Source organism: Odontesthes bonariensis, chromosome 16, assembly GCF_027942865.1.
Source record: "Odontesthes bonariensis isolate fOdoBon6 chromosome 16, fOdoBon6.hap1, whole genome shotgun sequence".
Taxonomy (NCBI): domain Eukaryota; kingdom Metazoa; phylum Chordata; class Actinopteri; order Atheriniformes; family Atherinopsidae; genus Odontesthes; species Odontesthes bonariensis.
The window spans coordinates 28,803,089-28,857,748 of record NC_134521.1 but is presented as its reverse complement, the minus strand read 5'-3'; the positions used below and the strand labels follow the sequence as shown (position 1 = coordinate 28,857,748).

General features: G+C 40.7%; 2 protein-coding genes across 2 annotated transcripts; one reads left to right on the top strand and one right to left on the bottom strand.

Annotated features, from left to right (window-relative positions):
- Positions 1-1,998: 1,998 nt before the first annotated feature.
- On the top strand, positions 1,999-30,958 carry kcnj6 (potassium inwardly rectifying channel subfamily J member 6). Its single transcript, XM_075486859.1, has 3 exons — positions 1,999-2,222; positions 14,786-15,706; positions 27,422-30,958. The coding sequence occupies exons 2-3, from the start codon at positions 14,809-14,811 to the stop codon at positions 27,772-27,774; spliced, it is 1,251 nt and encodes a 416-aa protein (XP_075342974.1). The 5' UTR covers positions 1,999-2,222; positions 14,786-14,808; the 3' UTR covers positions 27,775-30,958.
- A 1,252-nt stretch (positions 30,959-32,210) lies between these two features.
- rabgef1 (RAB guanine nucleotide exchange factor (GEF) 1) lies at positions 32,211-51,933 on the bottom strand. The gene is made up of 9 exons (XM_075486856.1): positions 51,846-51,933; positions 44,509-44,700; positions 43,078-43,277; positions 41,166-41,332; positions 40,948-41,029; positions 40,662-40,794; positions 40,179-40,270; positions 39,143-39,399; positions 32,211-36,319 (listed from the first exon to the last, which is right to left on the bottom strand). Exons 2-9 carry the CDS (start codon positions 44,685-44,687, stop codon positions 35,900-35,902), a joined length of 1,530 nt encoding a protein of 509 aa, XP_075342971.1. The 5' UTR covers positions 44,688-44,700; positions 51,846-51,933; the 3' UTR covers positions 32,211-35,899.
- Between the last annotated feature and the right edge of the window lie 2,727 nt (positions 51,934-54,660).

Sequence of the window (54,660 nt, the reverse complement as noted above, 5' to 3'; positions counted from 1 at the left end):
ACTTCTCTTCCGTTCTCTGGGCCTTCCTGGCTGTCGTGGCTGACTTTTTAGCTTCTCCGTTGCTCCTTTCCACCGGGAAACGGGGACGATGGTGTTGAGGGTTTTGCTGTTAGATGATCGAATCTTCTGATGTCAGTGGGTCCGTTGCTTCTCTGATGAAGTGAACTTAAGTTCACAGAAGATTAATAAAAGGTTGCTTGGAGTTGGCTTTCTTGGTAGGGAAAGGTGATGATGGCGTGAAACAGCGGAGGTTAGGACGTGCGACGTAGAAGGACAGGGATGGCGAGGGACGAACAAAAACACGTAAAACGTGCATCTTCAGAGTATTTCAATCTGTTTCTTTCTTCGGGTCTTCCTCGTCTTTCTTTGGGTCCTGCTCCGTCCTTCTCCTTCCTCCCCTCCGTCGTCTTCTCCACGGCTCATACTCTCATCTTTCCGCGCTCTTCAAATCTCTCTGAGCAACTCATCTGATCAATTCTCCATTGTTCTCCCTCTGAAAACAAGAGCGTGCTTCTGGAAAACAACTAAGAAGAGACAAGACGCCTGAAGCGAGCCAGCAAACGAGAGAACTAGAGAGAGACAGAGCACAAGAGAGTGTGTTTTCCGCGGGTTCCGGGTTTTGACTCTCGGAGGCGGGGCTTACACTACTTTTTCAGCCAATGACATGCTTGAACTGTGTGCATGTCTGTGTAAGGTGATCTGTGCTATATGGGGATTTCTGGATTTAGACAAAGAAAACTCTTATTTCTCCATTACCCCATCTCATAGAACATTTGTCTCAGTGATTCTGAAAACACCACATCTTGTTAAGATATGCAGATTAAAGATATAACATAGACTTGTAATATAAAGACATCAAAATAACACACATGATAAAGACAATTATGACTTTCAAAATTCAGATGAATATCTATGAAATCGTGACATATGAATAGTGAGCCACACAATGTTCAATTTCTGTGTTAACAATGGGGATACCAAACAAATAACAAATAGATACCGAAGGGACATCGTTAAAAGTTACTAGTTGCATATATTGTCCATTTTACTGAGTCCTCTGGGATTTAAATGTTCAACTAATCAACACTGCAGACCACTAGGGGGCAATGTGGTTCCATCAGGCAGGTTGGGCGTTTTCCACCAAAATCAGTTCTTTGTCAATATTTAAGCCAGAATCGTACAAATTGTCTCTATATGCGTCTTGTGATCAAGCTGGAAACCTGAAAGAAATTGTACACGGTTATCAAACACATTTAATATAGTTTTAAGATTCGACTAAAAGTGAGTCTTCTCAGTTCGTATGTAGCCATCTGGTCGGTTTGCTGGTGAAAAGGGGTGTTAAAGTGTCAACTTTCGAGTTATGGTCTAGATAAGATAGTAAGTGTCCCACTTTTCCAAGAGTGAGTTCTTTGTTCATTCGAGTTTTCCAATTTTTATGGCAAGATTAGTGTCTGTTGCTTAATTTTCACTCCCAAAAAGCTTTTAAGAAGGTAGAAGGTGAACGTAAATTAGGCAGTTTCTGTCTCTTTTTCCTTTGTGGAAAGAAAATGAAGATCTGGTTTATGTCCACATACGTAAACATCCCCCACAGGAATGTTGGTTTTGTCAAAGTTTGAAAAACTCTTAATCCACACGGCACTGTGACTGCTACACAAGACCTAAAAATCAAGGGAAGTGTCACCTTTTTTCCCCCCACAACTGTAAGACTGTAAATATTTGGACGGTGACTAAACTCTCACTCCAATTTGGATGTCAATATCCTCAAATTAACGTTGAGAATCTGCACTTAAAGGCCATATTTGTTCTATCCCTGTAACTTTAAAAGGTTTTGTTAAACAGCCACTACAGCAACCGTTTGACGCCCAAACATACTCTGACGTTGCTGTGTGTACAGCCTGTATGTTCAACATGCAGTAAGGTGTAAGTAGCATGATACACCCACACGTTTCTCCGCCTCTCCCTCTCTCTCCTCAGTCTCTCTCTTCCTCTCTCTGTGCCCACCTATCTCTCTCTCCCAGCAGATGGGTGGAGGCTGACGGTCGTCTTTTCTGGATGGATGAAGGAAAAAAAGGGGGGAATTAGTGGCTCTCCTCTCCAGTTGGCTCCCAGAAAGCGTTTTTTGGTGAACAGAAACTACAGCAACAGCGGTGACTTTTCATGGGAGTAAAAAAAACAAACGGCTTGAAATGACTGCCGGAGTGATAACTGACCTGCTGCGAGAGGTAAGCAACCTTCCGCGCGCTGCTCCCGGCAGCGATGCTTATGATCGCCTTTTAAATGTAATCATCTGTTACATGGGGACGGTGGGAGTGGGGAGTTACATAACAGTGCACGGCAAAAATCGGAGATTAATTAAGACAGCCATCAGCAGGCAGAAGGACAAGAAAAAAAAAACGCGTCTAGATGGGAGCGTGAGTCCAACTGTTGAGGATCCGGGTGGCCGATTTACTCCGGTGACATGAGGGAAAAGCAGCCAGTGGGATGGAAGAAACTGGAAGGTGTTGAAGAAAATGTTCCAGGCGGTGAAATCCCGCAGGCCCACGGCCTCACACCACCACGGGACACGGATGAGGCCAATAAACGAGCCACGCTGCTGCACATACAAGCAGCAAATAAACAAAAAAAGAGGCTTTTATTATTTTTTATCAATATTATCCGGATCACCTACACCGTCTCCATGACAACGGTAAATCTCCAGTCTGGCAGTTTGCTCTCGTTTCCTGCGGATGTACCTGACCCAAGCAAAAAAGAATTCAGCTCATCCTGCTCTGTAATAAAAAAAAAACCTAGGTTTATGCTGAGGGACACTTTGCTTTAACGGATTACAGGCGCCAGTCTGCGCATTCAGTCCTAAAAACAAAGTTCTTTTCAAACACAGGCTGAACCTGCTGTTAAAGTGAACCAGATTATGTTCATTCACAGAAGTAAATCAGTGTTTAGGTGTCGAATATTACATCTCATCGGGCCTTAGTCATTACAGGTCGTGACAAACCCGTTTAATGAATTATTTAAACTTGATCTCTGTCAGACATTCATAACGCTGCACAAGCAGGCTATAAAGAGCCACAACTGAAAAGACTTGATATCAAAAGTCAAAGAAGTATTTTTTCTTTTCTTCTGATCATATAGTCTATGTGTCCGGTACTTAGAGAAATGGTCTGAAAACTGGGCTCACATCACCTGATGAAGGTGTCAGTTTGTGGGACTGATTATTGAGTCCCGCACAGGTAAAGAAGTGCAAAATGTGTTTGGAAAAAAAATCTTTTCAGCTTCACTTAGCGATGATTCAAGCATCATTTATTCATGCAGTCCTACAAACATTCACAATTGTCTTCACAACTGCGCAACCAGCTAACACAAACACAGCCGTCACAAAACACGAGATAACGGCTTTGGAAAGCTGGAGGTTAGTTTCCAGTTCAAAGGCTGTAGCTAACTGCTTCTTTTTCTTCTGTAACTATCAACAGGAGAGTGATCCAATCTCTAGTGTGTCACTATATGAATAACAAATTCTGAAATATGTGGGATGTAATGTCATGGAAATATGGTAAATTCCTAAAGAAACCCCGAATACTAATAAAATCTTAATATTAAACAATCTGTCTTTATTTTAGAGTTTAAAAATATGAAATCCGTTGCAGTGCTGTAAGAACTTACTGTTCTCCTTTTTGATAAAACATAACTGTTGGATTCTGGTGTTCCCCTAACTGACCACCACTGTCTCTAATCTGCTTTGTTGACCACTCAAGTCGGTCGCCTGAAGCTGTTGTGTTTTCTCAGAAGCTTGATTTGTGGTGGTAAAACAGTATTTAGGCTGGTAACATGATTCCACATTAGTTCCACCTGTTTCGGTTTTCCTATTGAGTTTGATTGTGTTTGTCCCAATCACAAACTAACGGCAGTGGTTTGGGTTTAACTGAAGCCTCTGTTAATGACAGCAGAGAGAATTTGTTTGGGGGAAAATTGAGTATGATGGCTGCAAGGGTGTATTTTCCGCTGGGACTGAAGGAACATGCCTCCCTCCCTTTTGAAAGAGCTATTTTAGTCCGTCTCACTTTCACAGCTTCAGGCCAATTTTTCACCAATGCAGAGCTCTTTAAATAACTGCGGAGACCCCAATTCAACCCTCTACATACAGGATACATATTAAAGTCTATCAGTAATTAAAGAAGAAAAATAAAAATGCTTGTGCTCTAAACAAATGACTTTCTCACGGTCACTGTAGACTCAATAAATTACTTTGAGGTAATGAACCTGATTTATTTTCTTATCCTGTTAAAGGGTCAGTTCAGACAAAATACAGAGTCAGCCCAGAAACACTAAGAATCGTTTTCATATGACGTCTAAAGCGCCTGTGCTCAGCTGTTTAGTGCCTTAAAATAGAATGCCTTCCCATGCGGCCTCTGCTTGGTTTCAGCCACATCTGGATCAAGCTCCCTATAGTCTAAACCCACCCTCCCACCACCCCCCCAAACACAGCAGAGATAATGCACAACATTAAAATGAACGATATATAAAATGTTTATCCACTGACACGTTCACACATGTCATCAGTCTGAGCCGAGGATCATTACACACATTAAGTCTGAATGCACCGCACTCTGCTCCAGGTCAAATGTGTTTTCCAGCTTAGTTACACCTGTACAGCCAGATGGTGTCTCCTCTGGTGATTCTGATAGTAACCTAATGAGGAGCTGTTTAAATGCTTTCGAGGAGAAAGTGGTGTAGTTAGTGTTGGTGAACCTCTACAGCTTTGACAGATTCAAAACTGTCCTGGTGTAATGATTAGTATAAAAGATTAAGATAGCTAGATGTTACTGTTACAGAGATTTAAGCGTAAGATAAAATTGTAATAAACTAGAATCACATGATGTGAATTTATTTATTTTTTCTTTGGGTGAAATATGCAACTATAATAAAGAGGTGCTTTGAATTTGCAGCCGCTTCGGTTCTTAGCTGGATTATGAGTGTACGAAAATGGCATTTTAGGGGAAGCCTGCATGTTGACCTGCTAAGTTTTTAGTATGTGATGAGTTTGGAGGGAGAGTTGGTTGAAGGTCCATTTTGTTGTTAGCAATGGAAAAGGGATTTAGAAGAGAAAAGGTATCCAGGGTCCTGCTAACGTTGGTTAATTATTTCTCATTCCCAGTTTGAAAGAGTTGAGGGTTAGGGTTAAGTTGGAGATAGGACATGCTAAGTTAGGGTTGGTCTAAGGTTACTGTTATAGTAAAATGTGTGTCATGTAGTTTGTTACACTGCCGATACTGTGGAACATTCTCCGTCAAAATGATGGATATGATTGATCAGAATTTCAATTCATTTGAATTTTATTTATGTATTGCCAAATTACTACAAATGTCATCTCAAGGCACTTCAAAGATACAATCCAATTCAAGGCAATTAAAATCCAATCAAAACCAATTAATTCAATTCCAAATTAGTCCAATTCGCACGTACAAAGCCAATTTAAAAAAGAGTGGCCGAGCTAAGGAAAGCAACAGATTACACTGAAACTTCTTTTCGATCCAATCCCCCGTCCTGAGGAACCAGACTCAGGAAGGGCGGCCATACGCCTCAACCAGCTGGGGTTTAAGAGGAAAGAGGGAACAACAAACACTGTAACACCAGACCAGGGATACCTGCTCAGAAAGAGAAACACAAGTTAATGACAACAATAATGTTATAGAGAAAAGAGAGAACAGAGTGAGGAAAGGTATATTATGGGAGGTCCCCTAGCAGTCTAGGCCTATAGCAGCATAACTATGGGAGGTTTCAGGGTCACCTGAGCCATCCCTAACTATAAGCTTTGTCAAAAAGGAAAGTTTTAAGCCTTAACTTAAAGGTAGAGAGGGCTTCCTGAATGTATACTGGAAGCTGGTTTCCCTGATAACTGAAGGCTCTGCCTCCCATTCTACTTTTAGAAACTCTGGGAACCTCAAGTAAGCCTGCAGTTTGGGAACGAAGTGCTCTGTTAGGAAAATATCTTACAATGAGATCTTTAAGATATGATGGAGCTCGGTCATTAAGGGATTTTAAATGTGAGGAGAAGAATTTTAAATTCTATTCTGAATTTAACAGGGAGCCAATGAAGAGAAGCTAAAACTGGAGAAAAATGATATCTCCTGCTAGTTCTCATCAGAACTCTGGCTGCAGCATTTTGGATCAACTGAAGGCTTTTCAGAGAATATGTGGGACAGCCCAATAATAAAGAATTACAGTAGTCCAATCTTGAAGTAACAAATGCATGGAACAGTTTTTCTGCATCACTCTGAGACAAGATGTTCCCGATTTGGGCAATATTACGAAGGTGAAAGAAGGCAGTCCTAGAAACCTGTTTTATATGTGTGTCAAATGATAGATTCTGGTCAAAAATAACTCCAAGGTTCCTCACTGTAGAACTAGAAGCCAACATCTAGAGTAAGTATATATCTAGACAGTTTTTCCCTGAAGCGCTCAGGTCCAGCGGCAACAACTTCAGCTTTGACTGAATTCAGGAGCAGAAAACTCTGAGTCATCCAAGTCTTTATGTCTTTAAGACATGTTTGTAGTCTGACCAACTGATTGGTTTAATTTGATTCATAGATAAGTACAGCTGAGTATCATCAACATAGTAATGTCTTGCCACTGTTGCTACCTCGCGGAACAACACAACAAACTAGTTTCAACATTTAAAAAAACACCATAAAGCCTTAAATGATAGCGGCGACTAGAAGCATATCACATCATCAACACAGCACCCGACAGGGCTTGTTAACTGAAATGTTCGGAAAGCGTGACTTCGTATGAAACTTGGATAAATTACTCGAGCAATAATGGAGTTTCTGACAAGGGACATGATTCCCATCACCACGGTGACCAAGCTTGGGTTTACAGCCTGAATTAATACACTGGATAAGCGGTACAGCATGCCATCCCAGACATATTTTAGCCAGGTTGCTATACCAGAGCTGTATAAAAAATGCAAGAAATGAGTGACTGCAGAGCTGAAAACAGCTGAGTTTTTCACCACCACGTTCGACATGTGGTCAAGCCGTACAGCAGAGCCCTATCAGAGTCTAGCCGTGTATGTTATTGATGAAGACTTACACATACAAAGGTGCTGCCTACAAACTATTTCCCAGATGACCACACAGGGGAAAACATTGCAGCTGCCCTCAGAGAGGGACTCGCCAGCTGGGATCTCCACAAAGAAAATCACGTCTCCATAACAACAGACAACGCGTCAAATATGGTCACTGCAGCAAAGATTAATGAATCAGAATCAGAATCAAGTTTATTGCCAAGTAGGTTTGCACTTACAAGGAATTTGACTTGGTGTAGTTGGTGCACACAATATAGATATATATATACAGAATCTAGATATATTTACAAATAGAGACTATGTGTGAATGTAACGCTGAAGGTCTGAAGATGCTATGTCAATGTAGCTTGTAGGTCTGGAAGGGGAGAGGGAGAGAGTCAGTGTCAAGGGGGGCTCCGGGCCTTGTTGATAAGGCTAGTAGCGGATGGGAAGAAACTGTTCTTCTGGCATGAGGTTTTGGTCCTGATGGACCGCAGCCTCCTGCCAGAGGGGAGTGTCTGAAAGAGTTTGTGACTGGGGTGCGAGGGATAAGCCACAACCTTCCCTGTCCTTCCCCTGGAGAGATGTAAGATTGCTGCCAATCACCTTCTCTGCAGACCGAATGACACGCTGCAGTCTGCCCTTGCCCTTGCCCTTGCCCTTGCCCTTGCCCTTGCCCTTGGCAGTGGCAGCAGCGTACCAGATGGTGATGCAATAGGTGAGGATGGACTAGAAGTGCACCATCATTGTCCTTGGCAGGTTGAATTTTTGAACCTCAAGTGGTCCTGGGAGATGATAGTTCCCAGGAAACGGAGAGACTCCACAGTGTCAATTTATGGAGTCACAGAGGGTGATGGGGGTAGGTGAGGCTGAGTTCTTCATGAAGTCCACAACCATCTCCGCTGTCTTTTGAGCATTGAGTTGAATGGACTAGACTTCATTACATTACATTACAGTCATTTTGCAGACGCTTTTATCCAAAGCGACTTACAATAAGTGTGTTCCACATCGGTAGGCAAAAGAACTTCAGGTCACAAGAAATCATAAGTGCATTTCCTTCCAAAACCAAACAGCTAAGAGCATAACTAGTGCTAGAGTAAGTGCGGTAAGTTAGGTACCTAGACAAATGGGAAGACAATTTAGAAAACAAAGACAATTTAGGAAACAAATAAGTGCGTAAGGAGCTAGGACGAAACAGGTGATGTCCTAAGAGGGCGGATCTGGGTAGTGTTTCCTGAAGAAATGCGTTTTCAGCCTGCGGCAAAAGATGGGCAGCGACTCAGCTGTCCTGACATCAGTCGGGAGATTGTTCCACCATCAGGGTGCCAGAACAGAGAAAAGCCGTGACCGTGTCGATCGTGCGCAGGGACCGCTGTGTGACGGGGCAGCCAACCGCCTGGAGGCCGCAGAGCGAAGTGGTCGGGCGGGGGTGTAGGGATTGACCACAGCCTGGAGGTATGAAGGAGCTTCAGTGTTTCAGGACTTCAGTGTTTGTTGTCTATATACTAAAAAAATCCCATTCATTAAAATCGATGCTTCATTTTATTTGATCAAAAGATGTAGAGCGCGGCTGTTTGTTTATTCTAAATAAGATTGTTTACTATAACAGAAAGATATAATCCCTCTATTTGTCGAAAAATACAAAAGACGAGGAACTTTAAAAAAAATCCCTAATGAAATCGCAATATTTGTTAAAAAAATTGCAATTAAATTATTTTTCCTTATCGTTCAGCCCTAGTGCAGACGTTCTCTTTTCTGTGATATGCCAAAGGATTAGACCGTTGTTTACTAGCACTACCATCCCTCTCACTTTACTGTTACCACTGTCTGGAGTCTCTGTCTGCCTGTATATTCATGAGGGCTTCAAGCTTGTCCATTTAACTGCCAGTTATTTACCATTTCCCATGATGATCAAGGAAAGAAATGGTTTAAACTTCGTCCTCCTTTCTCTCAATTTAGTTCCTGCTCTGCATTCTCAACATCTCTTCAACTCATCTGAATTTGGAGTCCAAGCATTCATTTGGCTTTGAAAAGCTAATTAAAAAAAATTTGAAAATCTCAAAAAGATCAAAAGAAATACAAAATATGTCCAGAGCATCTGCAGGAGGTTGCCACTAGGGTGGTACTCATTTATAGATGTAAATGATTTATTTCCAAAAAAAAAACCTCTCTAAAGTGCTTTGAAGCTTTGAAGTTTGAGCAAATTGAGCGAAACAATGGAGTTAATGACACTTGGTAAATGGTTAGTATCCAAATCACTGCATTCGTCCGTTTTTTTTTCAAAGTGACGAATATATTTCCCTGACTGACGTCAGGGAAACTGGCAGCGACAAAAGGTCCCCTCTTGTATGTCCTTTCTACCTGCCTCTCCACAAATACACTAAGACATTCAATCTACATATGTGCAAGAGAACACAACTCTGTGGAGACTGTGGGGAAAAAAATGTGGAGAAAGCAGAATTTGTATAACGTCATTTCATACTCAGTACAGTAAACACTGTTCTAACTCAGGCCCATTTTAGTGTGTTTATACTTCTCCAGAACCTGCTTTTCAATTCAAACTAACACATCGTATCAATAGTTTTTGCCAATTTATGCATTTTTAAGCATTTAAGTTTCCTTCATCAAAAAGTAACACAAACAGCAATAGGCTTTGTTAGGATCACGGTAAATGTTAAAGTTCATTCATTATGCGTAGCAGGCAGTCTGCAACATTGTCTATGATGGAGGACATACCAAACAGAGAAAGCCGTTAGATGCTCACTGACATTCACAGATGTTCCCGCCAGCCAACAGTCAGCTTTGTGTGTCACAGCCTTTAGGGAAGTAATTCTGAACAAAAACAATAACATTTTCCTTTCTTCTGTTTGTGAGCTGCATTTTGAATATTTGAGTGTGTTACCATTTTGCATTTTTCTGGAGCACAAGGTAACCATATCTGGGAAAAAGGATGGAGCTGGAACTGAAAGCTCATAGTGAAAAGCTGATCTGAAAAAAATGTGTGTATTTTAGGCCAGTGCGGTGGCACCCAGAGAAGTGGTCATACTCTTACCTTGCCCATATTTTGTTTTGTGAAGCAACCTGTCCAATTCAGCAAATCATTAAAAAAAAAGTCTTATAAACAATGACATACACTGGCAAATTTATTTCACTCAAAAGTGGACCAGTAGTTTTTGCACACTGTCAAAAATCTTCAGGCACATGACATCAGGCAGTAGTGTATGCTAGCCTGAAGCTAACATAACCATCCAATGAAGAAAATTAGAGAGAGATGGGCGGGTCATGTTTTTACCTTGTTAAGAGGTTTCATAGTGCTTTGTTATTACAGGAGGATACACTAAGCTAACTTCGTCCCTACATCCTCTTAGAGTTTGCAGCAACAGAGCAGTTTATACAGTGCTTCTAATTTTCTGTACCATTACAACAAACATCCTCTGAACACGCCTGTGTTATTATGTTTTTATTCAGATATTCAGTATGACAAAAAAAAGCACAGATGTTAGATGAATGGCAGCTCTATGCACAAAGCAGATCCCGTACATTGTTCTTCTTTAGGCCCGCTGAAACAAGATGAAACAGACAAATGTTATCCAACGTCAGGGCCTCATCCAGTACATTCCTGCTATATTGTGAGCACTTGGTAGACAGAGCTGTGCGTTGCCATGGAAACCAGTGCTGCTCAAGCTCATAATATTCCCCCGTGAATGGAGAGCAAGAACGGCTTCAACACAGCCATTTGTTCCAGTGGTAGAAACACTTAGCTTATGTTGTGGAGAAATTAGAGTCGAATCCCGCGTTGGTCAGCCGTCCATTGGGGAGTTTATTGAACAAACCGTCACAGCAAATGTGCATACAGAATGTACAAAATGTCCACCGTCTTCATTTTGTGACACCCCTTTTATACCGTTTTATCATAACAAGTGTACGTGGCCCTCTCTGGAGGCGCCTAGCTTTCGCAGTTTATCATAAACACGCTCATTCTAACTATCAACAATATTCTGAACCAGTCAACAAGGCACAGGATGTAACTAGGCCAGAAGTCATGAACATGTCATGACATCCTTCTCCCACACTTACACGCTAAGATGTGCGGAGTAGACGAAATCTGCCCTGATCTCAGGTCAGTACTCAGCACAGCGGGTGGGAAACTCTGGATGTGACAGCCACTAAGGATGATTCACACTACAATTCTGCTCTTTATTTTTTACCTCTGCGACCTCCAGATCAGCTCCACACACACAATAAACATGATTAGAGTAGCGTAGCATAATGCTGTAAATCAGCTCTTACAAATATAGTTATTTGAGTTACATAAATGTAATATTGGAGAAGTTTGAAGATGATGCTTTCAAACATCTGACATTTCTGTCATTTGTCTTGAGAGTAGACTTACAGCATGTGTTTATTTTCTACCCGTTTGCCTTCTCTGATTTTACTTGATTTTAGATTGATTCAGTTTTATGAAACTTACTTGTTTTATTTCCTTCTAGCTTGCTACTGATTGCTGCTCTTTTACAACCCCAATTCCAAACAAGTTAGGACACTGTGTAAATTGTAAATAAAAACTCTCTCATAAAACCAACATCTATCACAATAAAGCATAGAAAACATCAACTGTTGAAAGTGAGACATTTTACTGTTAAATGATGAAATATTAGCTCGTCTTGAAATTGATGGCAGCAACACATTTATAGAAAGTTGGGACATCCCAACCTTTAAAGAATTATGATTGTATTTTCATCAGTTGTGTTTTCTTAACTCGTTTACTGTTGTTGTATAATGATGTTAGAATAGCAAGCAAAGAACTCAAACACATTCATCTAAATAAATTAATAAATACCTGCCTGCTTTTGGACTTTGAGATTAGCACCCATAAACATGCGCAATCACAGACTGAGGGGAAAATCTGAAAATCTGCCTGTTCTGATTGACTTATTGGATTTTGACCCTCGGACCGATTAAATAACCCTGAGAACTGAATACCGTCTGTCTGCCTGCATTTGTGTCCGCCAGTTTCCGAATTCTTGATAAGACTAAGTATAAAAAAGTGTAGTCTCTTACCTTCCCTTACCCTTTATAATGGCACATACTTGGGGAATCTCCATGTGCGGCACACTATTTTCAACTAACAAAATGCTTCCAAGCTTTTAGTTTCGTTAGTAGGAAAGAAAGGGAGGGGGTGTGTGGGGTATAGTGCCATACTTCAAAAGTGTTGCTTGAAAATTGCATTTGAACCTGAGTGTTTTGAGCCCCGTGAAGAGGTTTCTTTTCAAACATCGTTGCTACAACAGACCACTCCGACAATGTACTGCGGTGTATTATACAAAATGTCTTTGGAAACTGTATGAAAAGCTTGCACTAATTTGAAAGAGATGTTGTAGGTGCAGAGAGGAATGGGATGAAAGGCTGCAAAGCTGGAGGTCATGGATGTATTGTTACTATCAATGATCTTTATCTTTGAATAGATTGAGACTAAAAGTATATATATATTTTTTTTTTTTACAGAAGGGCTTAGGAAACTGTATGACACCAAAATTAGCTGCCATGAAACTGACAGAGTTTAGGTCATGGTTCAACGTCAGCTTTGACACCCTAACTATTCATTTTCAGAGGATCATCTTAGATTACAGCCTCCCTGTTGGTGCAGAGGAGCTCCTGAGCTCCCAGGAAAAATTACAGCCTTGATACTGTGACAAAGTGTAGTTGACTTTCAGAAGTCTGGGTGATGGCATGTTTTCCTCAGGCATTTTCCTGCACATTCAGGTTGAAAATGTTTCTTACTACTGGTAGTGAATCTGCATTATGGGCTTTTAAGTTAATAGCAGACTAGGAGGGACCTTGTTCATGATATTATCTGCACGCATGCCTTGTTTGTGTAGCTGCCACTCAATCTTGGAACACATCCACAGTTAAGTCAAATTATCAATTCATCCGTCAACACTCCCCTCACACTAAAGCAGCTTTCACCCCAATTTATAGCTTTGAGAGTGTGCAAATCTGAAAGCAACTGCTTAGTGTGTCAGTGCATATGGAGTCAGCAACCCTTTTGTTGACTTTAAGACCCTTTAAGCCTTTACTGGAAACACGTTGCATCTGTTATGGAAAGCTCTGCCCGTTTGAAAAGGTTGAAGTAGATACATTAGTGGAGAGGTCACCTGCTTCTGCTGTGAATAAGATAACTTTGTTAGGTTTGTATCTGCTGGATCCTATTTGGTCGAGTTGCAGCAGAGAATTTTTAGAGCAGATTCAATGATATCAATGTCACTGCGTTACTACTCAGAGAATGTTATGTACGCTCAAGCTGTGAAAAACTGTTTGCTAAAAAGATGGAGACAGGCTCTCACAAGGTTGTTTGTTTTGTCCTTGCAGTATATTGATTTTATTTACAATAGCCTGAGCCCTAAAGTAAGTGATCCACTATCCTTATCTCAAAATAAGCGCTCCTGGGAAGATGATAAAAAAATGATAGCAGAGCATGGATGAACAGAGGAGAAATGTGGTGTGAAGCTAAATGAAAAATCGTTTTTGGATTTTTTCCAATTACTTGCTTTTTATCAGTCATTGTTAAACAAAACTAGCCAAACGTGCCGAGAAGGTGGACTTTACATTTTAATGAATATAATCTGCTAACCCCTCCCTCTCTGCTGTGCTTCAGCTCTACTTCCAAAGCCCCTCCCTGCAGAGAAGGCTGTCATGTCTGTTAGTAACCATGACAACTGCAGAAGCGGCAGCAAATGACAACGAACAGAAACCCTTCCTAGCTCAATGGCATAATTACAAGCTCATGTTTCATACTGCAACGGTTTGCCTCCTCATTCATTTTGATTGGGTGACGTCATGAGAGTTTAAATTGTGGGTTCATTGCTTTGCTTTTCTAGCCTTAAAAAGCTCAGGCATCAGCCAATTAAATTTGTTTGCACACAAACAGTGACTATTCTTTTAACTGATTGTGACTACAAGTCTAAACAGTAGACACATCCACCATCCAGCATTCACACATTGCATTTGTGTGAATTTGGTGTCAGTGGAAAATAATTACTTTTAGAGAAAAAAATCAAAATCCAGAAAAATGATTTCCAGCTCTTTTCAGCCAGATATAGAAGATTATTGCAGAGCATATGAGGCAAGTAGCAACTTTCACTTTGGTTATGGTGTTCGTGGGGGTCTCTGAATGACGGCAGGTCAGAAAAAGCTCATTTTAGAAAAACAGCTGAGCTTGTGACATTTGTCGCTCTGGTGTTAATATTAGAAAATAATAGTTTTAGCAGAACAGCAACATGGGAATGAGTGCTGGTGAATATGTAATATGTGAATATGTAGTTTTTTTCTGGAGGGAGGGTTTTGTTAATCAGTTGTCTGATGACATACAGAGAAATTTATGACTTACACTGCATTCTAACCTTTGTGATGACACATTTGGAAGGTTATTGATAAAGCACAGCTGTAATCTTTGATCTGGATTTCTACTGATTTTTTCAGATGACTTAGCAACTATAAAAGAATGACTTTGCCGGTTTGGCAGTTTTGAGAAGAGGCTGAAAAAATGGATGCTTTCATGCTGCTTTGACAAATGACTTTACAAAACCAACCGTAAAATCCTAAATGAAACAGAGCATGTCTTACGGAATGCACATTATGATATGAACCTGTGATATGAAATGTTTCGGTGTAAAAAAATCAGTCATACAACTCTGGTTCCATTCTGTCATGTCTCCCCTCTTATAGGCTTGAATCCACCGAGAAACCCCATGGAGCATGATGTGGAGAGCCCGACCATCATTAGGAAGCCCAAGTTGCCAAAGCAGGCCCGAGAGGACCTGCCTAAAGAGCTGGCAAAAATGGACCGAGCAAAGAAGATCCAGCGGTACGTCCGGAAAGATGGCAAGTGTAACGTCCATCACGGGAACGTGCAAGAGCGATACCGCTATCTGACAGACATTTTCACCACGCTGGTGGATCTCAAATGGGGGTTTAATCTCTTCATCTTCGTGTTAGTGTACACAGTAACATGGCTCTTCTTTGGCTTCATGTGGTGGCTTATTGCTTACATCCGGGGTGACCTGGACCATTTAGCAGATGACCAGTGGACTCCATGTGTCAACAACCTCAATGGGTTTGTAGCAGCTTTTCTGTTCTCCATTGAGACAGAGACCACCATTGGTTATGGATATAGAGTCATCACGGACAAATGCCCCGAGGGGATACTTCTGCTTTTAATTCAGTCAGTGCTGGGATCTATCGTGAATGCCTTTATGGTGGGTTGCATGTTTGTTAAGATCTCGCAGCCCAAGAAGCGAGCTGAGACACTAGTGTTTTCCACACATGCAGTCATCTCAATGAGAGACGGACGTCTGTGCCTGATGTTCAGAGTCGGAGACCTCCGAAACTCGCACATCGTTGAGGCTTCAATCAGAGCCAAACTTATCAAGTCTAAGCAGACCAAGGAGGGGGAGTTCATCCCTTTGAACCAGACGGACATGAACGTGGGTTACAGCACCGGAGATGACAGACTCTTCCTAGTGTCACCACTCATCATCTGCCATGAGATAAACCAGCAAAGCCCTTTCTGGGAGGTCTCACAGGCCCACCTGGCCAAGGAGGATCTGGAAATTGTTGTCATCCTGGAGGGGATGGTGGAGGCCACAGGTGAGCACTCACAATTGGGTTAATTTGTGTTGTCATTAGGAACTAATTACAAAATTCTGTACAGTAATTGTTCATTGGATTAAATCCCCAGCACATGTATTTTACCATATATTTTTAGAAAATACGTGATTATTGTGTTGAATTCTTACAGAAGCTGCTTCTTTTTCAGAGCGCTTTATTATTACAGTACATGAGCAATCTCTTTAAACTGTGTTTTTAATATCTTGTTAATTCATTTCTGTCAATTCGACACACAATGCCATCACACGCAGAAGTAAAAATATTTTTATCTATGTTAACTGCCTGGCTCAAGGGATACAAGGCCCGTTGGTCAGTCATTTCATAATTTTTCTCTCCAACATTGCTGCCAGATTTACAATTATTACAATGATAAAGTTTAGAATGCTGAACTGGAACCAGCATGATTTTCCAATGTACAGTAATGTCATACATCAAACTGACTCTGGGTTTGCCATCTTGTGAGACAGTCCCTGCTTCCACTCACCTTCATAAGTTGGATTTATTGTACAAAAAACATTTACATAAAATCTGTGAGGGTCTATTGCACTCTTGGATGCACAGTGGGTTCTTCTGGCTGCTTTAACCCTACTCCCCTGTTATTAGACCTCCGCCGCCTGTATTTTTCATCTGTGACAGATTCTTTTGCAAGATTATTTGGTTTGTGGCACCTCTTAAAACTGAATGAAATGCTAACTTCTGAATGGATCTCAAAGATAATTGTGTACAGACACGGTGCCCAGAAAATTAATCCTCAGTCATTTGCACACATGCACACTAAAGATTGTCCAAAGAATGGAATTCAAACTTTATCTGTAGTTCATTTCTCACACATGAAGTAAACAGTGGTTTCACTGCTTGTGTTCTAACGTGTGGAAATATTCCAGGTTACTCTAGAACCTAGATAACTTCAGTCGCAGCCCTGAATACTTTGTCAATGTCAGCATGTCAAGCCAATTCATGTTTTGCATCGGCTTGCACGTGAAGCTGTGTGACGTAAATTTTAGGGACCAAGTCCCTCTGTATTACAGCACATGCAGCCCAAATATTTGTAACTGTGTGGACTAAGCACGCAGATTACAAATGCACCTGCATTAATCTCCATTCACAGAAAAACCCCAGTTCAGATAAAGAAGACAAGGAGCAGAGAAAGATGGACACTTCGTTTGAGGAAAGACTGCAAAATTTTTTGTTACCCACATCCCTACAGTGTACTATGAACTTATTATTATGCTCGGCCCTGCTGACCCAAAATTAGGTATGAATAGCAGAGTCCCAAATGGTTCATGGATGCAGAGACAACGTGCCTGGTCCTAATGTAGTCCGTTTAATTCTCCTTTGTGTTGTGTGAAAGATAAGGGCTGCGCCCCTCTGGATTGAATGTGAGCACTTTATCTCCACCAGCAGCAGCAACAGCAACAGCAGAAATAAAGAAACAACATATTCAGGGTTGCTTTTGTACAAAAAAAAAAAATCGGCATTCATCCAATAAAAAATGTCCTTGCAAAAACAGAGACTATACTATCTATAATAACTTTAAAAAAGACATAGATATTACTTACAAGACTAACAATAAAAGAATCGATACAAAACAATCACTGTCTTGTACAAAATAAACAGCAGCTCAGCTTCAGCCACTTCGCCTCAGCAAAGTTCTCCGCTAAGTAGCAGATTTATGCATGAATATCTAAAAAGAGAAAAAGCAGCCTCAAAAGTTAAAAAAATATCAATATACTGATGTACTGACCTTTTCTCATTGTAAATGAACATCATCCTTTAAAATAAACAGCAAAGGAAGTACATCCCTTTCTGAGGCAATGTAACACAAAACATTTCCTTTTATAGAAAAGCTATAATGTGTAATATTTCACGGACAATGAATGTCTCCATGTCGCTCCGCCATTTTAAAACTACGGGATTTGTAGAAGGACATGTCATCAGCTTCGCATTTTCCGTTTCCAATGTGTAAACGGAAAATGCGAAGCTGATGACATGTCCTTCTACAAATCCCGTAGTTTAAAAATGGCGGAGAAACATGGCGACATCCATTGGGGTGTAACACTCTTATGTACATTCGCATGCTGAATATAAAGAATATAAGAACACTGCACTTTTGTGATGGAGGTAATTAATAACGATTGAGGTAATACTTGTGAATGATAAGACTCAAATTTGTTAATAGACAACGTGAAATATTACACATTATGGCTTTATAGAAAAGTGTTCCATCTTTTCACAAGACATTGACTTCCAGAGAGAGCACATTAAGAGCACTTAGAAAGAAATCTGAAACCAGAACTTGAACCCCCTGCTCCAAGAAAAGATGTCTGCTCAATCAATAGCATTTTACACAACTGTTCAACATCACATTTGGTGTCAGCAGTTAGCTCAAAGTGCTGCTGTCATCACTGCTTAGTGTTCTTCTTCACCTAATTGTGCTCATGTAAATAGTTTAATCTTCCCACGATTCACGATCTTCTCCAGATGTAGTAACAATTAAGTCCTCCGCTGCTGCTGTCACAGGTAAAACAAACTTCAGCTGTAACAGAACATTTGTTGGCTGACATCGAAGAAATTCACAAAGGACTTCACTCTGAGACCAAACCATCACAGACCCCTAAAGAAGCCTCTCCTGAGTTGAGTTTATCGTACACTGACGAGCCAGAACTGTTTACCGTGCTAATCTTTGTTCCTGTCTCATCTGGCGTCACATTTGCAACGTTTGTCAGATCATTTTAAGATTTTTGAGATTTGGACACATTCCAAAGTGTGTGACACAAACTCAAGCCTGTTTAGAAGAAGTCGACAATAAATTTGAAAATAACATCAGATATGCAGCCACTGCATTTGTGTTCAATCATGTGTCAACAGCAATAAGTCATGATATTTTGTAGATATTTTTGTACCGATTGAGCACACAAATTGGCAATACAGACAAATCTAAGTTTATGTACAGTAAATCCCATTCAGATGGTACTCACTTTTATCCTCACAGACAGAATGAGACAGGCTTCGTGATTAGCAAGATACACTGAAACATTCATGTAAGACAGATATAGAATAAATAAATGTCTGGGGGAATCTGCAAGGGATAGCTGCACAGCAAGGAGATACACAACCACAACATCTGGATGACCAACAGGACACGTGTTTTAGACATACAGCAGCAAGGAAAATTAGCATGTAAAAATAAATATTTTGAGATGAGAGGAAATGTCCTTCAGATGCCCGATGCGTGTTAGACACAGGTGGGTAGCTGTTTGTCCCACTGACAGTTTGAATGTAATAAAATGAAACTGTTACAATGGCTGAGTGGCATGTTTTGAAGCAGCTGGTGAAGCCTCACAGAGGACTCTGTTTGCTGCAGATAGCTGAGCCTGATTAATGTCAAACTATCAAGTAAATGCTGCCTGAATACTGTGAAGGAAATGTGTTCAAATCTCAGAGCAAAGAAACTGTGTTTTGATTGACAAATTCATCATGTTCAAAACTTTCCATCTGTATTCAATTCTCAAATGGAGGCCTAGTATTTAATTTTACTTCTTGAAATTTACAGGCAAAGTTGGAAACTTAATGCATGAAAAACATTGAGACACATCACTTGTTTAACTAACTGAGGGTTTAAGAACCCTCAGTGTCTAGGTAGCGTTTGATGATGATGAAGTTGGCTTTTGATTCGGCGGTTAAGAACAGAGTATCATGGATATTTCATCGTTTTTGAAGTGGGCTTGAGTGCTTTGGGTAGCCAGTGTCTTACCTGCAGTAGATTGCAGTCAGAACACTCTCGGTTAGTAGAAGTAGAATTCCAGCTGGGGCCTTTTTGTTGTAGAGTTTGCATGTTCTCCCAGGATATGTGTGGCATATCAGAATAATAGCTCCCAAGAGGAAAGCCAAATCAGCATAGCAGGACCTATTTCCAGGGTCCATCTTCAAAGACACTTAGTGGTTAATAGAAGCTCCTGAATATTGTTTTAAGGCATACTTCTTTGGTTAGCATATCTGAAAACTAACCTTATATTTGTTATCATTCTCTGTGTTGTGTGTATAATAACTGACCCCTGTCTCCTCAGGGGTCAGTTCTTGGACCCCTTCTGTTCACTCTATACATGCTGCCTCTGGGTCAAATTCTGAAGAACTCTAAAGTCAACTACCACAGCTATGCAGATGACACACAGATATATCTCGCACTGTCTCCAGATGACTGCAGTCCTATAGAGTCATTGTGCAACTGCTCAGAGCAAGTCAAAAAGTGGATGAACCAAAATTTCCTTCAGTTAAATCAAGAAAAAACTGAGGTCATTGTGTTTGGCAACAAAGAGAAGAGGTTTGCTGTCAGTAAACATCTTGAGTCACTGTCTCTCGAAACTAAAGACCAAGTCCGGAACCTCGGCGTGCTGATAGACTCAGACCTGACCTTCAACAATCATATCAAATCAGTCTCCAAATCAGCCTTTTATCAACTTAAGAACATATCCAGAATTAAGGGTTTCATGTCCCAAACAGATCAGGAGAAGCTGATTCATGCTTTAATCTCCAGCAGACTTGACTACTGTAACGGTCTTCTGACTGGACTCCCCCAAAAGAGTCTCAAACAGCTGCAGCTCATTCAGAACGCTGCAGCTCGAGTTTTAACCAGAACAAAGAGATCACATCACATCACCCCAGTTCTCAAGTCTTTACATTGGCTCCCGGTCAGATACAGAATAGATTTTAAAGTTCTGCTACTCGTATACAAATCACGGAATGGTTTAGGTCCAGTATACATGAATGACATGCTAGCAGAGTATAAACCCAGCAGAGCTCTGAGATCTGCTGACTCAGGTCAGATAGTGAAGCCCAGAGTTCAAACTGGACACGGTGAGGCAGCTTTTAGCTGTTATGCTGCACACAACTGGAACAAACTACCAGCAGAACTGAAATCAGCCCCAACTGTAAGCACTTTTAAATCCAGGTTAAAAACATTTCTCTTTCGGTGTGCGTATGGTTGAGTTTATATCTTTCTTTTTCCCCTCTTCTTTGATTGCTTTTAACTGTGTTTTTAATTTTTATTCTATTTTTTTTCTCTTTAAATTGCTGCTTTATGGCAAGGCAAGGCATCTTTATTTATATAGCGCATTTCATACCACAGGCAACTCAATGTGCTTTACATAAAGACAAGGCATTTAAAAGAACAGCATAAAGCAGCATAAAAACAAGCAATTTAAAGAAAGAGAAAAATAGAATAAAAATTAAAGCAATCAAAGAAGAGGGGAAAAAGAAAAATATAAACTCAACCATAAGCACACCGAAAGAGAAATGTTTTTAACCTGGATTTAAAATTGCTTACAGTTGGGGCTGATTTCAGTTCTGCTGGTAGTTTGTTCCAGTTGTGTGCAGCATAACAGCTAAAAGCTGCTTCACCGGGTCCAGTTTGAACTCTGGGCTCCACTATCTGACCTGAGTCAGTCGATCTCAGAGCTCTACTGGGTTTATACTCTGCTAGCATGTCATTCATGTATTCTGGACCTAAACCATTCTGTGATTTGTAGACGAGTAGCAGAACTTTAAAATCTATTCTGTATCTGACCGGGAGCCAATGTAAAGACTTGAGAACTGGGGTGATGTGATGTGATCTCTTTGTTCTGGTTAAAACTCGGGCTGCAGCGTTCTGAATGAGCTGCAGCTGTTTGAGACTCTTTTGGGGGAGTCCAGTCAGAAGACCGTTACAGTAGTCAAGTCTGTTGGAGATGAAAGCATGAATCAGCTTCTCCTGATTTGTTTGGGACATGAAACCTTTAATTCTGGATATGTTCTTAAGTTGATAAAAGGCTGATTTGGTGACTGATTTGATATGATTGTTGAAGGTCAGGTCTGAGTCTATCAGCACGCCGAGGTTCCGGACTTGGTCTTTAGTTTCTAGAGACAGTGACTCAAGATGTTTACTGACAGCAAACCTCTTCTCTTTGTTGCCAAACACAATGACCTCAGTTTTTTCTTGATTTAACTGAAAGAAATTTTGGTTCATCCACTTTTTGACTTTCTCTGAGCAGTCGCACAATGACTTTATAGGACTGCAGTCATCTGGAGACAGTGCGAGATATATCTGTGTGTCATCTGCATAGCTGTGGTAGTTGACTTTAGAGTTCTTCAGAATTTGACCCAGAGGCAGCATGTATAGAGTGAACAGAAGGGGTCCAAGAACTGACCCCTGAGGAACTCCACATGTCATAGCCACTCGATCAGATTATGCTGTTCAGATATGCTGTTCTTTTAAATGCCTTGTCTTTATGTAAAGCACATTGAGTTGCCTGTGGTATGAAATGCGCTATATAAATAAAGATGCCTTGCCTTGCCTTGCCTATAATTCGGTGAAACTGTACTTGAACACGAGACTGCTTTGACCTAAATGCTAAAATATGCATGACAGCTTGCTCACACAGAGAGGTAGAACATGGGTGGAATTTCCCCTCCATTCCTGGAAGAACGACTCCTGTCTCCTCTGTTGTCATCCACAGAATGCAGTGTTGGAGAGGGAGATTCTTCAGGCAATGCAGTGATTTGGATTTTGACGTTCACGCCATCCTTGTTTTTAGATCACTTGGTGTTCTGCTGGACATTCTATTTTCTTCAACACCATTTGGCCAGCAGGCTATGCAATATTGATGACTCCACATCTCTCAGAGGCTTTGAATCTTTTCTACATATTTGAGCAGTCGTGCCAGTTTGTCGAGACCATGGCCGGCATTTCCCACCAGTGGGGATCACTGCATTTCAGCATCAGCTTCACCTGCTTTGTCTCCTCGTCCCTTTATCAGCTGTGCATTTCTTACTACTTCACTTGTCTAACAAACTTGATTAAAACTTCAGACTTTCCCTAAAAGCTCTTGCACTATTACACAGATTAATGTTCTTTACTCTGCGATGCTTCCCAAATTCTGACTCTCTTTCACCATGCAATCAGGTCAATCAAATCAGCTCGCTCCAACCAACCAGCAACCACATCTGAAAGAACATAATTAAAAAGGAATAAAAAGACAGCACAACAACAAGGCAAGGCAAGGCATCTTTATTTATATAGCGCATTTCATACCACAGGCAACTCAATGTGCTTTTACATAAAGACAAGGCATTTAAAAGAACAGCGTAAAGCAGCATAAAAACAAGCAATTTAAAGAGAATAAAAAAATAGAATAAAAATTAAAACACAGTTAAAAGCAGTCAAAGAAGAGGGGAAAAAGAAAAATATAAACTCAACTATAAGCACACCGAAAGAGAAATGTTTTTAACCTGGATTTAAAAGTGCTTACAGTTGGGGCTGATTTCAGTTCTGCTGGTAGTTTGTTCCAGTTGTGTGCAGCATAACAGCTAAAAGCTGCCTCACCGTGTCCAGTTTGAACTCTGGGCTCCACTATCTGACCTGTAGTCGATCTCAGAGCTCTACTGGGTAGAGCTCTGAGATCTATGCTAGCTAGCATGTCATTCATGTATTCTGGACCTAAACCATTCCGTGATTTGTAGATGAGTAGCAGAACTTTAAAATCTATTCTGTATCTGACCGGGAGCCGATGTAAAGACTTGAGAACTGGGGTGATGTGATGTGATCTCTTTGTTCTGGTTAAAACTCGGGCTGCAGCGTTCTGAATGAGCTGCAGCTGTTTGAGACTCTTTTGGGGGAGTCCAGTCAGAAGACCGTTACAGTAGTCAAGTCTGCTGGAGATTAAAGCATGAATCAGCTTCTCCTGATCTGTTTGGGACATGAAACCTTTAATTCTGGATATGTTCTTAAGTTGATAAAAGGCTGATTTGGTGACTGATTTGATATGATTGTTGAAGGTCAGGTCTGAGTATATCAGCACGCCGAGGTTCCGGACTTGGTCTTTAGTGTCTAGAGACAGTGACTCAAGATGTTTACTGACAGCAAACCTCTTCTCTTTGTTGCCAAACACAATGACCTCAATTTTTTCTTGATTTAACTGAAGGAAATTTTGGTTCATCCACTTTTTGACTTGCTCTAAGCAGTCACACAACAAGCAATAAGTCCAATCATTATGTTTAGCCTGTTTTTGGCAAACAAATCACATCTAAAATATCAGTTTGTGAAGCAGTTTGCTACCACAACTGTGCAAAAGTGTGAAAAAGAATACTCTCCCTTTAAAGACAGTAAATAAGCAAACTGATAAACTGATGAACATAAGACCCACAACGTCTATCCTCTGTCAACACAACTTTAGATGAAATTGATTATTGAAACAATAACATGATATTGATGTTTAATTATCTAATTCATTGTTGTAATCAGTCCTTAAAGATTGCAACACCTCTTATTCCTACAGCTGTTTGAAGCTTGCACTGGAGCAGTAAATCTCAAAGTACAGCTCAGGCTAATGGAGATGAAATTATGATCATTTGTCAGAGCAATGTCAGCAGTATCGTTTCATCATTTATACTATAATATTCAGATGTTGGTATCAAACCCAAACGTTACGTCTGTGTGGATGCCGCAGGCAAAAAGAGGTTTTGACCTGATGATGGTGTGAGATGAAAAGTCTAATCTGAGGATAATATGTCACAATTCAGCCAAATGGCAGCACAAATTTCATGGCAATCCATGTAATAGTCAGGTAATCCACCAACATTACTGTCATTAGAGAAACTGCTGTCATGGTTATAAGTGGAAAATAGAACACCATCAGTGACCATTTTGTGGAATTATTTCCACCTAACCATGATTGTTCTGCCTGCGAGGTGTAGCAGTCACAGTGCCGTGTGGATTAAGAGTTTTTCAAACTTTGACAAAACCAACATTCCTGTGGGGGATGTTTACGTATGTGGATATAAACCAGATCTTCATTTTCTTTCCACAAAGGAAAAAGAGACAGAAACTGCCTAATTTACGTTCACCTTCTGCCCTCTTAAAAGCTTTTTGGGAGTGAAAAAAAAATAAGCAACAGACACTTGCAATAAAAATTGGGATAGACTCTAACAAACAAAGAACCTTTCTGTTGGAGATGTTGGAGACCTCACTATCTTATCTTCACCATGAATCGAATTGACATGTTAACACCCTCTCCCCCAGAGAAAGAGACCAGATGGCTACATACGAACTGAGAAGACTTCATAAGACTCACTTTTAGTCGAATCTTAAAACTATATTAAATGTGTTTGATAACCGTATACAATTTCTTTCAGGTTTCCAGCTTGATCACAAGACGCATATAGAGACAATTTGTACGATTCTGGCTTAAATATTGACGAAGAAACAAACTTGTTGGAAAATGCCCAACCTGCCTGATGGAACCACATTGCCCCCTAGTGGTCTGCAGTGTTGATTAGTTGAACATTTAAATCCCAGAGGACTCAGTAAAATGGGCAAGATATATGCAGCTATTAACTTCTAACGATGTCCCTTCGGTATCTATTTGGTATTTGTTTGGTGTCCCCATTGTTAACACAGAAAATTAGCATTGTGTGGTTCACTATTCATATGTCACGATTTCATAGATATTCATCTGAATTTTGAAAGTCATAATTGTCTTTATCATGTGTGTTATTTTGATGTCTTTATATTACAAGTCTATGTTATATCTTTAATCTGCATATCTTAACAAGATGTGGTGTTTTCAGAATCACCGAGACAAATGTTCTATGAGATGGGAGTAATGGAGAAATAAGAGTTTTCTTTGTCTAAATCCAGAAATCCCCATATAGCACAGATCACCTTACACAGACATGCACACAGTTCAAGCATGTCATTGGCTGAAAAAGTAGTGTAAGCCCCGCCTCCGAGAGTCAAAACCCGGAACCCGCGGAAAACACACTCTCTCTGGCTCTCTGTCTCTCTCTAGTGCTCTCTCTAGTTCTCTCGTTTGCTGGCTCGCTTCAGGCGTCTGCTCTCTTGCTTCTTGCCTCTTGTTCCAGAAGGGTTCCAACCCAGAGTTTCAGAAGGAGATTTGAGCAGAGAACAGCTGCTCAGAGAGTTTTGGAGATGGTTTAAGCAGAAGAGAAGAGCTCACCAGAGTTTGGGAGTTTTCCCATAATCTCAGGAGAGAACGGAAGGACGTGTGGATAACGATGCAGCGGACGACCGGAGGAGACCCTCCAGAACCCAGTGAGACCCCGGAGACGAGAAAGAAAGACCCGAACAAAGAAACAGATTGAAATACTCTGAAGATGCACGTTTTACGTGTTTTTGTTCGTCCCTCGCCATCCACGTCCTTCTACGTCGCACGTCCTAACCTCCGCTGTTTCACGCCATCATCACCTTTTCCTACCAAGAAAGCCAACTCCAAGCAACCTTTTTTTTAATCTTCTGTGAACTTAAGTTCACTTCATCAGAGAAGCAACGGACCCACTGACACTCACAAGATTCAATCATCTAACCACAGTCCTCGGCACCATCGTTTCGGTTTCCCGGTGAAAGAAGCAACTGAGAAGTCCGCTAAAGTCAGACACCACAGCCAGGAAGGCCCCGAGAGCGGAAGAGAAATCCCCTCGGACCCCGCGTGGCCGCTGCCGTGTTCCGAACCGACTAAACAGAACTTCAGCACAGTAAGACCGACCCGTTTTCACCTTAAAGTGGGTTTGATGGATGTCTCGAGGCTTTCACAGAATGATAAATTAATCCGAAATGTCAGTATTTAGCTTCAAATAGTCAGCCAACCCAAACTATTTGAATAAATCCAGTATCTCCCCATTCCCCATATTTTATTTTATATTCACTAAGTGTTTTATATAATCACCCATATTCAATGCATCTCCTGTTTGTTTAAAGGTTCATGTCTAAGATCATATCATTGTAATAAACAGCTCATATATCTATATATATGTTATAATCACAGATTGTGTCGTATGCTTTCTTTACGTAATGTCTGTCCAACCAAACGAGAACTTCACGAAAGTAGCGAGATATGAGACTGAATATTAATTGTATATTAATTGAAAGATTAATTTAACACCAGGATCGTAAGATTTCGAACAGTTTTCCTACCTGACTGTGACTTAAATTAAGTTAAAAACCTAGGTAGGTGGTGCCCTGAATTCGAGGTAAGGTTTATTTGAGACTGTAAGAACATCTCATAAATCCTTATATTTAATACGTATATAAATACCCGGTAACGCTACAGAGGGCAGGAATGTAGTGATATGGCTTTAAATCTGGCTGCCTTATATCCTGCCGTTATGTCAACAGTGGGGTCGGATTAATTCAGTTCTCTTGGAGGAGCTGAAGTTAGGTGTTGGGGTAACTGTGTTCTGAAAGGGACGGATGAAAACCGACAACAATAGCATGGATGTGATGAAACAAGTGTCAAATCTGTAAAAAGCTACTAAATCAGTGCAGATGAAATGTTTGTTGAAGATTAAATGCAACTAGAAGATGGGGAATGGTGGGACAAGGTGGCTTCCAAGCTCATAGAAACCCGAGGGATTCTGCAGGAAATGATAGAGAACAGAGAGAGAAAGGAAGGTGGGCGGCTGGGACAGATAATAAGAATGAATAGGGCTGTGTGGGGCAAGAAGGCTGTAACAAACATGTGACAGGAAGGAGCAGTCTTAAAATTTTGACCAGTTTGTGTCACAAGACCATTGCCAGAGATACTTGATTGTACACCTATGCACAATAGACCTATGCTCCCACTCCCCAGAAAAATCGTTTGTAACCAAGAGCATGGATCAGAGTAGACCTATTCTACAACTTGTAATCCTTCATGTTGTCTCCAGGTATGACATGCCAGGCCAGGAGCTCCTATGTCAGCAGTGAGATCAAATGGGGGTACCGCTTCACGCCCGTCCTGACGCTGGAGGACGGCTTCTACGAGGTGGACTACAACAGCTTCCACGAAATCTACGAAACTGACACACCCGCCTGCAGTGCCAAAGAGCTTGCCGACATGACCAACCGGGCCCGCTTGCCCCTGACCTGGTCGCTGGCCAGTAAGCTAAGCCAGCAGGGGCTGCCAGAGTCTGAGCAGGAGAGCCAGGAGACAAAAACCAACGTAGACAACGAGGGGAAGACCCAGCAGACTGAGAGGAACGGGGACATTGCCAACTTAGAAAGTGAGTCCAAAGTGTAGCGAGTACTGGTACTATGATAGACAGAGAGCTCACAGGTTTATATGAGATCACAGGACTGTACTGTAGCCCCCCCTCTGGGGAGGACCACACAATGAGGACCAATGAGTAGTAGACCAAGTATCCCTTCACCAAGAACTACTTTTTCTTAGTGATTCACACTTACCCCCTAAAAGCAACAAAACATGTAGACCCACCGCTGGACTTAAAATTCTGTGCGGCAAATGCATGTTTTAAATGTAATGTGATGTCCTCCTGACAAGATTCCCATTATTTTTTCTATTGAGATATTCTTAGGGGAGTTTGCATAAGTATTTTTGTATATACTATAAACAGTTTTGAATTCTTTGTTTTGTTGCTGTGTGAATATTTGACCAATGTTTGATACTAATACCTTTAGGTTAGTTCTGTATATATTCTATGCCTTACTGTATGTATAAAGCTTTAATTATTTGTTTTTCAGAAATATATCTAAGCATGTATAAACATTATTGACAGTTAATTTATATTGTATTGTGTATATACTGTATAACAATGTTATAAGGAAAACGTACATCTCAATGGATGCAAACTCTAGTTTAAACCAATGACAAATTCTTCCCCGAATAATAAGTGTTTGTTTATGGTAATAGTACACAAAGCCATGACTTGCTGTTTACAGCTCACTGACTTCTGACAACGGCCCTTTAAAACTGCATTTTGTCACTTTTGCACACTGGAGGCCTCTGGTCTGGTGGAGAATGTTAGAAAGCCCTCACATGTCACCTAACAGTATCGACTTTAAATAAACAGTAAGTTGCTTATTATGCACCTGATGAGACGTTTCGTTTTTTTTTTTTGTTTTCTTTTGTCGGTTTATTTCCTGAAATTACTTCATGCTTATTTTTCACATCAATAGACAGCAAAAGATGGACATGGTCGTCAGGTTTGACAAATGAAGCTAATGTGCAAGTGCCTTAAACCTGTAGTCTTTCTAATGACCAGCAGGGGGCGAATCCTCTGACTTCACTTCCTCGTCAGCTGGTCGACCTGATTGAGTTTATGCCCCAATCTCAATCGCTAGTTTCAAGTCTTCTTCAGTAACGCGTGATTATATATCTTGCAAATTAAGAAATTTGAAATTAAAATAAAAAGCTGGGTATAGTTTAGAATTGACCCCTGGGATTGATAAGCTTATAGCTTGTGTGAGTTATTAGATCTTTCCTTCACTCATTACGTCTGATTTTTAAGTCCAAGATGACCAAACACAAACCTTTAAAATGGAAGTGCACACACCAAAGAGTGGGACTTCAGGGTGGCTATATCCATCTTTAATATTCAGTCTATGATTTTAACCTCATTTGTAAAGCATCTCTTTTTATTTCAGAAAAAATTAAACAATCATGGGGCAAACTGATGCTTTCGTGCTGTTTGCTTTCTTACATTTGTCTCTGCATATTTGCACATTTACTCTAAAAACTCAAGCTAGCGAGGCCATTCCCTCCTGAGAAGCCAAGGACTACTCTGACTGACTGGCTGGCTCCAGGGGCCTGATCAGACTGAAATTCAAAAGTAGAGACAACATTGTGCCGGACACAAACATTTTTATGCATCCCCAACTGCAGGATGAGTCATCAGCATCCAGTACATTTACATTATCTTAAAAAAAAAAAAAGAAGTGTTTCGTCAATCTAACTGAAATTCAACTTTTAAAAAAATGTGAATTTGTTCATCAGACTAAGATTGTAATTAAATTGAATATTTAAAGTTGGAATAACACACCCTGACAATGTCGTCGGAAGTCTAATTTCTCCTGCATTTATATGTTCAATAGGACTCAAACAGGCTGAGGCGCCACCCAGTTCCCACCAGTGTCTCTGACCCAGAAGTAACTGAGAAAGCCAGTAAAAAAAACAGAGGAAACACATGTCATTTGTAAAAAGAAAGTAAAACCTACAGGAGGTGTGACATATACAAAGCTAACTAAGCTGTCCATCTCACTGCTGTGGCTGCTACTCATGTAGGGCCAGCTGTAGTGTTTGTCAGTTGTTTTGGTCCGTCACGTGATGGGTCAGCCTATCACCTGTTGTAGTGGAGTCGCACATACTTTATGTATATTTAGACAAGGACAGTGTGCCAAATAAATGGCCCAGTCTAGCTATAACCACAGCTAAACCTAACTGTAGATGGAAATGTACTGGTTGTTTTTCAAGAAATACTAATATCTCTGATATACTGTTAATGGGGACCTCCAACACTGCTTTTTGTCTTCGTTGGACACAGATTTGTGGTACTCTATTCTAGGACCCTACTTCACTACAGTAGAGAAAATAAGAATCATCACTCAACTACCCTGCATCTATAAGATAGTTTTTATTGTCATCCAGTGTGTTTCCAAAAGGAAACTTTAGAGAGAAGGAAAAACAACACAACACAATGACAACAGTTTATTTATTCTTTGCCACAGAGTCACTCAGTGATCCTTTGGTGGGGCTTGACACCAGACTAGTAACCACAAGACCATTTCTTGTTTTTCCATACATCAGTAATCTAATCATGTAAGATAATCTATTACTAATTGGGTTATTTTGCTACGAATACCTGCAGGATTCTGATGTAATGGCAATTTTTACTAAAGTGAATATTCAATCTTTGTTTGATATGGCAGTGTCCAATGCGTCAGTGTTTAATCTTCACAGTACACAGAAAAGCACTGCAGTATAGTGTGACGGTAAATCACTCCTGTAATGATGCAAGTCCAACCAAGTTTAGACTGAGTCAACACAGACCCTTGGATCTGCACGTTGCAGTCAAGTGCTCTGCAGGAGATGGACTTTATTTCATCACAGAATCACAAATGAAACCCCCCCCCAATCTTAAAATTACAGACTCGTTGATCATCAGTCGTGTCATCATGTTTCTAAGCTCGTGTTTGTAAATGCCTCATATGAACGAGTTGATAGACATTTAGTTTGCTTTCCGTAGAGATACAATGACAACACGCTGATGTGATTATTTTAGTTATGTTTATTAAGTGTTCTTTAAAAACCCTTATGTCATTATCACAATTTAATTACCTGTACTTGTAAACATGAAATAAATGTGTATATTTTGAGATACTCTGAAACAAAAGACACAGATAGAAACATTTCATCTGACATAAGACTTTAAATGCATCAATTTAAGACTAAAATGTATTAAAAGACTTCACTACTTCAAACTACTTTGTAGTCCGCTGAATCCTGGATGTCCATTTGTTACAGTAAAGGTATAACAAGGAATATGTGTCTTTTTTTTATTTGCAGCAAAAAATTGTTGCAATATTCTTAGTGTAACATTAACATAGTGTAGGAATAAAGATCCTAATTAATCAGATGCTAAGCACACGTGCCTCTCACTCTAAAAATCCAAGGTGATGTCTTAAAATGTCTGGTTTTGTCTGAAGACATGTATCAAATGAGGTGGAATATATGAGGATAGTTTTGCTGCTTTCTGCATTTACATTTAAGATCAAAACGTCACAATGACAAAGGCAAGTTAATGTCAGTGTGGCAGGTGGAACTTGTGGCCCCGATGCTTTTAATTTGTGCAGACTGGGCACACATAAGACACTGACCTTCATTTATCTGTGTCATATCTCATCAGGTGACATCACAACGGGAGCCAGCAGGCAATATAACAACCAGACAACTGACTATGACAGACAATTCACTCCATCTGTTACCAAAAGGGAAAAAAAAGAAAGAAGGAAACTAACACTGGAAACTGATGACGAAAACATTCCATGCACTGAATGGATAAATATAGAAAATATATAAACCATCCTAAAAAAAAATACTGGATGCTTTAGAGGCTTTATAAAACATAAAGTAAAAAAAAATGTGGAGAAAAACACAGAATCTGCAACAGAAACCATTCCAGCTCACTAGTAAACATCTTGGTTTGAGTATATATGGATTTATTGAGGATTGGACAGATAGTGGCAGCAGCAGCAAGGGAGAATTTGTAGATTTTGACACGATGCCTGGTTGTATGCGTCTATAGGTTGGGTTGACGCATCTTTCAAAAAGATAAATGACCCTCGAACACAGAACCTGAAGGACCTGCTTTTACCTACTGAAAAGGAGTCAGAACATGAAGATCACCTGTAACAGAACTGATGGTAGCCACTTAGAGGCCTAAAAACATTTAGTTCTGTCTGTAGACTTTAAATTTAAGTGTCACTGCCTCTGCATTCATCTGTTTAGCAATTTTGCACACGTGAAAAAGATGAGTCATCATGAAAATAGTCCCATGTATTACATGGCAAAATGTGAGTGTGAGCATTTGTTGTGAAATCCCATGGAAAAACCCATTTCTTGTTTTGATCTGAAATACAGCAGTAAAAGACACTGCAGTTTTTATGAAATAGGAAAAAAACTCAATTTATGAACAAGGTTGCAATGTCACAAAGACCAAATTCATTTTTCCTTCTTTATTTCACTCAAACAAACATATTAATCATTCATGTCAACAATTAGCATCAAAGAAACCAGCCTTCGTGGTGTGTTAATCTTCACTGTAGTTTTTTTTTTTTAAATGTGATTCGTTTTACAAGGAAAGTCTAAAGTTGAATTTTTCCACTTTTTAAAACTCGTCTTCCAAACATATCAAACTTAGACCTGAAATAAAAAGGACTCCTCTTCATTTATCATTTAAAGCCCTTCGTGTCACTCACAGTCAGTGTCACAATTAAGTTTTAGAGCCGATTTTTTTTTTTTGTTAAAAAGCTTACGATCATTAATATTTTTTTTAAAGGCCTTTGAAAGATATTCTGCATTTCTCTCACACGTGCTGCCTGAAACAAATATTTTAAAGAAGAAAAGGTCACCAGTGCATAGAATTAGGTCTCACTTACAGCACTTTCCTAAAAAAAAATCTGGGCTCCACAAAACAGAACATTTGGTTGAGACTATTTTCAGCAGTGGATGTTCAGTATTCTTTTCTACTGCTAATGAAGTAAGCATTGAAGTTTGAAGAACAAGAACAAAAAAAAAAAAAAAAAAAAAAAAAAAAAAAAAAAAAAATCACTTTTGTCATATTGAATTGAAAGATTTGCTCACAACAAAAACAGCACAGCTCATAGCTTTAGTGTGGTTCCTCAACTTTTTAATTTAGCTGGAATATGGAGTGCTTTCTGCACCTGAGTGAACGCAGAGATTTACAGTAAAACACATCAGTAAACATTTTACAGGCTTTTACAGATTCTGTCTTCCCTTTGGAGTCACTGAAATGAAGATGTTATTGAATTAGATGAGTGAAAAGATCGTTAAGCCAATGGAACATCGAAAACCACACAACACCAGACAGTTTTTATAACATACAGTGCATCACGAAATCCATATTTACATTACATTAGCTATAAGAGTCCTTTTTTCTAAGATGTTCGTTTACCAACTCAGTATCGTTTGTAGAATGCCTGTAAGTAGAGTCAATTTTGAAAACACAGTACACTGTTAAGACATAGAAACGGTAGCATTTCTTGTTTTCTTCAAGTAAGTTTGATATTTGACAGTAAAAGAATGGAGTGGTTCCGTCTTTTTCGCGTAATTTGTTCCGGCTGGATTTCTGTTGCATAGAGATAAAAAAAAAAAGCTTCCTACAAAAATCTAAATACTTGTATTAGCATCGTAAAATAAACAAATACAACTAAAACCCAAATCAAAGCTTATGTTCGGTGGATGTGTTTCTGTGTGTAGAAAAAGCCGACTGATCTGTGAGTATCAGCTAACATGCTAGCATAGCTAAGCTTAGCTTAGGTCTCCCGTGGGGCTATATTTGTGCCTCTTTCCTGCGCGAGCAGCGGGACATTCTGAGTGCAGACAAATGTATTTTGTGAGCATATCGGCTGTATTGTGACCAGAAAATATTTTCACGCAAACAATAACTTCATCTGAGAGAAACGTCATTCTGAGACCAGAAAATGTAATTTCGTGTTTGTTCCTCTCTCTGGGGACACGCAACAATAAAATTACTTCTCAGGTTTATCCATATGTTCTCATTGATCTCTTATATGCAGCTGATACACGTCTGCACACTCGCTCGCTTAAAGTTTCTGCTTGGTTCCCTGAACACGACGCTCGCTCAACTTGGAACAGCGTTTGCTGTTTGTTAGATTTGTGCCATAATTCCAACCAATCACAGGCTCGGAGGAGGCTGTTTCCGGCTGCGCCCCGCTAACGCTGCTAAAAACTACTTCAACTGGAGGTTTGTGTATCAATCAGGAATACATACATTGGTCGGTATTTGTCACATTTCTTAATTATTAATTAAATGGCAGATTAATTTAACTCATAACTAACGACATAATTTTTTGCCATGTTGGATGACATACGGGGAAATCGTTCCACATTGTTTGATGCTACTAGGCTAGCATTTGGAGCTTATCGAGGATTTATGACAATGAGTCGACCACAACCGCGACAAGAAAAACTTCTCATCACGGCCACATGCAAGTAGTTCTTGGTAGTTAAGAAATAAAAAAATTGAAAATATTTTCTGCTCTGCAAGATACATTTATTTGCGCTAAGAATGTCGCTAAGAGGCCCAAAATATACCGCCAGTCTCCCAGCTTTGGACAACATTAAACAAAAACAGAAAGTTAGGTTTTTGAGCTGGCTTGGGCTGTCTGTAAGTTGCTTTTTTAAGGTTAAAAAGCAAGTTCAGAAAATATTCTTTATTATGTCCACCATTGTTTTTCAGACGGTTATGAGACAGAAGACGATGGAGAAAAAATTCCCTCTCCATGCCAGCTTGCAAACACAGCAAGGTATTTGAAGTTAGATTGCTAGCATTAATCAAAAAGGCTTATGACTGAATAAAATTTTAATAAAAGTTTTTTTTAAATTAGGAAAGCTATGATGCATTCAATAAACAATGGGGAAGTCGTAGTTTAAAATTGTCATTTTTTTTCATCTCCAATGCGTTCAAAGCACAAAGGTGCCTCCAGGTCTGCTGAAAAAAGGTCTAACAGGTACATTATTTAATGTTTTATAATAAAAAAATAACGACAAAAAGAAAAAAAGAGAGAAAGATTTGATTGTTCTGGCAATGCACTCAATAGCTCACAGAGAAACATAATTTAAGTCAGGATTCAAATTCATTCCTGAGTTACCAAGGAAAACTAAAAATTCTGATAGTGCCTTTTTTTTTTTTTTTTTTTTACATAAAGAGATAGGAAATTCTGAGTTCTGTTGTCATTGAATGCAGCACAGTTCTCCATTCTACTTGGTGTCCTCTCAGGTATGCTCCTTAGCTTTGTTGTTGATTCCTGTAAATCTTATTGAAAACTTATACCATGGCCTTTCGCCTTAACATCTAAAACGCACATATTGTGAGCCAGTTTGTGCAATTTTAGACTAAACTAAGGGATGAATAAAAGTAAATGATGTAGCATGACTCATAATTACAGCCTCCTCCATGCTGGACTCACCACTCTCTGGAATAAAGCTTAAGCCCCATACACACACGTCGCTGCTATTTACTCGCTACTCGCTCACTCGCCTACTCGCCACTCGCTTGGGTGCTTTTGCTGACTTGGTGTGTAGAAGTTGGGTGGCCACTGTTTGGAGAACACTGGGGGAACGTCACCTGTCAATAATCTGTATTCTGCATTTTAATTGGCTACTCGCTTTTACTCGCTTACTCGCGTCGCTCGAAGTTGAAATATGTTCATCTCGGAATCCGCCCACATCGCATCGCTTGTACTCGCTTGTACTCTCCTCGCCTACTCGCCTCCTCGCCTCGCATGAACACATAGACATTCTATTGACTTCACTCGCTGAGCGAGTAAATAGCAGCGACGTGTGTGTATGGGGCTTTAATGCTGTCCAGATTACTTGCTATTCCTCAATTCATGGATTAATCAAAACTGAAAGTGACATCAAGAAGATTTATGTAGATGAATTAGAATATTAAAAATTGTACTAAACCTCCATTACAGTGAAGTGTTAGGGCTTAAATGTTGATATGACCAGGCTCAGCAAGAGACTCCACAATTATTCCGGATATTTCTGCATGTTATGTTAGCCAGGCTGACACGAGTGGACCTTTTTGAGTCGGCGTACCCTAATTAAATATGAAAGGTTTTTCCTCCCTTTGTCAACTTCTCTAGCCTGCGAACACCTGGGGTTTGATGGGTGATGGCAGGTTGTCGTTGTCCATGTTGTTTGCATCAATGGCAGAAACAGTGGAAGGGGGGATCTCCAGTGGATATTTCTCCAAGATTTCATTTACCTCCCGCTGCACACTTTGAGGCCAGGAGAGGAGATCGGCCTGGAGGCTCTGAGCAGCCTCTACCAGGCCCTCCTGCCGGCTGCTCAGGCTTGACAGCAGCTCCAGATTTTGGTTGAGCTGCACCAAGACGGGGTTGGTGGCAGTCACGTCAGCTCCTGGACCAGAGTGGGGCCACTCACCATCTGAGCTGCTGTATCTCGGGGAGGCTTGGCCTGACATGTACCGCTCAAATTCCTCTGGAGAGAGGTTTAAAGACTGAGCGTCTAACTTTTCTATGAAGGCTGCTGCACAGCACTGAAAAAGAAGAACACACCGGATGAAAATTATGACTGAGATTCTGTCAGATGGTTTATATGAAGCTGAGTCAAAGGCTGTGTTCGAAACCGCATACTACATACTTGCAAACTGAATACTTCCATACTGCATACTCATTGATCAGACAGTATGCAGAGCGTTTACCCACAATGCATTTTGCTCCTGCCCGAGCCTAAATCAGCCAGCCTGAAGCTGATTTCGCTTAAGCTCTAAACTCTGTAAACTTTAGCAACATTTGAAACATTTTCAAGCGAGAAAGTAGTCGTTTAGATCCCCAACGTGTTGAAAACCTGACAAAATACCGGCTATTTACAATTTTGTTCCGACGAATTCGGCGCTACTAAAGCTAGCCGTAGTGAGCAATGCTCTTCCGGTTATTTTCACAAAATAAAATACCCGTTCCCTTTTACCATAGGGAAAGCCATTATGATACAATTGGTGCTTTTGTTTTGAAAACAGGAAGTGAACCTACCCTCGTTGTAGCTAGCTTGAAACTGCCGTTTTGACAGGAAATGACGATCGGCGACGTCACGTTACGTTGCATCTTGGGTAGTTCGAGTGAGTAGTAACACAGCCCTTTTACAGACAGCCGTTCCACTTCCTATTCGCCCCATTATAAAAAATTTGGCTGCAGTTCAGTTGATTTTGTCTGGGGGCGCTGGCGAGCGAGTGCAGAATGACCATTTTCCATAGGGCTGGCGCTAATAACTCAAATGTCCCCGCTAGCGGCTGAAACCTGAAAATAATACTGTGATTTCTGACAGAGGGATGTGGATTTATATCGAAAGTACAATAACCTGGGAGTTATAGCTTTCTGTTTTCTTACAGGTCTGGCATTTGCGAGTCAGTATCCGCTAGCATCTAGCTAACGGAATCTGAAGAACACACGGCTGATTACGACCGGCTGCTTTACGGCACTCGTCCACTGTGCCAGAGTGCTAACCTGGTGCCGCTAACAACAACCAAAGCTAAACCAGAGGCTAGTCAGAGAGTATGTAAAAGGGCTGTGCTGAAATCTGTAACTATTTGAGCTAACACCTCTCTGCTAGCTCAGCGCTAGGACTGACCATGCCGTAAAGTGATGCCACATGCGTGACGTCACTCGGGATGCAATACTGACAATAAATGTGTATTTTAAACAAATCTAGTGAGTCTAAAAAAAAATCAAACCAAGTTTGAAAGGATAATTTATCCTGCCTTTAGGAAAATTAAAATGAAAAAATATAAAAAATTCTATCCAAAGCAATGGCTGCATCTAAGGTGGATTTCATAGTACCACCATAGAGATCGGCGTGCTCTGCACTGCTTCGTTGGCAGTGCAGAGCACGAGTGCAGTACCACCCGGAAATAGCCGCCAGTTTTCCCTCTCCTCATAATAGAGACTCTCTGTTACTACCAGAGAGTTTATATTTTTTCATTTTAATTTTCCTAAAGGCAGGATAAATTATCCTTTCAAACGGCACTTGGTTTGATTTTTTTTTAGACTCACTAGATTTGTTTAAAATACACATTTATTGTCAGTATTGCATCCCGAGTGACGTCACGCATGTGGCATCACTTTACGGCATGGTCAGTCCTAGCGCTGAGCTAGCAGAGAGGGGTTAGCTCAAATAGTTACAGATTTCAGCACAGCCCTTTTACATACTCTCTGACTAGCCTCTGGTTTAGCTTTGGTTGTTGTTAGCGGCACCAGGTTAGCACTCTGGCACAGTGGACGAGTGCCGTAAAGCAGCCGGTCGTAATCAGCCGTGCGTTCTTCAGATTCCGTTAGCTAGATGCTAGCGGATACTGACTCGCAAATGCCAGACCTGTAAGAAAACAGAAAGCTATAACTCCCAGGTTATTGTACTTTCGATATAAATCCACATCCCTCTGTCAGAAATCACAGTATTATTTTCAGGTTTCAGCCGCTAGCGGGGACATTTTTTGAGTTATTAGCGCCAGCCCTATGGAAAATGGTCATTCTGCACTCGCTCGCCAGCGCCCCCAGACAAAATCAACTGAACTACAGCCAAATTTTTTTATAATGGGGCGAATAGGAAGTGGAACGGCTGTCTGTAAAAGGGCTGTGGTAGTAACCTCATGATGCATGCTCAACATTTCGGTGAATCTTGTATGCATCCGGGAACTTCTCGCTTACTAACTCAAAAAGTTAGTATGAGTAGTGGGAGTAGCAGGAGAAGTATGCGGTTTCGAACACAGCCATCCAGATGGCCTCAACAAATAGTTCCACATTATGCTTCTCCAAACACTCTTGTAAATGTCTCTCAAACCAATGCAAAAACGTCATGAAGATTTGCACAGGAGACAAGATTGGCTCACTGAACTCTTAAGGCAACACCATCTCATGACAGCTTGTGCAATTGTCCACTGATTTGACGACTTTTTTTTTTAACCTGTGTACATTGACATAAGATATGTTTCCATTTGTAAGGTAAGTAAAAGTGTGCATGTGGAGGTTGGAGTTATGGTGGAATACATCAGTAGACTTCCAATAAGAAGACCTAAGTTTGCTTCCCCTATGGGACTATTCCATTTTATTCTTTTCGTTTCCTTTCACTGATAACTTTTCTTTCCAGTTGCTGTTCGGGTAGGTTTAGGCACAAAACTCTTGGTTAGGTTTAGGTCTTAAAAGCCGTTTGTTTAAGTTTATATAAAATTATGATTTGGGTTCAAAATTGGCTTTTTCGCCACGTTACAAAGCCTCACACAAGTCAACATTGTTTAACCAGCTTAAGCCCTCCAGCTCAAACTGACTATGATGAGAGCTGAAGTAGGGGGAAAAAAAAAAGAAGCACAGACCAGGTTGGTGAAGAAGTATCCGTCCTCTCCGGTCATTAGTCTGCTGGGGTTGCAGAATCTTGTGATGTACTGGATGTTGGACTGAAGTCGCGGAGGGTTAGCCTTGAGCACGATGTAAATGAGCGCAGGGAGAAAGTCGTCAGCTGAGGCCGGCTCACTTTTAGTGATCCTAATGGCACTAAAGATGTGTTTACTGCAGCGTGTGATGCATGCCAGTTTGTCCCGAGGGACCCTCTTTGAGTCCATCTCAATGACATCTGGAGCGAAAGCAACAGACAGACAAAAATGCTGGATGGATCAAAGTATCGTGTTGAGTTTTCATACTCTTATGCAAAGCTTAACTACATATGTTTGCCGTTTGGCTGCTGGACAGAGAATATGAGCAACTTTGGTGAGGAAAAATAAATCATCCTCTTTTGACATTAATAAGGGGCACAAGAAAATAATCAGCAGATTTCTGAGGAATAAAAATGACGGCAGGTGCTGAATGGAGACCCTTGCAGCTTAATCGTGCTGGAATCTGAGTGCTGGGTCAGATTTCAGCTTCCACCTTAACGACACTTTGTAGTGACGTTATAGAGGAGAGAGAAACTGAACTGTCCTGCCAGTTTAAAAGCAAGTTGAGCTCATTTCTAGTAGCAGCTTATGAATCAAAATCTAAGCTGCTCTTTTTTGATGTTGTTCACAGTACTAAAGAACGAGGACCACAGCAGCACATTACCTGTAATTCAGCACGCTTATCAGGGTAAAACTAGACACAAAATAGACTGTAAGGACTTAAATATTTATTTATGACACTCCTTTTAACGGTTAATGCATGCGACATTTCTCCAGGCAGTGTGTAACAACGACTCTGATTAACATAATTAACATGAGCTGGACCCACGCCTATAAACTGGACCGAGCTATAGGGCTCTTTGTGCAGTTAAAGTAACCCAGCTCAGTGAAAAGACTGCAAAGATGAGTCATTCTGGGTAAAGATTATTTGTCAATATCAAAACAGGCCTGATTTACAGAGCAGATAGCACTCACTGACCTGTTATTGCTTTGACCACATTCTCAGAGACTTCAGGGATTTCTTCGTCCATGGACACAAAAAGCATCTGGATGGTCACCCAGTGTAAAGCTCTGCAACACAAGTGATTAAAGTCAGTTTTTTTTTTTTTTTTGCATATGATGTCACAAACACATTTATTACAGTCAATTCCCTACTGGGATACCAACACATGCAGCCAGCAGCTGCCTCTGTGCTTTCACTTGTAAGAAACGCATGAAGAATTTGGCTAAAAATGGCTGTTGTGTAATCAACTGCACCGACTGAGACGGCATTCAGACAGTAGTTTTCATAGACGGCTGAAGATTTAAGACAAGCATTACGCAGTGAGGCTTTCTGAGGGGCTTATCGTCACACAATACACAAAAAAATCCACGCTTTCACTACATTACACACTGGAGTAATTACTCCCAATATGATGAAAACACAAGTGGCTGATCTGAATCCGTGCGTGGGTTGGGGCACCTTATCCTGTTCTGTGTAGCCAAGTCCTTCTTCTCATCATCACTGGTCTCTGGGCAGAAAACACTCTTATACAGACGAGTCATGATGTACTTTTCCACTTGGTCCATCACCTGCTCCACAGACTCTGAAGAGCCTGATAAACAAAGATTAGCGAGACCACATGAGATGCTGCTGGTGCTGCCACCTAGTGGTCCACACTGTACATGCTGCTTAATTTATTGAGAACTTTTTAAAATGATTACTGGAAAATAGTTGGTAAATGCTGATGAAACTCCTCCAAACTGACCTTTAAAGTGACTCATCAAGCGGTCGGCCAGGCCCTGGTAGAAATCCTGAACACACTCTGACAGTTCCTCAGCACTCAGGTCCTGCCGAAGGAAGTTATAAGATCACTAGGTGTTTTTATGTCTATGGATCAGGGTCAGGAACAGAACAAGTAACTTATTATTATCATCATTTTTGCCAACATACACTATACTCAGTCTTCTTCTGACTACAACCCACCTTTTTGCTTGACATGTTCATAAGAAAGGCTCTGCATTGCTTATGTATCTCCCGGCCGGGCTTCTGAAGGCTCTTCAAGAATTCAATGAAGTCTCGTGACACTTGGTCCGTATCAAAGCTGGCCTGCCGGCTTACAGAAGGACTTGTTGTCTTACCCTCCTGGGTTTCTGATGAGAGAAAACCGCACAGAAAATGTTAGGCTTTTTGCTACCTTCCTCTCCACTGTGTGCATCTATACATTGAACTACTTTGTAAGCACGACTCGCATCACTTCTAATTTAGAATACACAAGTCACGACGTTGGTGGTGCAAATAACTCCAGGATGGGTCAACTCGTAGAGTGATCATCTTCCAACTCGAAGATTGGTTGTTCAATTTGCAGGCATCCACATGTGACACTGGGCAAGACACTGAACACTATATTGCGCTTCCTCCCCTTATGTTCATTCGTGTGCGATTGTAGAAAAAAAAAAAAAAAAGCACCACGTACTGTATATGGAGTCCATATATATATATATATATATATATATATATATATATATATATATATATATATATATAAAAAAAGCTCTGAGTCGGTATATGAGAATGAGAAACTCAGGTAAACTGCTTGTGTAGCCGAGGCGAGGTTAAAAATAAGCTATACAAGTGCTGACGTTAAATGAAAGTTGCCATACAGTAAAAGCCCCATGAAAAGAAAAGCAAATTAGAAGTGACATTTTGAGTCCAAAGTTTCTTCTCAGTATTCCATGTCTCTTACTTGCCATGTGGCAGCTGCTATTCCACCTCCCTGCTAAGTGTCTGTCGTGCCAGTGGTGTTGTGGCTGCGCTGGCCTGAGATAGCAAGCCTTTCTGCCATTTCTCACTCACTAGAAAACACGGCTCTCACACAGGTTGATCCCGTCTTTGTGGAGCAATATTAGCGACTCTTCTCAAAAGCAGGTATGGTTCGTCTTAAAGGTGGCTAAGATTTGTTGATGACAAGAAAATAAAAATACCTTAAAAATGTTTGTTTTATCTCTGTTAAGCCAGATACAACAGTTGATAATGAAGTGCAAGAAAGATCATCCTGAATTAAATACCTGAACAAGTGAATAGAACTGATTAATCCTCTTCGACTATGAAGCAATGCTGTTGTAGTAGATGCAGTTTGTGGTTTAACATAGTCTTGCTGAAATTTGCATGGCCTTCCCTGAAAACGACGTCACCTGGATAGGGGTATATGTTGCTCTAAAACCTGTATATACTTTTTAGCAATGATGCTAAATAGTTTCAACATGTTCTTCCACCCGTTTCTTTTTAGTGCCACTTATTTTTCTAGTCTTTTGTTGCCCAACTTTTATGATACACGTTGCTGCCATCAAATTCAAGATGGGTTCTGTAAAATTTCAACACCTGATGTTTTCCATGTTCCATTGTGAAATTCACAAATCACTGCAATCTGTTTTTATTTACATTCTAAGCAGTGTCCAAACTTTTTTTTAGAAATGGGGTTGGGATATTTCTTAGTACAGACAGCTGTTTTAAATTTGTAAAGTCTCACACAGCAAACCAGTTGTTTCATTGTTAATGTGGATATTGTGTAAAGTGAACATTGTCTTTGAACATGGATGGACAACTAAGAACATTCTGGACATTGGTGCCACAGCAGTTAAATGCCCACATTTGGAATTTGCATATTGGAATTTGTCCTTCGAGACAACTTGTGTGTTTACAGAAGCAAGCGTGATGAAGCTGTGGTAACCATGGGACATTTTTTCATCCATCCATCTGTCTCATGGAACAGCTACTGGACATTTTTTGACCACTGCTTTGTCACAGACTCATCACCAGTAACTAAGCAAAGCATTGGTACTGTGAGCTAGAATACCAGTCACAAAGTATAAAAAGTTCACTGAGCTGTGTGAGACACCTTTCTTGGAAGCGATGCGTGACGAAGGGCTGAAGAACTTTTTAACGGTGGTCACTTTGCGCGTCTTCTCGTTGGTCTTCTTCTCCTCAAACTTGGAGAACGGGCCCAGAGAGGCGTGTCCTGGGTGCTGCTGTGGTGCAGTTGACTGGGAGTGCGCGCCGTGACTGCAGGCGTACGCTGCCTCCTCTTCCCGTTGCAACCTGGAGCCAAGAGAAGGTGACAGAACATACCAGTATTCAGTGGGACATAATGAAGAAGCAAAGTTGCACTTCCATACAAAGGCAAAACTTACAATAAACATCATTATAATACAATCAGTGCATTTGCATTCAGATGTTCTTGCATGAGTATTGTGCATTATCATTGGTGCAAAAGGTACTTTTGCTCATTCAGTCACATATATATTTTGCATATGTCTTTTAGCAGCTTTTTGAGATTAAGATTAAGATCCGATTTATTGGTCATGCATACATAACCTGACTCACGTCATCTGGCTGCGTTCACCAACTACACGCGGGGGCGTTCCCTTTCCTCACACAACCATCTGAGGAGCCTGGGAGTCATATATGTTTCGTCCGATTAGAAAATAATCAGAGCCAATCATTAATCGCTGGGTGGGACTTTGGATGAATGGGCGCGTTATGGCCGCCCATTCATGCTCCAGAGGGCGGGAGTCAGGTAAGCTCTGAGCTACGTCACGGGTTGAGTCATTGGGAGTGGCTGAAGTGGCGTGTCAGTCAAGATGACGGACAGATTCTTCATCCAATCACATGCACGAGTTTTAGAAAAAATAGCCCCATTTGAAATCATGTCGGTTGTGGGCTCGTCCCAGATGGTATGCGAATACCAGAGGGCGGGAGTCAGGTAAATGCATACATGCATACACACGAAATTTGTCCTCCGCTTTTAACCCATGCAGGTTGGCACCTGTTGACACACACATGCCCATGCACAAGGTCACACACTCAGAGACAGATGCCAACCTGGAGCGGTGGGCTGCCATTCAGCACCCGGGGAGCATGGGGGTACGGTGCCTTGCTCAAGGGCACCTCAGCCGTGACAAGGAGGTGGACTGACACCCCTCCAGCTATCAGTTCCACCAATCTTTTTTGAGTGGGGAGAGTGGGAATCGAACCGCCAACCTTCCGATTATTGGACGACCGACTCTAACCACTGAGCCACGGCCGACAAATTATAAGAAAATTAAACATACAAATTTCAGTTTTCTTGGTCGAGTAGTAAAGAAGTAAAGTTGGAGCAGATGTTTCAGTTTCTGGATGAAGTTAATTGTTTGGGTTGATATACACAAATCTAAACTAAAGCTGCAAAGATCTATATAACGTATATATTTGAGCTAGTTGCCCTCTGGGATGTTAAGATGAGGGACAAGCAGCTGGGCTTCGTGTTAAAGGCCAATGGAAATGTTCTTACTTTTCTGCCAAGGCCCAATCGTCCTGGATCTGCTTCTGCCGTACCCGCTGGTACTCCTCCCTCCAGCACTTGGAGCACAGGCCCTGCCATGCTGTGTTACCATAGTAACCGCATCCCTTTTTGCACAGCAGGTCTGATTGGTCGACGTGTATGCCCCGTCGCTCCGTCCGCTGACTCATCGTGCTGAATGACCTGGAATGAAAAATTCATCATCTATTTTATTAGTGTGTTTGGATGCAGTGCTGATCAGACTCTCTGCTGCTGCCTGTTCGTGACACTCAGATTATTACAGCGTTCACACCACTGAAACGGACGTCAGTACACGTTTCACAACACGTCAGTCAGGTAGAGACACTCTGCTCCAATCTATCTGCTGGACATACAAGCTGAGACAACACTTGGCTGGAGTCAAGCTTCCTGCTGCATAATGGAACCTAACTTTCACTCCCATGACAGTAAATGTGACTCTACAGCAATTATTTACACTTTGCTTGTAAATAATTGACTCAATATTCAATTTCTGATTGTGATATTATTTAAACTATCATTTATTTTACAACTAATCTACAACAAAAATGTTATTCATGATTCAGATTAAAACAACTGGTGGGAAAATGAAAACAACTTTCAGATCAGATGGGTGAGCGTTCTGTCAAGCCAAAGGTACTGTGTGTAGAGACATCTAGCGGTGAAGGAGCAGATTGCAGTCAATATGAATAACCAATGTCTCACCCTTCTCAAAGGCTCTTGTTTTCTCCCTCCTTGCTTCTCAGAACAGAAATAAAATCTGATGACCTGAAATTATTTCCATGTCAAATGAGGAACAGTCAGGCTAAGTATATGAACACAAGTATTTTTAGAAATGGGGATTTTTTCCCTTTCCATTCCTAACATCCAGACAACACTGTTTAGAAAAATTCCACGCACATAGAAGCGGAAAACACAACCATGACAACACGAGTTCTGCAGCGACAGCTGACCGTATATACAAAAGGTACAAATTGTAATCCTTTAATGACCATCAGAAGATATTTGCTGTCATAAGTTATCTACCCCGCCTCGCGTACTCATTTATGTGACTGCACTGACAGTTTATCTCATCATAGTTGTCTTCCCCTCAATATGCAGGCAAAGCTACTCACTTTATTCTCAAAGTTGCTCTGACAACTAGGGGTCCAATTGAGTCTCAAAAGTAAAAAAACAGGAAAAATGGCAGATGTTAGTGTGTTGGATTATGTAGCAGTGAACTTTATAGCACAATGTGATGCCTCTGTTCTTCAGTATAGGCAGAGAGTGGCTGTATTTCTGTGCAAACATGTAAAAAGTCCAGTTAACAGGGTTAGCACAAAATCTTGCTGGCACCTCCCATTGCCATGTCAACCAAGGAGAATTTTGTGCATACTCTGATGTCAAACCATCAGACCCAGGTTGCTTTGTTGCTACGAAAATGGAGGGAAACTATAAGCAAAGCTGGCATAACAGAGAAGACATGACACCAAATTATCTGAGAACCAGTATCTGGAAGGAATTTGGATTTTACGCCTAAATATTGTAGTAACCACCAGAAATAAGGCGTTAGTCGACTTTGTACAAAGCAGCTGTCTTACTCCACAAAAACAGCCAGTGAAGACATCTCATATGGGTAAGTCACAATGTTGGATGTGTCTGATTGTAGCTTATAAAATCAGTATTGTTTCAGGGAAGAAGTTTCAGTAACTTATGATGGAACTCAAGCGACCTTATAAAATTACAAGTCACACTACCTATCCCATCAGATATAACACAGCTGTACGACATCAAACGGGAAAACATTAAGGTGATAATAACAGATATGACACCTGTTCTAACTACAGATAGAGTTGGACACACATGCTTATGTGACAGTCACAGCTCAGTGTTTTTCATTCTCATTTTAAATTACTCACTTCCAAATAGACAATAAAAAACATGCCCGAGGTGTGCTTTTTTTTTCTTTTTTTTTTTTAATTCAGCTACATTTCAAAATGGTTGCTTCAAATTGGCCACAAATACAGCAAGTGTTTGGTGTGTTCATTCTAGGCTACTGTAGAAACACGAAACACTCCATGAAAAAGGACCCTGCTCCATCTGTAGCTGCAGACTTTGATAGCACTGTGTGTAGCTATCAAAGGCTAAGGTAAAAAAAAAAAAAAACACGATGGGCCTCAAGCAAGAACATTTTTGTATTTTTATGCTAAATTTCTCTCACTTTTCTCATACGAACACGACACATCAGATTTAACAAACACTCTTGACTTTGGAAAAAGTGTGTAAACGACCTGCGTAAATGATGGAAGTTGAGTGTTGAGTCATGAGAATGGCATCAAGGCACAAAAAGAACAACTTTACGGGCTCTGAGATTGAAGTTCTGCTTTCAGAGATCCAAAAAGCAAAATGTCATTTTTAGCAGTGTCAGCAGTGGAATTACGGGACCTGCTAAGGAAAAGAAATGGGAAGGAATTACGAGTGCTGTTAATTTTGTGTCACCTGTAGTTTGTAATGTCACCGAAATAAAGAAGAAATGGTTTAAAATGAAAATGGCTTTAAAAAAAAAATTCTCGCCATGGTCAGGCGCTCTATGACTGCAATTAAAGCCGTGCAATCAGTTGTTGCCTCATCATGATGGCACTTTGATGGGGCGGTCCATGAGGTAGGTGTACCATGGGTGATAAACTGATGAGAGTTTTGATGACCAAGGGGAGCACACGACTCACAGAGGACTGGGACACACCCAATCTGTGGTGGAGAGGACCTGGACGTGTGGTGGAATTGGGTTTGATCGCCGTATTTCTCTCTGGAGTTGTGAATCTATGTATATTTGCAGCAGCACAGTCCTTGGCAATCTAAATCGCGATATCAGCCATTCGTCTGTCTCCACAAGGATATCTACACAGTCTCGGAACATACGCTCTCTTCCAAGAGCCTGACACGCTAAGGGCATCCAAAAGTAGCATGTCAGCCACTGGTTACACTTTCCATTAATCTTGTTATATACAGAGTCAAATTAACCTTCAATTGGTGCATAATTTAAGTCAAACAGAATAATGTCAGCAAAATTATGGGACATATGGGGTATAATAAATAAAAATATATATATATATATATAAACATGGATACTGTTGCACCTGTTAAAAATAAGATGATCTTGAGCAGAAAGCGAACACCATGGAGGAACACTATTATGGTAAAGGCCTTGAAAACAGAATGCAGGAAAGCAGAGCGTAAATGGCGAAAAACTAAACTTCAAATTCACCATGACCTCTACAAACAAAGTCTTTGTAATTTTAACCACGGGTTACTCCGGGCTAGACAGCAACACTTATCTGAAATGATTAATAAGAACATCAACAACACTCGTGCTCTGTTTGCTATGGTTAATAAGCTGACAACCCCCCCAAAACAGATAGTTTCAGAACTCTGTTCCACAGAAAAATGCAATGAATTTGCTTGTTTTTCAATGAAAAAAATCTAATCTATAAGGCTAAATATCAACATAAATGAGCAAAATAATAAAATGACGCAATCCTTAAAACCACCTAGGAATCAATCAACTATGATGTCAGAATTCAATACAGTTGACCAAAAAACCATAGAAGAAACAGTCCAGCATCTTAAACCATCGACATCCTGTCTTGACACAATGCCATCTGACTTCTTTAAAACTATTGTAAGCTCTGTCCAAACAGATTTGCAGCAAATAATAAACTGCTCACTTCAATCAGGCACATTTCCTAAACCCTTAAAAGTAGCTGCCATCAAGCCACTCCTAAAAAAAAAAAAGAACATCGGATGCTTCCATTTTAACCAACTACAGACCCATCTCAAATCTTCCTTTTATAGCCAAGATTGTTGAGAAAGTGGTTTTTAATCAACTCAGTAACTTCTTGAACTCCAGTGGACTCCTTGACAAATTTCAGTCAGGCTTTCGACCTCACCACAGTACAGAAACGGCTCTTATTAAAGTGTTAAATGACATAAGGTTGAACACTGACTCAGGCAAGGTGTCAGTTCTGGTATTGTTGGATCTCAGTGCTGCATTTGACACTGTGGATCACAGTATACTGCTGAACAGGTTGGAAACCTGGGCAGGACTCAGCGGGACAGTCCTAGAATGGTTCAGGTCCTACTTGGAGGAGCGGAGTTATTTTGTGACTATTGGAAGTAATCAATCTGATCGAGTGGCTATGACATGTGGAGTTCCTCAGGGGTCAGTTCTTGGACCCCTTCTGTTCACTCTATACATGCTGCCTCTGGGTCAAATTCTGAAGAACTCTAAAGTCAACTACCACAGCTATGCAGATGACACACAGATATATCTCGCACTGTCTCCGGATGACTGCAGTCCTATAGAGTCAGTGTGCGACTGCTTAGAGCAAGTCAAAAAGTGGATGAACCAAAATTTCCTTCAGTTAAATCAAGAAAAAACTGAGGTCATTGTGTTTGGCAACAAAGGGAAAAGGTTTGCTGTCAGTAAATATCTTGAGTCACTGTCTCTAGAAACTAAAGACCAAGTCCGGAACCTCGGCGTGCTGATAGACTCAGACCTGACCTTCAACAATCATATCAAATCAGTCACCAAATCAGCCTTTTATCAACTTAAGAACATATCCAGAATTAAAGGTTTCATGTCCCAAACAGATCAGGAGAAGCTGATTCATGCTTTAATCTCCAGCAGACTTGACTACTGTGACGGTCTTCTGACTGGACTCCCCCAAAAGAGTCTCAAACAGCTGCAGCTCATAGTGGGACGGGCCCGGAACACCTCACCGGGGAGGCGTCCAGGAGGCATCCTAACCAGATGCCCGAGCCACCTCATCTGACTCCTCTCGATGCGGAGGAGCAGCGGTTCTACTCTGAGCCCCTCCCGGATGACCGAGCTTCTCACCCTATCTCTAAGGGAGAGCCCAGACACCCTGCGGAGGAAACTCATTTCGGCCGCTTGTATTCGCGATCTCGTTCTTTCGGTCACTACCCACAGCTCGTGACCATAGGTGAGGGTAGGAACATAGATTGACCGGTAAATCGAGAGCTTCGCCTTCTGGCTCAGCTCCTTCTTCACCACATCAGGCCGGTGCAGAGCCCGCATCACTGCAGACGCCGCACCGATCCGTCTGTCAATCTCCTGCTCCATTCGTCCCTCACTCGTGAACAAGACCCCAAGATACTTGAACTCCTCCACTTGGGGAAGGATCTCGTTCCCGACCCGGAGAGGGCATTCCACCCTTTTCCGGCCAAGGACCATGGTCTCAGATTTGGAGGTGCTTTTATATATATATATATATATATATATATATATATATACACACACACACACATATACATATATACATACATTTTTTTTTTTTTTTTGATTGTTTCAAAGTAATCAAATATACAATATATAAGTCAAGCAAACTTGATTCGAATAACAGCGGACTATTTTACGAAACTCCTACGACAGGTCTGGATCACTTGTAAATTCTGTTAATACCTGAAAGAAAACTTAAAATTGGAGAGAATTCTCTTAAATCACTCGTACGCACGACTTAAGAACAAATCTGTTCGTACGAATGGTTGTTGAGGCCTAATGACTTCATACAATTTTAAACAAACGAGAACATAACTATGACAATCGCACTGCATTCCTGGCAATAGTTTGCTTTGAATGTTACACACTTAGAGTTAAACTGCTGCCTATTCATACACTCTAAAGAAGCGGAGTTAAAGCTTTATTGATTTTAAAGATGCAAGTACAATATGAACCAGGGTGCCCCCTTTTCACATATATACTCCACCTCTTTACAAAGTTTCATCAGATTCATACTGGATGGTTTTGTGCCATCTTGCTGACAGATGGACAAACACTCCCCTCAACACACACGTCTGCAGTTGCTCTCCTCTCCCTCTGGCCAGAAGAATGTATCAAATAACAATGAAGAAACAAAGCGATGATGTGAAAGGGGTTGCTCATAGTAACATCCCTATTATCATCTGAATCTGCAGCATATAGACTTTTTTTTTTGGCAACAGCAGGCAATAGTTTGCAAAGAAAGGGTTTTGATGTGACTAGTTAAACAAAGTGGAGTCACAAATTTCCCTCAGAGCTAAAAAGAGGGTGAATTCAGCATGCATGCACCAAACATGATTTGGAATATATAATGCATCAGCATTTAATACAATACAGCCACATTTTTTACAAATAGAGAACTCTGAGATTCTTCTCCAATCTGAACCAAAATGTAGATGCAACGGTGCACAACTTACGACATCACTAACAAGTCAAATAAATGTATTCAAAAATACTCCAGTGGTTTCACCTTACAGTCTCATCTCATAACCATGTCATATGTGTTATGATGGATGCTGCTTTGTCAATCTCCTCCCAAAGACTTCATTTGTAAGAAGATACAGCACCACATTTACTTTTTTCGCAGACCAAAACTTTTTTGGACTCACCAGTTCTCTGTTTGTTTTTAATTCTGTAATTAATCCGAGTGTCACGCTGCACTGCAGCCTCTCTGTGAGGCTCAAAACCAAACTGTAAAGTCAAATTCGTGTTTGTTCAGAGCTGATCAGTTCACATGCGGCACATTCCTGTCAGACTGCTCATAATAAGAGCAAGCCCAGGCAAGCAGAACCTAGGCTGATTTTTCACGTCTTGAATTGAGAGAACCAACCCTCAAATAGGCAAATTAATAAGAGTTCCCCAAGTGAAATGTGTTAGTCTGAGGAGCATTTTGCTGCCTCAGGATGTGCGGTTGTCATAATGTGGTAGGTATGAACATGTTTGGGGAGGATGCAAAACACTGCACGTTTCAGTGTAGACTGAGGATAAAGCTGTGCTGGTTATTAAGCAACTGCCCCCAAAACACGGCTTGTTTTACTGCTGGAGAAGGATTCCACAAAAACGTTAAAAAAAATGTGTTATTCCTGAAGGTTTAGACCTCCTTACTGCTAAAATATTTCCTTAATTTGTGTTTATTCCCAAGAATGACAGTACTGCGACGACAAAAGCTCCTACTGGTGTACATTTAGTTGCGTGCTAGTGGCTGTAAAATGTCGTATGATGTGACTCAGTTTATTTCCATACTATTAAACTGTCCAGGGAGGCCTCCGCCTCTATATGAGGGCATGTAGAACTAAACCAGCTTCAGTTGTGTGTCTTTCCTCATTTACTCGGGTTTTGTCGGACTAGAGGTCAAGAAGCTAACAGATGTAGCTGGGTTTCATTAGCTATCACAGTGAGTTAGCGTAGCCAGGAAAATTGAGCGAATAGTCTGATCACTGACCATTTATTCTATGAACATGTCATGCACCTGCTGTGCTGCCACGGCACTCACCTGTTATGTTTTCACCGATCAGAAGCAGGAACAACCCTCCTCCTCTGGTCTGTGTCTCAGCCCAGTGAGAGGAGAGAACTACAAAGGTTCAGACAGTGACGTCAGGCCAGCGGCGTCGCGTACTTCCGGTGGCAGAACGGTGTATTTGAGCGTGTTTGGAAGCCCTTTCTCAGCTGAAGGTCTCACAGCTGATTCAAAATTATTGTTTTTAAACAGTTTTAAACTTAAATGCCTGTTTTAATGATAAATATATATTCAATATAATAGTCTCTTTGTTTCCGCATCGAGGACTTATTTTAAAGGTTTCAAGAATTTCGTCACGAAAACCAGGCGAAGGTCACGTGATTGACAGAGAAGGCCTAGCTCATAGTACTTCGACCAATAGAAGTAATAGAATGTGAAATCAGTAATGGGGTTATTACAGACTTGTTGGTGGGTTTATGAGAATCGCTTGCAGTTTTCTTACAAACATTCTAACTAAAGTTATATTTCAGGACAAGGGACTGACTTTTAGGATATTTCTGGAAATCACTGAATAAGTTCAACATCAGTCAGAGTAACTGACACTGGAATTTACTAAGAACCAGCACAGTGACTCTATCACATAGAGCCAAACTCTTGTTTATTGACATTCAGGTTAATGTTCAAAGGTCGTTTCTAAGTACCAATCTGATTACAAAGAGTTCTGGGAGTCCTTGTGAATCATTGGTTGCACTTATTCTAAAATAGAAGGATATCACAAGCCTTCTGTGACAATGATATTAGCTTGTCTGATTTTCTCATTCTTTTCAGGGCAGAGGGTCCTATTTTAACAAATCCCACATCTGTCATGCTTTTTAAATGTTTTGTGACTTTGAGCTGCAAACTAAACTTTAAACACTAAAGGGGAGATTTTATTTTACCAACTTGAGGGAGAAAATTCCCCCAAAAATTCTTACTTTAACAGCAGTAAAAAAAAAAAGCGCAATGCTTTGTGTTTATAACTAAGTAAAACAGTCAGACTGATGATTTGGAAACATAAAATAAAAAGTAAAGTGAAAAAAGTATTTACCTTAAAAAAAAAAAGAAAAAGAAGGCACCTTTTACATATCCTGTTTGATCAGTAAGAATAATGATAATAATAACACAAACAACAGACATTTGGTCCAGCAGATCTATCTGGGTCCAAGAAAATTAGAGTTTGTAGAATCTGACTCACCCAGCCATCCCCGCCTTCTCTGGACTCATGAAGATTTCTACCACAGAGCACACTTCTGAAACTTTTAAGAGAGAAGTGAAACATTTGTTTCAGGCTGCAAGTTCCTTTTTAAAGAGACAGTACAGTATTATGCTTATCTGCAGGTTCCGAATTTTATTTAGGGGTTTTACTAAAATATTTTTTATGCATTTGAAAAAGCACACATCCCTTGTCCCATCCTCTACATCTGCAGCATCTGTTGTCAACTTCTGTCTGTATCGTTCTGATTCACCTCCTGTCTCCTCTCCCTACATGTCCAGTCTGATCAAGTGGATGGTCAAAAATAGAAGATTTTTGCAATTTTGCTACATAGTGATGTAGACATGTAAAGGAAGATAAGTTTTAACTATAAAAGAGGCCTTTAGCATTAACTTTGAACTTTGGGCTGTAGTTTTGCAGACCCTCTATACACAAAAATGCTAGGCAGGCAAACATCTAAATGCAGAATGTGACCCATTTAAAAGTGCAAACACCACCTTATGTTTAAGGAAATGCAAACAAAGTTTCATGCCAGAATGCGCACCAGATCTGCACTGTGCTACCATATGCTCTTGTGGGGAGAGGAAATGACCTAACACAAGCACAGAAAACATGCACCTGTTGATTCAAACTGTAGACTAACTGTGTTCCTGCTGCTCCTTTACAGAAAAATAAGTTAGTAATTCTTATATCTACTGAATGCATGCATTTGTATTTCCTGTGAGCTGTGGGGGACTGAGCACGTCGATAACGTTTTTGTGACTGGGTCAAATAAACACAGATAACTCTCAGCACATACCGGATAGACAAACAGTTGCAGCCATGATCCTGATGAGCCGCAGTTTGTGTCTTCCTTCTCCTGTCACCGTCCAAGAGCTGTTCTCTGTGGCTCGGGACGCTAACATTGTCCCTGATATCTCCTTGGATCCTGTCCTCACCACCTTCCTCTCCCTGGACTCCTCTGCAGCACTGCAGCACCAGTATGCCGTCTTACAGCGGAGCATGAGCAGGGAGCAGCAGACAGCGTTCGGCCTCAACCTCACTGGAGAGCTGGGGGGAAACAGGGTCACCTATGGAGGAGTAGGGGTTATTGCTCTGGCCCTTTCCATGCTTTTTGACCAGGTTTCTCAACAAGTAGGTAAAACTAGTTTGCTTTGTGTATGGCTTTGATGATTTTTCCAACTCTGTCGTTAATATTGGTGTATGGGATTAAGAATCCCATCCAAAATGCTGGCTGCTCCATCTATTACCCCTTTCTTTTCATTTATAAAGTGTGAAGGTGAAACAAAACTGAAATTCATACAGTCTAACTTTTCCTCTGCCCCATCAGGTTCGAGCACAAGGATCAACTGAGGATCATCTTTCAACTCAAAGATCCCAAGCCAAGAGTATTTTTGGCATTAGCACATCTTCAAGAATTGGTTGGATTATCCACAGCTACCTCCGCCTCATCCCTGGCATCGCCAACGACCAAGAGAAGATGGCCGAGACCACAGAGCTCTATGATGGCTGGCTGAAACTTGAGCTGCTTGACCATTATGAGAGAATGACCACGAAGAAGAGAATGAGTACAGAGTCCATGCAGCAGTGGTTGGCTGG

Bases quoted from the DNA above. Each gene is read 5' to 3' on its own strand.
- kcnj6 (XM_075486859.1), top strand. From the start codon at position 14,809: ATGGAGCATGATGTGGAGAGCCCGACCATCATTAGGAAGCCCAAGTTG. The intron at 15,707-27,421 runs GTGAGCACTCAC...TGTTGTCTCCAG, and splicing joins GGGGATGGTGGAGGCCACAG to GTATGACATGCCAGGCCAGG.
- rabgef1 (XM_075486856.1), bottom strand. From the start codon at position 44,687: ATGAGTCAGCGGACGGAGCGACGGGGCATACACGTCGACCAATCAGAC. The intron at 40,795-40,947 runs GTCAGTTTGGAG...TTTGTTTATCAG, and splicing joins CTTGATGAGTCACTTTAAAG to GCTCTTCAGAGTCTGTGGAG. The intron at 39,400-40,178 runs GTCAGTGAGTGC...CTTTCGCTCCAG, and splicing joins TGTGGTCAAAGCAATAACAG to ATGTCATTGAGATGGACTCA.